General features: G+C 45.9%; 2 protein-coding genes across 3 annotated transcripts; both read left to right on the forward strand.

Moving 5' to 3' along the window:
* Window positions 1-7,168: 7,168 nt before the first annotated feature.
* PRRT4 (proline rich transmembrane protein 4) lies at window positions 7,169-17,202 on the forward strand. 2 transcript variants are annotated; one of them, XM_027539057.1, is made up of 6 exons: window positions 7,169-7,368; window positions 8,579-8,638; window positions 8,757-9,282; window positions 9,369-9,473; window positions 10,361-10,480; window positions 14,815-17,202. In XM_027539057.1, the coding sequence occupies exons 3-6, from the start codon at window positions 8,769-8,771 to the stop codon at window positions 16,638-16,640; spliced, it is 2,565 nt and encodes an 854-aa protein (XP_027394858.1). In that variant the 5' UTR covers window positions 7,169-7,368; window positions 8,579-8,638; window positions 8,757-8,768; the 3' UTR covers window positions 16,641-17,202. The 2 variants fall into 2 exon arrangements, with proteins under 2 accessions (XP_027394858.1, XP_027394857.1); XM_027539056.1 differs by having other exon boundaries at window positions 8,579-9,282.
* A 5,057-nt stretch (window positions 17,203-22,259) lies between these two features.
* RBM28 (RNA binding motif protein 28) lies at window positions 22,260-54,611 on the forward strand. The gene is made up of 19 exons (XM_027539079.1): window positions 22,260-22,493; window positions 25,987-26,145; window positions 26,442-26,536; window positions 26,966-27,041; window positions 27,457-27,549; window positions 28,325-28,396; window positions 29,032-29,197; window positions 29,366-29,508; window positions 34,002-34,074; window positions 36,208-36,317; window positions 38,903-38,976; window positions 39,979-40,114; window positions 41,130-41,194; window positions 42,918-43,076; window positions 46,429-46,578; window positions 46,899-46,973; window positions 49,398-49,654; window positions 50,219-50,318; window positions 52,780-54,611. Exons 1-19 carry the CDS (start codon window positions 22,376-22,378, stop codon window positions 52,912-52,914), a joined length of 2,256 nt encoding a protein of 751 aa, XP_027394880.1. The 5' UTR covers window positions 22,260-22,375; the 3' UTR covers window positions 52,915-54,611.
* The last annotated feature ends 15,918 nt before the right edge of the window (window positions 54,612-70,529 follow it).

The following is a 70,529-nucleotide window of genomic DNA, read 5'->3' on the forward strand; positions in this document are numbered from 1 at the left end:
AAAATATAAAACAGAAATATTATTGTAACAAATTCAATAAAGACTTTAAAAATGGTCCATATAAAATGTTCTTTAAAAAAATAAATAAAAATTAAAAGTACAACAAACCAGTGAATATAGCATAAAAGAAGTAGACTCTCAGATATAGAGAACAAACGAGTGGTTATCAGTTGGGGTGCAATATAGTGGTGGGGGAGTGGGAGGTTCAAGGTACTGGGTATAAGATAGGCTCAAGGATGTAGTGTACAACAGGGGAAATACAGCCATTACTTTGTAATAACTGTAAATGGAAAGTAACCTTTCAGTTCAGTTCAGTTCAGTCGCTCAGTCATGTCCGACCCCATGAATCTCAGCACCCCAGGCCTCCCTGTCCATCACCAACTCCCGGAGTTCACTCAGACTCAAGTCCATCGAGTCAGTGATGCCATCCAGCCATCTCATCCTCTGTCGTCCCCTTCTCCTCCTGCCCCCAATCCCTCCCAGCATCAGAGTTTTTCCAATGAGTCAACTCTTCGCATCAGGTGGCCTAAGTATTGGAGTTTCAGCTGTAGCATCATTCCTTCCAAAGAAATCCCAGGGCTGATCTCCTTCAGAATGGACTGGTTGGCTCTCCTTGCAGTCCAAGGGACTCTCAAGAGTCTTCTCCAACACCACAGTTCAAAAGCATCAATTCTTCGGCGCTCAGCTTTCTTCACAGTCCAACTCTCGCATCCATACATGACCACTGGAAAAACCATAGCCTTGACTAGATGGACCTTTGTTCGCAAAGTAATGTCTCTGCTTTGGAATATGCTATCTAGGTTGGTCATAACTTTTCTTCCAAGGAGTAAGCGTCTTTTACTTTCATGGCTGCAGTCACCATCTGCAGTGATTTTGGAGCCCAAAAAAATACAGTCTGACACTGTTTCCACTGTTTCCCCATCCACTTCCCATGAAGTGATGGGACCGGATGCCATGATCTTCGTTTTCTGAATGTTGAGCTTTAAGTCAACTTTTTCACTCTCCTCTTTCACTTTCATCAAGAGGCTTTTGAGTTCCTCTTCACTTTGTGCCATAAGGGTGGTGTCATCTGCATATCTGAGATTATTGATATTTCTCCCGGCAATCTTGATTCCAGCTTGTGCTTCTTCCAGCCCAGCGTTTCTCATGATGTACTCTGCATATAAGTTAAATAAGCAGGGTGACAATATACAGCCTTGACGTACTCCTTTTCCTATTTGGAACCAGTCTGTTGTTCCATGTCCAGTTCTAACTGTTGCTTCCTGACCTTTAGAATTATATAAAAATAAGTCATTGTAGCTTTGTAATATAGTTTAATATTTATATAAATAGATACATACCACCCGAGGAGCAAGTTTTTACCATACATCCCATTTGCCACTCTTCTGTCCCCAAAAGTTCTTAAGTATTTTTGCCTGTTATTCTTACAGCTGAGCTATAGAATAATCATTTCAAAATTTTAAAAAATCTCATTGATATTTTAATTGGAATAACACTCAACATATAAGTCAAGTTGGAAAGAATTAATGATCTTATAAAATGGTGAGAAGTTCTACCCAGAAATGAGATTTGTTTCTCCATTGGTCAAGGCCTTTTTCAATTTTTTCAGTTTTATTGAGGTACAAATTGACACACAAAATTGTAAGATAGGTGAGCATGTCATGTGATGACCTGGCACGTGCACACATGGTGGAAGGATTCTTTACAGTCTCTTATCGCTCTCATATGGTTCTGTTTTCTTCACCTAGGTTTCTTTCATTTCCTGTTAAGTTTCTTTCTTTCCTTAATGCATTTTGCCTATATCAAATGGGATATTTCTCCAAAATCTTGTATAGAAAAGCTATTGATGGGGATATTTAGCTTTAACCTAATCACAGTTTTTTCTTATGGTTTTCCAAGTGTTTCACAGTGTAATGCTATTTTGGCATTTCATTTACTCTTTCCCAATATTTCATACTCATGTTTTTTCTTCCTCCTTCTATTCCTCTTCACCTTCCTCCTCCTTTTTCTTCTCACATTTTTACATCTCAATTTGGCTACAAATTGCAAAACAAAATCATGTTGGAGAAAGCATTGATAGAAGAATCTCTACTTCTAATTTTAATGAGAATTTCTCTTGTGTTTGACAGTTAAGTATGGGGTTAGCTGTTCTTTTGAAATATAATTTTTATCAATAAAGATGATATCCTCCCATTATTCTTTTTTGAGTATCTTTTGAACATCTAATAAAATGAGAAAATATATTTTTTGTAGTGGGCCTGTTGATATATTATTTAGTGCATTTAAATTTTTATTGAAAAAGGTATTGGTATCATGCATTCAAAAGAGTTTATAAAATTATATGTAAAAAAAGAAAAAAGTACATATGATATTATAAAATATACTAAAATGGACACTCATATATCTACCACATAAGGTAAGAAATAGAACATGACCAGCATCTCATCTTTTATTTTGTTTTTTAGCCAGGGATCAAAGTGAGGCATGTGGGATCTTAGTTCCCTGACCAGGAATCAAACCCATGCCCCCTGCAATGGAAGTGTAGAATCTTAACCACTGGACTACCAAGGAAGTCCCTCCTTTCCTTTGGGAGGAAGGGAGTGTGTTAGAAGCCCCCTGAGTTCCCTTCATCCAGTCTTAACCAGTCCCTGGTTATGTCCTCCCCTCCCCTAGGAAATGAGTCTTTTGATGTTTAGGCTAATCCCTTCCTTGCTTTTGTTTATGGTTTCACCGCATCTGTGTATTTTCCTGAACAGGGCTGAGAAGGAAACATAATCCTAACTGTGAAACAAAAGGCCAATCTTGCACTCTTCCAGGATGAGAGATGCTGAACAGAGCTTCTGGGTTTTGGTGTGACTTTGGCTTCCCTGAGAGTTTACAAGATCCTTTGCTGGGAATAACTGTGGAGCACATCTCGAGGGAGTCCTGAAAAACACAGAGCTCACTGCAGTGAGAGCTGCAGTTGTGAACTAGACCTCGGACATCTGGATGGAATATGGTCAGGGCAGTAGGCTGTGCTGTGCTCTCTGCTTCTTCTTCTTTTTAAAAACTTTTTATTTTATATTGGAGTATATCTGATTCACAGTGTCATGATAGATTCAGGTGCACAGCAGAGTGACTCAGCCATGCATACATGTGTATCCATTCTCCCCTCAGCTCCCCTCCCATCCAGGCTGCCACACAGCAGTGTGTGCTCTCTGCTTCTGAGCTCACTCCCATCTTCTCTCGGGAGCAGGTCACACTGGGACCCTTCCTCAGCAGGTGTGGAAGGGTGAACAGCAGCCTCATTGTACTCAGACAAGACAAGGCAAGTACCGCAAATACCAACCGGAGCAGGCTCACCCAGACATTCTGAGCTGAGAGTCTGAAGACGGTGCCAGGATCTGGTGTCAAGGATCTTGGTGATAACTGTCAACATGTCCATCTCTTGAGTCCCATGTCCCTTTACACGAGGCACACAGCCGATGCCCTGGAATCCCCCTTCACCATCTTCCCAGGAGATCCCTTTGCCTCTCTCCCATGACGGATTTCCTATGCTTTCCAGAAAACCTGCAGGAAAGATAAACTTTTTGAAATCTTGTGTTTCTGAAAAATCTATATATTCTATCTTTTTACTTGATTGATAACTTGAATGAATCCAAATACAAAGCCTTTCTTATATGTAACCCTTTGTATGTTACTTTTTTTTTTTTTCCTTTTTGAAAGTTTCTTGGCTCTTCTCTTTAATTTGCCTGGGTATGGGTTTATTTTCATCCAACCAACCCTTATAATCCAGTAACTCATATCCTTCTGTTCTGGAAAATTTCCTCCAATTAGTTCATTGATGATTTCCTCCCTTTCATTTTTCTCTTTTTAGAATTTATATTATTTCTATTATCCTGAAAGTGTCCTTTAAAGTTCTTATCAATAAGAACGTACCGTATAGCACAGGGAACTCTACTCAACACTCTGTAATGGCATATTTGGGAAAAGAATCTTAAAAAGAATAGACATATGTATATGTATAACTGATTCACTTTGCTGTACACCTGAAACTATAATAACACATTGTAAATCAACTATATTCCAATTTTTAAAACGCTCTCATCTTTCCTCTCCTACATTCCTACATTTTCTCTCTCTCTGTACGTTTGTTTTACTTTCCAGGGAGATTCAATCAGCTTTACCTGCCTGTCTTTCTGTTGATGTTTTTGTTTCTGCTGTCATGATTTTATTTCTCAAAACATAATTGTTGCTTTTGCTATTCTCTGGATGTTTCTTTGTATAGCACATTGTTCTTGTTTCATGGATGCAGATCTTATCCCTCTAAGGATACTGTGGTCTTTTTGACCCTCTCTTCTCTCTGGGTAATCTGTTTCCTTGAAGTTACTTTTTCTGACTGTTTTGTTACTCTCTTCTGCATTTGAAAATTCCCTAGATGTCTGGCAATCTTTGGCTATGATTAAGATTGTGGGGATGGGAGGGAGGCTAGTCAGAAACTCTGAGCTCAGAGAGAGGCTGGGTTTGCCACTGCAGCGTGGGCCAGCTGGGCTGTTTCTTATATCAGTAACTTTAGGTCTTTCCTCTTGGTCTGGTGAAATACCCCAGAGTAGCGTCATCCAGTTTCCTGTCTAGGTCCTACTCCCAGCACTTGGGGAGCCTGATGGTGGCAGAAAGCTCAGCATCTCTGCATTTCACCATTCCATGTGGCAAGGTCAACTGATCCTTTGGATTTCAGTATTTTTCAGTGTGGTATCTCCATTGACAACTGTGCTCCAACCCAAACATCGTCTATCTCATCTTCAGAAGAAAACTCCCCAGACTCTGGCTGGGATATGAAAGGGGCTGTTGCCCAGGAGTTTGGAGCTGGGGGAGAGATGGAGGGATCTAACTGCCCATTCTGGTCCTTATCTTAGCAACCTCTTCCACCTTTCACTTCTAGGAATCCATAGGTACCACGGAGAGGTTCTCTATGCCTCTGAGAATCTTGCAATGCAGATCCAGTTAGTTCTCAGCTCCCGTCAGCCGTGACAGCTGACATGACTCCTTGGCGCCGATAAGTCAGTGCTGGTCTGCCATTCTGCTTCAAAAATGTGGCTGTTGTCTTTTTCCATGTTCTCTCTATCTTTGTAAGTTTATCTCTTGATTTAAAAAACCTCTTTATTGAAGTTTTAGTGGGGTTTTGGGAAGGAGTGAAAGTAGATATACACATTCAATTACCATCTTAACCCAGAACCCTAACATCCCTTTTCAGTATGTTTTTAAAAATATAATTCCTGGGAATCACCTTCCTTGGTCATGGAGGGCTGTTATTTTAATGTACTGGGGTATGTTTATTTCTGTCTTTCCATTTAGAAGTCTTTCCGTGAACATGATTAGCAGGAAATGAGCCTTTCTATGAGGAAGATTAAAGGAAAATGTCTCTAGTGGGATAACTTTTATTAAGTATATGAGAGAAGCCCAGAGGCTGGATCTCAGTATGCAGTCTCCAGGCAGCCCCTAAATGACAAGGTTGTGGTGGGGGGAGGTGGGCGGGCAGAGTTTCACTACTAGAGGAAGGACCCTATAGCAATCCCTGAGGGTGCATCCAGGGAATGCCCTTGGCAATGTTTTGTTTAGAGACTCAGAATAAATCCCAGATTTCATCAGTGATGTGCCCTGGAAGGGTGGGGGGTGTTCAGTCAGTGGCCTGATTTTATCTTACATCAATTGGGGGGATTCTGTGATAAGAAAGTGAGCCGTGGATGCCTTTCTGAAATGCTACCCATTGCCCATTTGGGCCCCAGAATCGTTCATTCGTTATTCACTTTGCTAATACATGGTGAGCATGCCCCTGGGCCAAGTGCTATGCTGGCCATACCTGAGACAGACCTGCCCTAGGTAACTCTTTGAGCACCCACTCCCCAACCTTACAGAGCAGCAAGTTAGGGGGATCAGGGTAACATCCAAGGCTGTAATCTGGTGACACATTTTCTCCCTATGTGGCTTGTGATGAGGACTAAGTGAGGAGATGCCTAAGCACCCAGCATGGTAGGATGTCTGGGTTTTTCCAGGATAGCTTTATATGGGGCAGAGAACCCACTGTGTTTTATGTTTTCCTGATACTTTCAAATAGGAACATTTTGGGGATTTAGAGATTCAAGTCTGCATAAACCAGCCAGAACTACTTAAATCAGTCACTGCAACAGAACCACAGGGTCCCTGAAGTGTCCACAGTAACTGCCCTGCTCTTGAATAATCTTCCACACTGGCCTGGGTGCACTTATATTCCTGGGCTAACATTCTTTGACTTCACTGTTCTCCTCTTGCCCATTATTAGAAACAAGCTGTAAACCACTTCTCACAAAGCTCTTTAAGGTTTTTTTTTTTTTTTTTTGAGAACTCAGTCTTAGCAAAAAGAAATGTTACACACAGATTGAGCCTTGGCTGTTCATCTATGAAATGTTGGAGGCACTTCCAACTATTGAAAGCCACCAGGTGATGAAGCAGACAGCAGAGAGACTGAGTTCAGGTTGCCAAACGGTGCCATCTTGGACAAATTCCTGAGTTATTTCCCTCCCCCCCCAAGCCTTAATTTACCTATCTGTGAAATGGGTACACCCACAGAGTTGTTGTCAGGGACTAATGAAACAAGGGGTGTGGACGTGCTTATTACACTTTCCACTCATCGCTTAATAAACGTGGTTCTTCTTGCCTGGGCAGGTTGCCGTGTGTGTGCACGCGCGCGTGTGTGCACACGAGAGTGCACGCGGTGCTCTAACCCGCGGTGTTTCCCGGGGAGGTCATGCGAGTGGATGTGTATGATGGGCCGCCCTGGGAGCGTGCGGCTGCCGGCACCAGGCTGAGAGCGCAGCACCGGCGCCCGCCCCGGCCGGCGGGCAGCGCTGAGTGAGTGAGCGCGCGTGGGGACGCAGGCACAGTGGCGGCGGCGGCTCGGGGCTGCGGTGCGCGCCCGCCTGCCGGCCGGGTGGGGGGCGGACCGCGGGCCGCGGGCCGGGGGAGGAGGAGGGGAGAGGGCGGGCGCGCGGGGCGGGAGCGCAGGAGGCGGGGAGGGCGGGCAGAGCGCGGCTGCCGCGGAGCCCGGCGCGGGCGGCTCTGCCGGGGAGCGAGGCTCGCAGCCAGGAGGCGGCGCGGCGGGTGGGAGCGCGGAGCCCGAGCCGGGCCGGGCCGCCCGCCTGGGGCCAGCGCTGCGGGCCGGGGCCGGGCCGCGCCAGACTGGGGGCCGCGCGTCGGCGAAGCCGCCTTGACCGGGACGAGCCGAGGGGGCGTCGGGCGCTGGGAGCACCGGCCAGACTCGGTGGAGAGTCGCCCAGCCGGGCGCCTGGGTCGCCGTGACCGCCCCTTTTCGGGGGACTTGGCCGAGGAGAACCGCCTGCGGGAGAGGAGCAGGTCTGCTGTCTGGGCAGGGGGAGAGGGAGGTGTGTGTGTGTGCGCGCGTGTATGTGTGTGTGCGCGTGTGCCTGTCTGTAGCGGTGGGTGTGTAGGAATGTGCATGTGGAGGGGGATGATGGGGTGTGATGTGTATCTGTATTCTGACTGTGCGAATGTGTATGTAGGGGTGTGTGTGCCTCTGTGTCTGTGTATACTGTGTGTCTGTGAGGTAGGGGTGTGTGTGTGTGTGTGAGACAGAGCAGGCTGGAAGCTCACAGAGCTTGGATCTGAACCCATGTAGGAGGGAGGGGGCTTGGCAGGACTGAATGTGTGTGTGTTTGTGTGTGTGTGCACTTAGGCGCAGGGATGTGTGAAGGGTGAGTAGGTGAGTGTGGGTCAGGGTGCTAGGTGTGGCCGTGTGTGTGATGTAACAGTGGTGGGTACACATGTGTGCCCCCTAGCTTCCCCTCCCCTTCCCCTTCCAGCTTTGTGTGCCTGGGGTGGGTCAGGCGTGTACTGCAGCCAGCCCTTGGTCCGGCTTGCCTGCCAGGCCATCCCTCCCCCCAGTACTTCTAGGGTTAAGGGATGGAGAGCAAGCCAAACCCCAGGCAAGAGGGAAAAGGCTGAAGGGGCAGAGCTTCTGCCAGCCCAGGGCACGCTGCTTCCCTGGCCAGAGCCGCTTTCTCCAACCTCTGCCATCACTCACTCTGTGCTTTATCCCTCCAGGGCTCCCTGGGTCTGAGTGAGAGTGAGGCTGGAGCAGGGGTGGGAATAGGGGTACACTCATCTGTGAGGGGAGCTTGTTCACAGTTCTGTTACCAGAAGGGTGCTCGGCACGTAGTAGGCCTGAACAGATACTCTAGGGCAAAAGGAGGAAAGAGGGAAGAAAGGAAGGGAGGGGATCAGAGGCTGGGAGTCAAGTCCATGCACTCAGTTATTAGTCAAGGGTGAGAGCAGCTGGATGCAGTCAGACCCCAGGCCTCGGACTGAGCAGGTGGGGGTGGGGGGGGTGGGCACTTAGGGAAGAGGAGCCTTGGCTGGAAGGGAAGGGGACTGCAGGGGAGAGACTGGTGCTGGGGCCTGAATGTTCAGCAAGAAGCTGGCCACTCTCCTTGGGCAGAAGCCTTTGTGTCTTGCCCCCACCACCTGCTTCTCCTGGATCCGCAGCCTCTCTTGGAGGCATCAGATTCCAACCCGGTAGGGCTCATAGCACCTCTCCTCTCTCCAGGACCTTCGTGCGCAAAGGTGCAGAAGACCCAAGCTCGCGGCCCTACCAGGCCATGGCAGGGTACGGCTATCTGGGGCTGGGGCTGTTCTGCTGGGTCCTGCTTGCTGTTCCTGTGGGCCCCCAGCCTGCCTCCTCTGTCCCAGGGGCCCCTCTCACCACTTTGAACCCCCCGCCCCAGAGTGAGGCCTCTATGCTGTCTCTCAACCTGGGACTTAACTTCAAATTCCACCTTCGGGGACCGGCTGCTGTCTGGGGGAACCCTGTCACGGAGACCCAGGCACTTTCTCCCAGGCCGAGCCGGGAGCCCAAGGAAGAGGCGGCCAGTGGGCTGAGGACTGACCCGCTTTGGGAACTGCTGGTGGGCTCTCTTGGAAACTCCCCCGCAGAGTGGGGCTCTGCAGAAGGCAGCTCTACTTCGTGGGCCTCCTCCCCAGCTCTGGAGTCCGCATCCCTTCTCTCGGGGCCCGCTGACGGGCCCACTGCACCCTATCGGCCCGGGATGGGCACTGTGACCTGGAACACTGCTCTGACAGCCACAGCGCCTCCATCCAGTGCACCCAGGCTCCACCAGAGCGAGCTGGAGCTGAAATTCGATGTGGCACTGAGAGCAGGCGCAGCCCCCACGCTCGGGCATCGAACGCTGCCCCTGCTGCCCAGCCTGCGGGCCAGCCTGGCAGAGATTGCTGGGCGCCTGGGACCCTTTGGTGAGTACCCACCCCCTCCCAAGGAGAGCTGCTGCTGGGCCATCTGGCAGGTAGGAGGAGGCTTCAGCATGGGGCTCCTTTTGCAGGGTTCTTTGGCACTACAGTGTCCCCGCTCCGGAACTTATCAGGCCCGAGCCCCCCAGGCCCAATTACATCCCCAGGCTCTGCCTCTGGAGTTTCAGATTCTCCAGGTGAGTGTCTATTTCACTGCAACAAACTTTTATAGAATGCCTCTAAATGACAGTGCTTCCTTTTTTCTCTGACTTAAGGGGAGCTTGCATTCCTTCTCCCAGGCCCTGGGATACAGCCACTGCTCCCATGGGGAAATGCTCTCTTTGTCATACAAAGTCTGATTTGGCCCTTGTAGTTTAGCTTCTGGTATACACATGGCTGGGCTTCCCTGGTAGCTCAGCTGGTAAAGAATCTACCTACAATGCAGGAGATGCTGGTTTGATTCCTGGGTTGGGAAGATCCCCCTGGAGAAGGGATTGGCTACCCACTCCAGTATTCTCGGGTTTCCCTGATGGCTCAGACGGTAAAGAATCCGCCTGCAATGCCGGAGACCTGGGTTCGATCCCTGGGTTGGGGAAATCCCCTGGAGGAGGGCATAGCAAACCATTCCAGTATTCTTGCCTGGAGAGTCTCTGTGAACAGAGGAGCCTGGTGGGCTACAGTCCATGGGGTTGCAAAAAGTCAGACACAACTGAGCAGTGAAGCACAGCACAGCACATACATGTGGCTGGGCTTTCTAGGTGGCACTGGTGGTAAAGAACCCTGCTGCCAATGCAGGAGATGTAAGAGACGGGGTAACCCTGGGTGGGGAAGACCCCCTGGGGAAAGAAATGACAACCAACTCCGATATTCTTGCCTGGAGGAGCCTGGCGGGCTACAGTCCCTAGGGTTGCAACGAGTCAGACACGACTGAAGCCACTTAGCACGCACACACGCATACATGTGGCTCCAATTCCTGGGACAGTGACTCCTTTTGGTCAAGCTCTGAGAAAGGACTTGATTTTCTCCAAAGTTCCAGAGGCCAATGCCCGGCTGGCACTCTGGCCCTAATGTGCTCCCTTTGCAGGATTCTTTGGCACCACTCTGTCCCCACCCCCATCCCCCCAGGAAAGAAAGCTCCCAAGTCCAAGGCCACTGGACCCAGCTGCTTCTCTAAGCTCTGCGTTAATTGCAACAGCATCACTAGGTAAGTGTCCGATTCATTTGAACTTGATGATTATTTATTGAGCACATAATATGTGCCAGCCATGCACTGACATTCTGGGATCCTTTTATTTGATGGTCATCATGATCATGATCACCATTCTCTTCATCATCACCATGGAGATGTATATTAATGGTCTGAGAGCAAGTGTTGCTGAGGATGGTCCCACAGAGTTAAATAGCAGTCCTCTGGGAGTTTTGTAATCATAGGCAGAGCAGGATGTAGACAAATGTATCAGGGCAAACAGACTCAGGAACTCCTTCCTGATTTCCACAGCCTCAGTACTAACCCCGCCCTCCACTTCAATCTGCCTGGCCTGCCTCCCACCCTCCCACTCTGAGCTTGGGGCTCTCTCCTTTGCTGTCTGATCTGACATGACATGCTGTCACATATGGGCAGAGCAGGGCCCCTCATTGGGAAGACATTGAAGAGAAGACCCTGAGCAGACAGACACCATCCTTGTCAAGGGAGCCTTTCAGAACATGCGTGGCGGCAAGCTGGTGGTGCAGAGCAAAGACCAGGGGCTGTGGGATCTTGAGACCTGGCTTTGGATCCCAATATACTTCCTAACTGGCCAGTGGCCCCACCCTCCTTCCCCTTCCTCAATGATGGCTGGATAGGCTATTTAAGTTCTTTGAGCCTTAATTTTCTCATATATCTAGGGTTTAGTAATAGTGCCTATTTTGCTATTGTAAAGCTTCCATGTAATGTAAATTTTGGGCATGAGGCTGGTCATGAAGTATTAGCTCATTAAATAGTATCTGTTAATGTGGTTTCCCCCCATCATGTTCCAAATACACTTCCAGGTATACCTCTCAGACATCGCAACTGTGGCCCCAAAATGTGATGGGACAACACATACTGTAAAAGGCAGAGGACAAGCTGCTTGGGGAGGGGTTCTGGGAGGTGAAGCCAAGGGAGCCATGCAAAGGGCTAACTGTGACTGGGAATGCTCTGAGCCACCCCACACCAGGAACTGGTGCAGCAAAGGAAACCACTGGTCCCCAAGCTTCTTCCAGCTCTAGACTTAACACAGCACCTGACTGTTGCTCACTCCCTAGAGGTCCCAGCACTCCCGGGCATGTGGGTGGGAAGCCTGCCATCTCTTTCCCATCCATCCCAGTGAGCAGCAGTGGCAGGATCTGCTGTGGAGCTGGGGGCAGCCTCTGTGGCCTCAAGGGAAGGAGGCTGGCTGGCGGTCTGTCAGCCTTGGTGACAGCACTGGCCAAGCAGGTTTAATGAGTCTGGACAGTATCAGAGGCAGCCTGGCCGGCTGGTGGCCCCACCCTCCTTCCCCCTCCTCAATGATGGCTGCAGGAAGCCAGTCTCTTCCTGGCTGTTCCTCCTGGATAAACCCCGGAGGGCTCCAGGCCTCCTGGAGAAAAGGCCAAAGGGTTTTTTGTTCACGCCAGTACCTTCTGAGGGGAGTAGTGCCAAGTAGTTAGGAGATAAAGGAATCTCTCTGTATCTTCTCTAGGAACTTTCTAACCTAGGTACAGTTAACCTTTGGCCCTAGGGCTTCTCTTCTCTAGTTCCTCTTTGGACCTGAAAGAGGAATGTGAAAAAGGTGGCTTAAAACTCAACATTCAAAAAACTAAGATCATGGCATCCAGTCCTGTCACTTCATGGCAAATAGATGGGGAAAAAGTGGAAGCAGTGACAGACTTTATTTTCTTAGGCTCCAAAATCACTGTGGATGGTGACTGTAGCCATGAAATGAAAAGATGCTTGCTTCTTGGAAGAAAAGCTATGACAAACCTAGACAGCGTATTAAAAAGCAGAGACATTACTTTGCCAACAAAAGTCCGTATAAAGCTATGGTTTTTCCAGTAGTCATGTAAGGGCATCTGAGGAGACCAAAACATGAGGGGTGAGGGAGAGTGTGTGTGTATTTGATCCCACTGCTGTCAGACTGGCTCTGCCCCACCCCACCCCACCCCACCAGCAAACCATCAGATCCAGCTGAATGATTCTCCATTTTAATTCACTGCTGTGTCTTCAGTAGGTATTTGGGAATGGTCAGTCTATCCAAATGGTGTTCTTCAAACAGGGTTCACAGAGTGAGACAATGTGTTGATGTTCACTGATTTGGCTAATTGTTGACTTTATAAGGGACAACAGCCTTTTGTTAGTTAAATCAAGAATGAGTTTGAGGCCCCAGAAATGGTCACACTCACACGGACACACACCAATGACTGATGGGTGATGAACATTAGCCCATAATGATGAGACCAACAGCAGTTGTATATTGAACGCTGATTATGCACCAGGCTCTCTACAGAGCTTTGCACACATTGGCCATTTATCCTCATCACAGCCCTGCTCTTATTTCAGACTCGAGGAATGTGATGGGACAGGAACCAGGGAACATGCTGCCACTGAGCAGGCAGCCTGCTGTAAATATGTAATGTTTTGGCAGCTCCCTCTCTGCCCTCTCCAGTTGCCCAGTTCTACCTTTCCCTCCCTTCTCTCCAGGACTGCTTTCAGGCCCCCTCACTCCTTACCCTTGTTCTCAGGATTGCTCAGTTTTGCATGTCCTAAGCTTAAGCTCGGAGAAGGCAATGGCACCCCACTCCAGTACTCTTGCCTGGAAAATCCCATGGACGGAGGAGCCTGGTAGGCTGCAGTCCATGGGGTCTCGAAGAGTCGGACATGATTGAGCGACTTCACTTTCACTTTTCACTTTCATGCATTGGAGAAGGAAATGGCAACCCACTCCAGTGTTCTTGCCTGGAGAATACCAGGGATGGCGGAGCCTGGTGGGCTGCCGTCTATGGGGTTGCACAGAGTCAGACTCGACTGAAGCGATTTAGCAGCAGCAACTCAAGCTGGCACTGCCTGGGGTGGGGTGGGGTTGGGGGGTGTTCCTGGAGCCTTCCTGTTCTGTCCCACCGAGGCAGGGCTGAGTATGGCCAGGCAGTTGGGGCAGGGGTCTGCTTGTCAAGAGATCCTCCTTGCCTCATTCTACACCTGTCTCCTGTGCACCTCCCCATCCCCAGCTGGCTCCCCCATCCTTCACCACAATCTTTCTGCCTCCATCCCTGCCCGCAGCTGTGCTTCTGCCCAGCTGGCTAGGTGGGGGAGGGAGGTTTAGCCTGAAACGTCTTCCCTTGCTGCCTGGCCAGGAGGAAAATCCTTGGGTCTAGCTCTTTCTCATTCCTCTCTTGTTCCAGGAGAGTAGCATGGGGGATCTTAGTCCTCAAACTCTCTTACCCGACTTTCCTTTCCCCAAGGGATATGTGGGGCTGGGAGCCCAAGTTAGCCAGAGCGCCCAGAGCATCTGAGGGGCTCATTTGCTAAGATGGCATTTTATCCCACTATGACCCCCACAACTGTTCCTTTCTGGGAGTTCAAAGGTAGTCTTGAGACCTAGGGGAGTGATCTCAATGTCATCTTCTGTAAAAGGGGTGAAAACCAAAGGAGTATTAAGGGCCTCAGACTAATAGCTTGTAATTGAGTCAGGATGGGGACCATGGCCATTGGTAGGCTGAGGGTTGGAGGTATAGCAGGCAGGAAGGCCAGTAAATATGAAAGATTGCTGGCGACAGGAGGGTTGTATCACTTCCTCTGCTGTGTGTGTGCGTGCGTGCACATGCACGCTTGGTGGCCTTCCCTGAAGAGACTGGGAGAAGGGGGAAGCTACTGAAAAAAGGCTGGAGAAGCTCCTTCTAGCACCAAGGTGTGAGATGGGAGTCAGGGGTGCAGAACAAGAGACAAGCAAAGTAGTATTATGAGGTTGCTGTGCCATCAAGAAGAGGGGCTCAAACTGGTGCTCAGATCTGGATTTTAGATGCAGCTCTGCTAATGTGTAACCTTGGACAAGTCACTTTGCCTCTCGGCACAGCCTCAGTATCTTCACTTGGCATGTATTCAATGAGTATCTTCTGAACGCCAACTCTGTGCCAGGACGTTTTAGGGAGGAGTATTCAGATGTGAGCAAAGCAAACAAAAATCCTTGTTCTCATGACTCCTCCTTCCTGGCAGGAGGGTTCAGTTAGAGGGGGCTTCTATAGCTCCCTCCACTTGTAAAATTCTGTGACCTCTTAAGAAAAACCCTTTTCAGTGGAATCACAGTGTACTGAACAAAGCTGGGAGCCAGGCCTGGATGGGATGACCGGAGGGGATGAGAGCTGAAACTCTGGAGGAGTTTGATATGGGAGGGGCCGGTGAGTGGTGGCCAGGTCCCTGAGTCTCCTATTTATGACAAGTCCTTCCTGGATGTCAGAAGGACTCCCATTGGCATACAGGCTACTGGCTGTATGGTGGGTAGGGGGAGGGTTGCACGAATGCCTCAGACGAACATTCTTTGCCCACAGAGTCCACCACCCCCACCTCTGGCCTGGACGACCCCTCTCCTGCCAGCCTTGGGAACCTTTCGGTGCAGCCAGAGTGTGGGCCAGGGTCCTGCAGTATCAGAGAGCTGCCTGAATCCGAGGGGCAGCCGCCTGCGGCCCCCCTGCCCCTCTTCTTCCTGACGCTGGAGGCCGACTGGGCAGAGGCCAAGGCTCGCTGGGGTCTGGCCTGGGAGGCCCACGTGTACGGGGTAGGCGCGCTCTTCGGCCTGGTGGCCTTGCTGGCGCTGCTGGCGCTAGCCCTCCTGCCCTGGCGCTGCCCGCCCGGCGCTCCCTGCCTGGCGCTGCTGGACATGCTCCTGCTCTCGGCTGGGACCACGCGGGCCTTCCCGCTCTTCTACGACGCCTACGGGCACCGCGACCGGCTGCCGGCGCTGGCCTGGCTGCTGCTGCAGGACCTCCCGCTGCCCTGCCTGGCCGCCGGCCTGGGCCTGGCCTGCCTGCTGCTGGCCCGGCCGCGCCCGCCGCGCTGCCCCGCCGGCCTGGCCGCGCTGCTGCTCCTGGGGTTGGGGCTGGCGGCCGCCGCCGCCCTCGGGAGCGCCGCCCACCGCCCGCTGCGGGCTCTGCGGCTCGCCTCCCGCGGGCTGCACGCCTTCCTCGCCGCCCTTCTTTCCGGGCTCCTGCTGGCGCTCTCCTGCTTGGGGGGCCGGCGGCGGCGGGCCGGAGCGCCCCTGGGAGCGGCCGGCTTCAAGGGCGCCACGCCTCTCCCGCAGGCGCGCAGCCCCTTCGGCCCGCGTGAGTCCTGGCGGCGCGCGGCGCGCACGGCCCCGGTGGCGGGCACCTTTGGGCTGCTGAGCGGAGCTCTGCAGGGCTACGAGGTGCTGCACGCCCTGGGCTACGGCGGCCAACCTGGCCTGGAGGGGCCCTGGCCTTGGTGGGCCTTCCAGCTTGGCCTGCGCCTCGGCGAGGTGGGCGTCGCGCTCCCGTTGGCGCTGCTGGGCCTCTACCCGGCGCTCTGCAGTCCCCGCGTGCCGCCGCGCTGCTGGGCCAAGCTCTTCCGCCTGTCCCCCGGCCACGCCGCCCCGCTGCTGCCCGGAGGCTGGGTCACCGGGGCCCCGGACAAGAAGCCGTTGGGGAGCGCCATCGCGCGTGGCGACGCGGAACTGCTGCAGCTGTGCGCCCTGGCCGGACCGGGCCCCGACCTCCTCCTCCAGGGAGGAGGCTGCCGGAGCTTCGACGGCGCGGCCGCCCACCCGGCGCCTTCCCCGGCCTCGTCTCCCTGCAGCGATGACACAGTGGACTTCCGCCCGCCCTCCCCCATCAACCTGCGGCGCAGCATCGAGGAGGCCCTCTGCAGCGAAGCACTGCTGGCGCCCGGCCTCTTCCAGGTCCCAGCCTTCGGTGAAGCTCTGCCTAGCCTCGGCGTCTACCGCACCGCCTCGCTGGGGGCTCAGACCGGGGTCGGGCCCATTGGGAGGTCTGGGGAGGCCCCTGGCTCCCCGGCGGCCCGCGAGCTCCCGTCTCCCGGGACCTGGCCCGCGGGCAGCAGCGCCTCCTCCGGCTCGCTGTGCGGACTCTCGCGGGACAGCTCGTCCGTGCTCCTGTGCTCCAGCCCGGACAGGGCCCCGCGCTGTCCTCTGGTCTGTGTCCTCAGCCCCCCGCGGCCCTCAGGAAGCAGCCCCAGCCTCCCGGCCTCAGGATCCTACCAGGCCCTGTCCCCACCCTCCCGCGACTCCCCAGAACCTGCTCCTGAGCTGCAGGCCGAAGAGGCCTTGCTGCAGGAGCAATTCCTGGACGCCTGCAGACAGATTGACGAGCTGAGCATGGGCAGCGACACCATAGACCTGTGAAGAGGTGGCCCCCCAGCCACCCCCGATCGCACGCCCCCTTCTGGCGCCTGTTCTGCCCCCCCATCTCCCCACCCGAGACCTGCACACTGTAACCCTTCCCCAATCCTGCCTGGCTCAGATACCTCTCCCGGCTTCCTTTCCCATCCAGAGATCCCTGGATGGGTGGGTCAGCAGCCAGGCTCTGTTGATGGGGAACTAGTGCCACCTTCTCTGGAGCCCCGGGGCGTTGATGCCCTCAGCTGCAATTCTAGGCTGGCAGGGGTCCCACTGTCCTTGGCATTCACCAGCAATAAAGCTCCAAGGTGCTCCACTCCAGACCACCACTTCCCACTCTGGTGCTGAGTGAGAGGGGCTGTCCTTAGAAGACCTCAGGACCCACCACTGTCCCCAGACCCACCTCTGCTACGCCCAGGAATCCCATCCCTGCTGAGTGAGACTCCCATGTCCTCCACATGATCCTTCCCCGTAGAAGGGTCCATGGCCCATCTAGGAGACTCTGCAGCAGTTGGGTGGGAGGTGAGTGCTTTCAGAGTTAATTTATCAATAAAATATTTTCAGAGGAGAAAGGTCTGACCTTCTTGGAAAAGCCTAGATGAGGCAACAGCAGCAGTGGTTCTGTGAGAACAGAAAGAGAAGCAGTGTTTGGGTGGGGTGGGTCCATCTCAGACCCTAGTGACTCCTGACCCAAATGAGTCTTGTCCTCCACATGACCTTTCCCCATAGATGGCTCCATGGCCCATGGGGATGAGCGAAGGTCCTGGGAGTGGCCCCTTGAAGATCCTTCTGACTCCCCAGGAAGTGGCTTTTCAGAGATGGAACACAACCCTGAGAGGTGAGGCAGAAACTCTGCAGTAGTTGGTGGAAATGTCTCTATTCCTAGGGACCTGGCTTCACATCCTGGGGGACAACTGTTTAGGGACTAGTTAGTAGCAAAGTCCTTCATGGAAACGTTGATACGCATCTCAAAAGCATGATCACTTTGAGCTGGGATTCCCAGCAATCTCCCTGCCACATATCTAGAGGAATTCACAGAGGCCTTTTGGATTCACAGAAGAAATTGCTCGCTCCATCTACCAACAGGACCTCTTCAAGTCTGCACTCACAACCTTCTTCCCTGGAGAACATTCATCTCCCACAGGTGCAGAGCCTCCCTGGGGAAAGCCTGTCTTCCCCAAGCCCCAGCACCGTCCTACCCACCAAAGCAGAGCTCACAGTGCAGAGACTCATGAATACATCCAGCCACCAGGCACTCTGTAATCCCTCCCTTGTCCAGGGCATTTGGCTCTGAGCGCTGTAGTATGCATTTGTCATTTGGCTCAAATGCAGTAAGTTCAGAGTGGCACTAAAACAGAGTTGTAGATTTTAGAACAAAATTCTGGCAGTGTTTTGGCAGATGTCCTGCACATCACAGGGAGGCCCACAGGGGCACACATACTAGGCTTGAAGTGGAAAAACAGGAATAGGAATGGTTTTTTCTTCCAACTCTGCCCATCAGCTCATGAGGATTTGAGAAGGGAAGCAAGGGAGCAAGGAGGGAGGCAGGCTGGGAGGGGGCGGGGCGCTCAGCAGACCAGGTCTAATGCTCTAGTGGAAGAATTACAGCACTGTTCAGCTTGCCCCTGAAGCTCTGTCTTGGCTGAAGGGAGCATCCAGGGCTTGGAACCTCAGAAGGAGAAGGGCAGTAAGTGAGGGTCATAGTAGGGAAGAAAATGAGAGGAGGATAGGGCAGGTACTGCTGAGGGATGAGACCGAGTGGTTCTGACTGTGTCTTCTCCATCACCTGGCTCAGCTTGGCTCAGAAATTCCTGCTGCATCGTCACTCTGGGCTGAGGCCCAGAGAACTGCCATACTCCTAATTACAGGCATATCTCACTGGTGTCGTAGTGGCTGTAGTGGCCCCAGCCTCAGAGCTGCTTTGTGTCATGGAAGGAGTGCTTGCTGTTCTGAGAAATTGTTTCTTTTCTTCCCCACGTACACCTCCATCTGCCTCTGCTCACACTCAACTCCTCTCTGCTGTCTCTTCCTCATTGTAATGCTTGCCAGCTGCTCTCACTCACTCTTCCCACCATGGGTCCTTGAGTTCAGGTACACACCTCCCAGCAAAGCAGTCCAATACCCACGTACCTCCAGTCACTCTGTCTCTCTGTCTCTCTCTCTTTCTCTCTCTCTCTCTCTCTCTCTCTCTCTCTCTCTCTCTCACACACACACACACACACACACGTACATACACATAGGCTCCTTTTCTGTCTGGACATTCTGAATGGGGCTGGTGAGTTGGGAGTGGGGTGGGGGAATAGAGCTTGGTGTCCATCAACTCCATCACTTCTTTGATTTTCCTCAGTGAGAATCACCTAAGCCCTTTGACTTGATCAAGAGACTGAGGCTTTGGTAAGACAACCCTTCCCTTTTATCTCATGCCTCAGCCCTTCCTAACCCAAAGCAGTTTCCCAGAAGAGCCTGGGTAGGCCAGGACGTAATATATACACCCTCGGTTCCAGTTCTTAGTGTTATAGGAGACTGAGAGACAAACTCATCTTCATTCATTCAATCTCTTTAAAATATTTTATTGAGTTCTTACAATGTGCTAGATGGTGAGAGTAAAAAGGTGACCTAGGTGGACAACGGGAGAAGGCAATGGCACCCCACTCCAGTACTCTTGCCTGGAAAATCCCATGGATGGAGGAGCCTGGTAGGCTGCAGTCCATGGGGTCTCAAAGAGTCGGACATGACTAAGTGACTTCACTTTCACTTTTCACTTTCATGCATTGGAGAAGGAAATGGCAACCCACTCCAGTGTTCTTGCCTGGAGAATCCCAGGGACGGGGGAGCCTGGTGGGCTACCGTCTATGGGGTCACACAGAGTCGGACAAGACTGAAGCGACTTAGCAGCAGCAGCAGCAGGTGGACAACAATCCTGAACTCGTGAAGCTGAAGCTCTTTGGGGGAAACCAGACATTAAAGAGCACATCATATAAGTAATTCCAATAACACAAATAATTAAATACAGTGGTGAAAAGTGCTAAGAATGAGAAGTATGCAGTATTATAAGAATGTTTAGCTTGCAAGCAGGAATGTAGCCAAAAGGATGGAGCTTGGGAGAGGCTGGCTGAATACAGCCCAGCCCTCTCCTACTTCCTTTCCAGGCTCCTGCAAGTGATGGATGAGAGAGAGTCTAGCAGTTTATTTCCCCTGGAAGCCACATTGCTGATGTGGTGCAGGGTACCACGACTCCTGCTATTTAATAAAGAACCCTGCATGTGTCCTGGATAGATAAATGAGCAAATATTCCTGATTGAAGAACCACATGGCCTTCCTGATATGAGTGGATAGGAGGGGATGGGGCTGAGGCTGAGGCTGGGAGACTGAGATGGGGAGCCAGGTCTGAAAGTTGGGAAGAGTACAAAGGGTCAGCTGCACTGTTTTCCTTCCCTAGGGGCATGGAGCTCCTCTGCACTGTGGGTGGCTGCTGCCCTCTGATGGGCACAGGACCGCAGTTTCTTTTTGTTCTGTAGGGAAGGTTTGGGTCCAAAGCAGCTCCAACTTAACACTGTAGGGGGTGTCCCAAAGGGATGCTGGAGCAGCCTTCTCAGGATTCTTTCCCCAGTGCACGCTGCAGCCAGGACTGGGAAGGTGTCCCCACAGCTAGGGCCCTGATGCTTGTCATTTAGACTTTGGGTATGAAATTTTGATTTCTAAGGTGGTGAGGGGCCGGAGAGGAGGAGAAAATAAAGGAGAAAAGTGGAATTCCAAACCAACTTTATTCAAAGGGTCCATTTTCCTTTGTCTATTTGTCTCTCTTTATCCTGGATGGAATTAACCCATTACCTTATAAATCTGTTTCATATTTCAATACTTCCTCCATTGAGTTATGTGTTTAAAAATAACTGTGGCTTTTTCTTTTAAGCATAAATGCTTGGCGTTAGGGTTTCATAAATCTAATGTTAAACGTTTTCCCTTTCCCCGCATCGCTATCAACCAGTTATCCACCAATCCAAAATATGTGGAAAGTAGATGGGGTTTGAGGAGAAAGGGGAACCCTTTTCACTGTACCTTTTGTACTTTTTGAATGTTCTACCTGCTCTGTGTTCAGGTTATACCGTTTAAAAGTAATTACTAAAAAGTCGCATTGGGTACTTTTGTTCTATACAAATGTTATGCAGGGTGCTGCAGTCTTGCACACAGGTCAGTTCCTGAGCCCAATGGGGTGGCAAACACTGTCTGTGTTCCAGGATCCAGGAGCACCCAGATCTCCTGGCCAGTGAGATTACACAGCCTTGGGTCCATCTAATAAGCTGACCTGAGGAAAGCTGTCTCTGGGAAGACCTGGGTTCTAGGTCTGTGTAAGCTGGATGTATTGCTTGTTCTGGGTGTGTTCTCTTGTGATCTTGCATGGTGCAGGCTTTGCTTTACTTGTAAGTTTTTTTTGTACTGATGTTTGTCTATCTCCCCAAAACTATTCTCCATGAAGGCAGGAGCCCTGTCTTTTTTTAGCTCATCAATTTTATCTTTAGTGCCTGGCACATAGTAGGAGCTCAGTAAATATTTTTTGAAAGAATGATTATGTATGACCTGTGCCTATTTGAACCTTAATAGCTTTGTCAGTGAAGTGTTAAAGGCACAGATTTAGTTATCTGTTAAAGTGTGACAGATGTCTCATATTCTCTGAGAACTGGAAATTTGTTCAAATGATATATGTGATTACTTGTTTTGACTTGCATTATGGCTGTGTTTTATGCACGTAATCTTGGGTCTCCTGGATCCTGGAACACAGGCACTTTAGAAAATATTTATTAAACATCCACTATGTGTCAGATCCTGGGTTAGACCCAGAGCAAAAACAGCTTCTCCTGCCTGCCCTGCTGAGTTTGGTATCGATCCCCAGCAAGTTAGATTGTAATAAGCCTAGAAACTGCTGCTGCTGCTGCTAAGTTGCTTCAGTCGTGTCTAACTCTGTGCAACCCCATAGACGGCAGCCCACCAGGCTCTGCTGTCCCTGGGATTCTGCAGGCAAGAATACTGGAGTGGGTTGCCATTTCCTTCTCCAATGCATGAAAGAGAAAAGTGAAAGTGAAGTCGCTCAGTCGTGTCCGACTCTTAGCGACCCCATGGACTGCAGCCTACTAGGCTCCTCTGTCCATGGGATTTTCCAGGCAAGAGTACTGGAGTGGGGTGCCATTGCCTTCTCCTGCTGCTGCTGCTAAGTCATTTCAGTCGTGTCTAACTCTGTGCAACCCCATAGACGGCAGCCCACCAGGCTCTGCTGTCCCTGGGATTCTCCAGGCAAGAACACTGGAGTGGGTTGTCATTTCCTTCTCCAATGCATGAAAGTGAAAAGTGAAAGTGAAGTCGCTCAGTCGTGTCCGACCTTCAGCGACCCCATGGACTGCAGCCTTCCAGGCTCCTCCATCCATGGGATTTTCCAGGCAAGAGTACTGGAGTGGGGTGCTATTGCCTTCTCCGAGCCCTTCTCCTAAGGGAAGCCAAATTTCCCTACAGAGGCGGGGGCGGTACTTGGGTTAGGGGGTGGAGCCCCGCTCAGGAAGCTCCGCCCTCAGGCGGCACTATTTTCCTTCCCTTCCGGAATGGTTTTTCCCTTTCCTCTACGTCTTCCTCCGGACTCTTTTGAGTGACGCGCACTTCCGGAGTCTCCCGGCAACTTTAGTAAGCGTGGTCCTCTTACTAAAGCCAGTTACTTGACTCGCGTGCGCGACCTTGCGCGCCAGTTTCTCGGCCTCATGGCCGGACTGACCCTGTTTGTGGGCCGCCTCCCGCCCTCGGCTCGCAGCGAACAACTGGAGGAGCTATTCAGTCAGGTGGGGCCGGTCAAGCAGTGCTTCGTGGTGACCGAAAAAGGTAGGGGGCGGGGCGATCGAGAACAGAGTTGGGGTTCCCGGGAGCCGGATGGAGGCAGAGGACATTCTTCCAGCCTTAAGTGAGCCCTTAAATGAAAGGCCTTGGAAGTTGAATTTCTTTTCCAAACGGACTCTACACTAGATAAATCCATAGGAGCCGTTTCTGAAAGTCAAGTCAGCCCCTTAAGTTTATGTAGGCTTCCTGTTTATCATGCGCGCTCACATACAAGATCTCATTTATTAGTGAAAAACTTAATAAATGTGATGGACAGGGAGGCCTGGCGTGCTCCAGTCCATGGGGTTGCAAAGAGTCAGACACGACTGGGCGACTGAACTGGACTTAATGAAACACCACTAAGACTTACTGAGAAGCAGCTGATTGCCAGGTGCGGTGCTTGAGTTTCATCTGTTACTTCCTTTAATTTCCCCATCAGTCTTGTTGGGTGGAGAGTAAACTCCATTTTACAGATGAGAAATCTAGGGCTTAGGGAAATTTAGTAACTTCAGCTTAAGTTCGTACTGCTAGTAAGAAGTGGATTCAGAATTTGATCACCAGACCCCGAGCTCTTAACCAATATGTTATTCATTCACCCATTTATGTATTTCGTAAATATTAATTGAATGTTTACTAGGATCCAGGCAACTGTTGTAGGTCCTCGGGATACATTAGTGCACAGACCAAAAGCCTTGATCTGTGTTCAGGATGTGGAAGACAGCCAATGAGCAAAATATATAGTGATGATGGTGATATATATTGAGGAGGAAAAATAAGTCAGGGAAGAAAGATAGGGTGGTGGTGGTGGTGGTGGTGGTGGTGGTGGTGGTGGTGGGGAACCTGTAGAGGAGTGAAGAATAGACATGGGGAAACCTTACTGATGTGAGAAAGTGAACTTGGGTTTCTCAGTGCGAGGAACAGCTTAGGCAGAGGGAGCTCAAGGATACTGAAGAGGAGTGCGTATAGTATATTGGAGGAATATAGACGAGACCAGGCCTACTGGTGTGCACTGAGTGAAGGAAAGAGAATTAGCAGATGCCACCTGGTCCTTCCAGATCATGTAGGACCTTACAGGCCATCAAAAGGACTTTGACTTTTACTCTGAGATAGGAAACCACTGATTTTGAGCAGGGAGCAGTGAATATGATCTGCCTTGCATTTTGAAAGATTCTCATTAAGAATAGGACAGGAGACCAGTTACTAGGCTCTTGTGGTAATCCAGGTGAAAGCTCATGGGGTTGGACTAGGTGCTCTAGCAGTGAAGAAGGTAAAACATGATTGGAATATGGATCAGATTTGGGGTCTGAGAAAAAAAGTGTCAAATCTGACTCCAGGGGTTTTGACTTGAGCCACTGGAGGTATTTACTGACTTGTGGAATACTGCCATATGCCTCTCATTCTATTTGATGTTCATGGCATCACTATGAAGGAGGGTTAGCATGTATTAGAATGAGTAAGAATTGTAAGGGTTTTAATTGTAGAAGCATTTCTTCTTACCTAGACTATATTACATGGCACCTGATGTTGCCCAGAACACAAATTTAGCTTCCTTCCAAGTCATCAATCTGTCGCTGTAGGTGGCTGCTTTCTTGCCTTTCAGGCTAGCAACTGGTTTGAAGTAATATCTTGGGTACCCCTCTCTTCCCCCATGGTACCAGAGTATGTGAGTAGGCAGTCCTAAAACTGCGCTAATAATCATTCCATCCTTATCTTCTGTTTTGTTAGTAACAGAAATTAGATTTAAGATCACTGACATGGCTCTGATTGGTATACACACAGCTGGGGCCTTTATCATTTTCAGTATAGATATGGGCGAATGAGAGAATGAGAGTGCTGTACAGCAGTGTTTCTTAAATGGCAGATCATTGTTCATTTGTGGGTCTTGAGTGGTTCATGACTGGAGTTTTTTTTGTGTGTTTTTTTTTTTAATGAAATAGTAGTATATCTATATATGGTAAAGGAGAAGTTTTCATGAGACTTTTTTTTTCAGTATATAAACAACTGGGTCCACTATAAATCACATTTGTTACTGTAGGTCATCAAACCAGTCTGAGAAACATTGCTCTGCAATGCTTGGTTGCGTTCCAGGGAAGAGCAGGCCTTTGAATGGGAATTCTCCTTTGGGTCCTCAGAATGTAGGCTACGTGTAACCTTACCTGTAGCTATGTACATAGTCAGCATCTTTAACAAAAGCTCCTATTCCCATTAAACAGCAACAACAAAAAAGTTGCTTTCCTGTCTAGACAGCCAAATGTATTGAGTACTCTACTTCAAAGGATGGGAGGGAGGGGATGGCAGATGAGGTCTTACCACTAGTGGTGACTTGAACTTGCCACTTACCCTCTTTAAGATGGGAATAATTTCACAGGATTGTTGTAATTGTTTATAACGGACGGTGTTTTTGTGACTGTAGGCTTTTTTGTGACTACATGCTTTTATTTTGTCAGCAAACTCCTTCACGTTTCAGCTGCTTTTTATTTTTGGTTGTACTGATCAAGAAGGGCCCTGATTTTTCTTGTTCTTGTTTTCTGAAAGGTGAGTGGGCAGGCTTTTGTGAGAAGGAGTTTCAAGGATAAGAAATATATATAGTATGCTTTCCTAGTGCCAGGTGTCAACTTTAACCAGTTTATGTGGCTCAGCGTCCCGTGTTAGAAGGCTTGCACCCTAAAGCAGGTAAGGGTGTAGTTGTAAAGGAGAGCGTGTGGAGTTTTGTTTCTTTTTCGGGTAGTAGGTCTTTTTCTGCTTGGTCTTTTTCTTTTTTGATGCAGTAAATTACTTAAAATTTTACTACACAAAAATATTAAACTAAAAAAAACAGCATACCAGAAAGGGCAAAGGTGAGTTACAGTTGACATTTGCAACTGTTCAACAATTCCTTTGGAAAAAAGCGATGATAATATTGGCTTTTCCCTTCTTGGTATGTTCTGACAAAATGAGATAAGAGATTTACAGCTGCTTTGGAAAGGTTTAATTTGATATTGATTTCTAAGGCTTGGTAATAACGGTAATAGTATCTGCAGGCTCCTGAAGCAGTGTTTATTGTTTGAGGTTCTTTTCTCAGGGCCCCCAGGATTCATTGCTGATCTGTCCTCTTTTCTGAGGAGGGGCAACTGAATTATTTCATTGTAGTTTTTGAAGCTACCATCCTTATCTTTCCTACCTTCTCTGGTGATGTTTTGTTCTGTGTAATGTTGAGTTCTTCTTTGGAGGTGTAATGCATATTATGGGTCCTCCATATTCTTGAGATTACCAGGAAAGATGGAAGAAAGGGAGCTAACAGCCAAGACACCACATTAGAAGAGGAAGCCTAACAATTTTTGAGGAAAAAGGAGATGGGGGGTGGCTCTCACGTTAATCTTGTCTCTTTCCCTCTTGAGAACTTTGGCCAACTGATAACTGGCTGGCCTGGCTGTATATCTGCCAGTTGAGGGCTGTGAGAATTGACTGGTTTAGAGATGTTGGCTTACTGTTAATCCCTCCCCACCCCATACTGTTCCAGGGAGTAAGGCATGTCGAGGCTTCGGCTATGTCACTTTTTCTATGGTGGAGGATGTTCAGAGGGCCCTCAAGGAGATTACCACCTTTGAAGGCTGCAAGATCAACGTGACCATTGCCAAGAAAAAACTGAGAAATAAGTCCAAGGAAAAGGGGAAAACTGGTGAGTTTCTAGTAACTGAAAGGAGTTTTCCCCCAGGATCGAGGGGACAGTGGATTGGCTGGGGGTAGCATCTAGACCTAAAAGCTTCCTGAATTTTCTTTTGATGTCCAGAATCATCCAGTGTGTTTTTTACTCATTTTAGTCTTTTGTTTACTTATGAGTTTGGAAAACCTGGTGTTGCTGGGCATTGCCGTACTAAACCCTGAGATAAATGCCTTTTGTTGCTAGTACTTCTTTCCTGTGATATTCTGGGCTGAGAGGATCACAGACTTACTTCACTGCCTGTTATTTTTCAGAAAATTCAGAGTCCCCAGAGAAGGAGCTGAAGCCTAAAAAAGCCAAAGTGGCAGATAAGAAAGCCAGATTAATTATTCGAAACCTGAGCTTTAAGGTAAGAGAGAGGAAACAGTGAGTGTTTTGAAGGCTCTTGGGGCCAGGGCCTGCTTGTTGGTTGAACTCCCCGCCAGGGTGGCATAATTGGGCTTCATTCCTCCTGGGAATGACCTTTAGCAGTGTTGAATTCAGAAAATGGGCCTGTATAAACAAGAATTTATTCAGGATAGACAGCATGAAGATGTCTTCCTTTTGTGGAAACCACTGCTGAGATTGGGAGAGGAGGACAAGCTCTCTCACGTCTGTCCTTTTTACCATTTAGGTACAAAGCAAGGTGTCCTCTACTTGGGAATGTTTGATGTCCTAGTCTCAAAATTTTAAAAGGAGTAAAAATACTCAAGCTCTTCCCAGTGAACTAATTTAATAGTTGATGTTTTATATTTATTTGCCGTGATAACATCTCTTTCTTTCTCACTTTCCGGTTCAGTGCTCAGAAGATGACTTGAAAACAGTATTTTCTCAGTTTGGAACTATCCTGGAAGTAAATATCCCCAGGAAACCAGGTACCTGCCAACCTTTATTTTGTGTGGATTAGGTTATTTTACATAATGGTGTTTTTCCATGTCACCTTTCAACTAAGCACTATTTGAAATAGAAATAGAAGGTTGGGGTCATACTCTCCAAGCCTCAGATGATATGGCATATATAAAGTATAGTGCTTGACACAGAACAATGTTTATTCCCCAGATGGTGTTTTTAGTTAGATCAGAACTCCTTTTAGGAGACGAGTAAAATGCATTGCTCTCCTGAGCCTGTGTCAGGCTAACGTCAGCAGGATAAAGGCTCTTACTTTGGGCAGGGGGCTGACTGGCTGGCAGGATTTGAGCCTTCTCGCCAGTCCAGGTTGCTGTATAATCCATCTTAGTGTCTGTTGGTTCCTTCTGCTACCTCTGATTTCTTTGTTATGTTTGCACACAGATGGAAAGATGCGTGGTTTTGCTTTTGTTCAGTTCAAAAACCTCCTAGAAGCAGGAAAGGCTCTCAAAGGCATGAACATGAAAGAGATAAAAGGTAAGTTTTCTGTGCCCATCCTATTGACTCAGATATTTCTGGTGTTCATGCAGATTAACACAGTAACCCACTTTCTGCATTTCTGAAAGGTGTTTGCCTTGTTGAGAGTCTCACTGCTAATATAGAAGTTGCTTTGATCTTAGGGTTAAACTCGACAGGACCCTTCCCAGCCTTCTCTTTTTCTTTTTTCAGTGATGAGTGTCCTTTAAATCTCTTAATGAGAAACCATTGCTGAAATGATCATTGATATACAGGCAGATTGCTGTCTAGGGGAATGTGAGATTAGCGGATTCTTCTCTCTTGATTATGATCCCTATTAAGCATATGTGGGCTCCTAAACTGACCTTGAGGTTACTCTGGGTATTGATTTACCAGGTACTCTGCCTAAAGAAGGGATTGGCTTGGAGACTTCCTAACTTCTGAGTAATGTGCAGATTATTCCAGAATGTCTGTTTTCCCTCTTGCTAATCTAACTGGAAACTTGATCTAACTGGAAGCACTGTACTAACGCTTTTTTTTTTTTTAAGTCTATCTTATCCCAGGTGTTGTGACTGTGTAGAAAGGCAAAACTTCTGTTCATTGATAAAAAAAGGTTAAGGGTTAAAAGAATAGATACCTACCAGGAGTTTTGTTTTAGGACCAACAGCCTCTGAATCTGCAGTTTATATGCCTCCTTTGGTTCCATTACTGTCTTTGATGACTAAGAAGTTGTTTATAGGAAATAGGAATGTTAAAGAGAAGAACGCCTTTCTGATGCTACTTTTGTGTCTGACAGGGCGGACGGTGGCTGTGGATTGGGCTGTGGCAAAGGATAAATATAAAAGTACGCAGTCTGCTTCTGTCCCAGGTGAGATGCAGTGGTGTGGAGTAGGCGGGGTTGTGTGTCCTAACTGTGTGCAGGTCCGCATTGTACCATCTGGTGATCTGGTCCCAAAACAGGACCTTTTGAGTCCAAGCTCACTCCTCGATGTGGATGTGAGTAGTGGAGCCCAGGTTCATTGTCCCTACTACTTGCTGTCCTTCCCCAGTTTTCATAATACGGAGTGATGGAACATTATAAATAGGGACGCTTGAGACTTGAGTTTTATTTAGAAAACAATTGGCTTTTAAGCCACCAGGAGCTCAGAGAACAAACCCACAGAGGTTAAAGCTCATAGCTGGGCTCCAGAGTGTTCCCTGTGCTGGCCGTGGCACACAGTGGTGGGCTGTTTGCAGAGGCTCAGTTGCTGAGCCAGGTTTTAACCTTAAGGCTTCTGATGAATGGAACAGTCTCCAAGGAAACCTCAGGGATGAGGGGTTTTTGTTGTTTGTTTTTTGCTTTTTTTTTTCCCTCATACTTTCTCCTGTTAGGTAGAGAAAGAAAAATATATGAGCGTCTGAAAGACCATAGGAACCAGTAACTTGGGGTGTTAGGTACTGTTGTTTAAATGACCTTGTTTTGGATACTCGATGAATTCCTAACTTTCTTTATCGACTATGAAGGTGAGGAGAAGAGGCCTGAACCTGAACATCAGGAATTGGATCAAGAGAATGGCAGGGAAGAAGAGGATATGGAGGAGGGGGAGAATGAGAGTGATTATGATGATGACGAGGAGGAGGAGGAGGATAAAGAATCAAAGCTGCCCAAACCTGTACAGATTCACAAGAGGTACGTGGCTCAGTGTATTCTGAGACAACAGAGGAAGATTTAGGACTGTCTCTAAGAGGAAGGTGGTATCTTTCCCTGGCCCCAACATTGGAGAATTGGCATGAGTGGTGAAGTTGGATAGGGCCCCCTCTCAGCCCAGAACCTCAGTTCTGATCTGTGCCATTGCAGGGCGGTCAAGAGGCCAGCACCTGCAGAAAGCAGTGACGAGGAGCATTCTGATGACGACAGCGACCTGGAGGAAAGAGATAGTATTGATGGTGGAGAGGACCTGGCTCAGAGTGATACCAGCAGTGAAGAGCAAGAGGAGGAAGGTTTGCCTGGACTTTTTATAGACACTTAAATTTAAAATAGTTTGCTGAGAAGTGGGCATCAGTTCCACTCGGGCCTCTTTTTAAATAGGACCTTAGGATGTCCTGTCAAACTTGTGTTTAAATGCTGAAAGGGAAACTTTTATATTCCTTTCTTCTAAAGATATTTTTGTTTTTTAAATGAGTTTGGAGTGGTTTTGAGGATTAAGATTCTTAGGGAATTTAAAACCTAGCTTACTGCTGAGGTCTTGTCTCTCTCTCTGTCTGAATTATCCATGTTGAATGAATAATTGGATAAACAGGATATTGCATCCTGCCACCAAAGTAGGTCCTCTTTCATTAATCTGATTATTTTATTTTTGTACTAAAATTACATTCTATTAAATGTGACAAACTAATTTCCCATCCCTGCTGTATTATTCCATTCTTGCTGTTGTCTGTAAACAACAAATTATATGAAGTAGATTTGAAAACCCAAAGAGGGTGTTTTTTCCCCTCAGTGATTAAGAATATTATTTGAAGTGTCTACAGTGTTAGCAGTGGAGAAGGAAATGGCAACCCATTCCAGTATTCTTGCCTGGGAAATCCCATGGACAGAGGAGCCTGGCGGGCTGCAGCTCTTGGGGTCGCAAAAGAGTCAGACACAACATAGTTACTAAAACAACAACAACAGTGTTAGCAAACCCCAGAAACTCAGCTTAGGATATGCTACTCAAAATCAGAGGTACTTAAATCACTGACACCTTCCAAGATGGAGACTAACAGCAGCAATAAAGTAATCCATTATTATAGCAACAAACTACTGAATTCAGAATTTTTTATCTGGAAGAGGTCAGTTCTTTTTAGCAGTCATCTCTGCCTTTCATTGCGTGGGCTTAGGAGTCAAATCACGTGGGTTCAAGTCCTGACTCTTTCATTTCCAGCTGTATGGACCGGTCAAGTCCTTGCCTCTAGTGTCCTCATTACTTCATCTGTGATTGGATATTAGAGGTCCTCATCTCCTGACATTTAGAAGAGTACCTTCCCTACAGTAGACTCTCAATGGTATTAGTTGCCTTTGTTGCTACTGTCTTTTTTTTAGAAAAGAAGGGCTTCCCTGGTGGCTCAAAGGTTAAAGCATCTGCCTGCAATGCGGGAGACCTGGGTTCGATCCCTGGGTTGGGAAGATCCCCTGGAGAAGGAAATGACAACCCACTCCAGTATTCTTGCCTGGAAAATCCCATGGACAAAGGAACCTGGTGGGCTACAGTCCACGGGGTTGCAAAGAGTCGGACACGACTGAGCGGCTTCACTCACTCACTCACTCCAACAGTCTTCTAAAAAATGTGCGAGTCTTATGAAGTTAGATGTGAGATGGCTGCTGATAGAATCTTCTGGCTTTAGCGGTAACTAGGATGGATGTAGAGGCAGTTTTTGAGTTCTGCTAACTAGAATGTAATCTTGGCATTCCACTACTCCATCCAGTTCAGCAAAACAAGTCCCCTCTCCTCTTCATTCACTTAAAAGAAACACTTATTGAACACCTACTAATGTTAAACTTTGAACTGAAAAAAAAAATCCTTGTTCTGGAGGTTTTGATCTGGCTCCTTGACTTTCAGTCCCAAAGAATTGGCAAGAAAACAAGCAAAGACCAACAAACACTTCTGCATTTGCAGAGTTTTTTTTTTCAATGTAGATAAACAAATTTGGAACTGATGAATGAATGTTATTCTGTGCATACCCTTCCAAATTGTGTGCAAATAAATGCCCAGTGTTTGCTGTTTGAATTGTTGTAATAGATGCTGCATGTGACAGTGATTTTTGAACCTGTCAGGATAGAAAAATGTACCTTTTCTTTTTTTTTTTTAAACTATTGTTCAGTTGCTCAGTTGTGTTTGCCTCTTTGCTACCCCATGGACTGCAGCACGCCAGGCTTCCCTGTCCTTCACCATCTCCCGGAGTTTGCTCAAACTCATGTCCATTGGTGATGCCATCCAACCCTCTCATCCTCTGTCATCCTCTTCTCCTCCCGCCTTCAATCTTTCCCAGCATTAGGCTCTTTTCCAGAGTGAGTTCTTTGCATAGGTAGCCAAAGTATTGGAGCTTCAGGATCAGTCCTTCCAGTGAATATTCAGGACTGATTTCCTTTAGGATTGACTGGTTTGATCTCCTTGCAGTCCAAGAAACTCTCAAGAGTCTTCTCCAACACCACAGTTCAAAAGAATCAATTTTTCGGTGCTCAGCTTTCTTTATGGTCCAGCTGATTTTTCTGTAGCTCAGATGGTAAAGAATATACCTGCAATGCAGGAGACTTGGGTTCGATCCCTGGGTCAGGAAGACCCTCTGTAGAAGGGAATGGCAACCCACTCCAGTATTCTTGCCTGGAGAATCCCATGGACAGAGGAGCCTGGTGAGCTAGTTGGTGGGTCCCAAAGAGTCAGACACGACTGAGTGACTAACACTGCTACTACTCACATCCATACATCTGACTACTGGAAAAACCATAGCTTTGACTATACAGACCTTTGGCAGAAAGGTGATGTCTCTGCTTTTTAATATGCTGTCCAGGTTTGTCATAGCTTTTTTCCCAGGGAGCAAGCATCTTGATGGCTGCATTCACCATCTGCAGTGATTTTGGAACCCGAGAAAATAAAATATGTCACTGATTCGACTTTTCCACATCTGTTTGGCATGAAGTGATGGGCCCAGATGCCATGGTCTTAGTTTTGTGAATGCTGAGTTTTAGGCCTGCTTTCACTCTCCTCTCTCACCCTCTTCAGGGCTCTTTAGTTCCTCTTCTGTTTCTGCCATTAGAGTGGTATCATGTACATATCTGAGGTTGTTGATATTTTTTCTGATATACACACCTTGGTTTATTCAGACAGCAGATATTCAGAATGCCTGCAGTGCTGGATACTGGGTGAACAGGAGTGAATTAAGAAAATAAAACCCCATGTTTCCTAGAGATCACAGGTGTAGCTTGTTTAGCAAAGGGTTTCAAATCCTATCTCTGCTCCTTTCTTGAGGTATGACTTTGGGGCAAGTTACTTAACGTCTTTATAACTCAGTTTCTTCATCTATAAAATGGCTCTAATAACTACATAGAGTTGTGAAGATTAAATTTTTTTACTACTAATGACTTGATGGATGTGAGTCTGAGTGAACTCCAGGAGTTGGTGATGGACGGGGAGGCCTGGCGTGCTGCCATTCATGGGGTTGCAAAGAGTCGGACACGACTGAGCGACTGAACTGAACTGAACTGAATGACTACCAATATTATCATTGGTAGATAATGGTAGAATGACTACTACAATATTATCATTGTACTGTTCTGTGCCAGTAGTGGAGTATAAACCACAATTTTGAATTGAAATGGGGATAAAGGACCTCCTGGGGCATTTTGTAAAACTAACCAAACTTTCATCAAGAATGTTGGATTCAAACTCCACTTATTTATTGAGTGAGGCAGGTCATTACAGAATCAAGAGTGGTCAGTAAGTGGTCCTTTAGTTTCTTTGGAGGTTTTTATTCACTAATCAGGTCTCCCTTCTCCCTTTTTTGTAAGTCTGGCATGTTGATTTGACCATATGAGAAATCTGAGGAAATAAACTTTTTCTATGAGGAGAGAATGGTAGACACCTTAGAAGCAAAGAAGCTTTTACACTGAGAGAACTGAGAGACCTTTAATTCTACAACCAGATTCCGCTGTCTCTTCTTTGACTTGAAAAAATGACTGATAGACACTAATGAGAGAAAATTAATTTAAAATATATGTGTGGTGCACAAGGGTGTAATACAGAAACTAAAAGTTCCTCACCAGTCCTCCCAGTAGTCCCCCAAAGTAACCGCTGTTATTTCTTTTGTATCCTTCCAGAAATTTTCTTCATATATATAAGCATATATGTCAATTCTTAAAATCAGTGAATCTCCCTTAAACCCAAATCCACAGCCACTTAAGGCCCTTCCCCAGAGACAACCTGATGGGCTATAATCCATGGAGTCGCAAGAGTGGGATACAACTTAGCGACTGAACCACCAGACAGCCAGTGTTCTTGTGTATCTGAGGATAGTCAGTATAATACTTCTGTAAGCTAAAACATGAATGTATATGCACTGGTGTAAAGTGTAATGTATATTTGTCTATGTGAATGTATTTTTTTTTCTCTTCGGATGTTCTACATTTTACATTTCTAGAAAGTTTACCGTCAGACAGTGTAGGGGAATCTCTTTCTCTCTCATTTTCCCCCACACCCTTACCACAATGAATTTAATCTTTTTTGATTTTTGCCAATCTTCGGTGAAAAATAATATCTCATTTCTGGTGCTGTGTCTTTCTTTAATTATGAGTGAGTTTGAGGATTTTCATATATTTAGTTGCATGTCCTTTGTTCATTTTTAATTGGGTTTCTTCTTAATTTACGTAAGATCTTTATATATTTAACAACTTAGCTGTTTGTTGTAAGGCTTGCACTAGTCCTAAATTCAGTTTGTTGGTTTTCTTTTTACTTTGGATATAGAAGTCTCAAAGAAGAAGAGGAAGAAGAGGAAACTACCCTCTGATGTGAATGAAGGGAAGACTGTCTTTATCAGGTATGACTTTCTGTCTGGAGAACTGCTGTTTCTGTTGCCTTCGTAAGTTTTTCTTCTCTTCTTCCTCTCTCCCTTCTTCTTCTTCTTTTTTTTCCACTAATTCTGTTAGGTAGGCCAAAAAGTTAGATGCATGTAAGACCATCAGCACATCTGCCTAGGAACGTAGCACACGATGAGAAACGTGTGGGAGAATCGACTATACACAGGAGATAAACAGCGGGGGTCTTTGTATCTTGTCCTCATTTAGATTTCATTCTTTGTAATTGGGGTGGCGTCAATGGAACAAATGAATTCTTCAACTGTTATTAATAGAAGCATCTTGCTTCTGGCCTTTGTTTTAGGGTGAGTGCTGGGGAGGGATTGTACCTCTTGTCCCGAGTTGATTCTCTCCTCACGCCTGACTGATCTAAAGTCACGTCCATAAAGTGAAGCATCCCGTCTGTTTCCTGGAAAAGCGAGAGAGGGGGAAACCGTGTCATGTTGCCTTTGCTGTTTCAGTTGCACTGACTGCGTAGGTTGGCATTTTCAGGAAGTCGGGATGTCCTTGGCACACCTCAACGGCCTTTTCGTCCTTTCTTAAGTACTATTTTTGCTAGGGCTATTTGGGTCTTATTTTAGAGATTTCTGTTTTATTCTCTTGTACAGTCTTTTAAAGATGGTTTTCATTATGCAAGTAATTTATGTTTATTGTGGGAAATTTAGGAAATGAATAGGCAAAAAGACATACACACAAAATTAACTTTCATCACTACTCAAGGAATACCCTTGCATGTGTTCATATCGTAAATACTTAACAAGGATGATTTCAGCTTATACATGCTGTGCTGTAGCCCATTTTCTTCCTTTATAGCACGTCTCTCCATTTTTTTTTTTTACTGTGTTATTTGGAATTTCCATATAAACAATTTCATGTTTGTAGAGAATTCTGTGTAATAGGGATGAGGAATGTCACACTTAGAAGCCTGTGACCTCAGTACCAAGATTCCCTTCCTTACACATCTTTTTAATTTAAAGAGAATTTAGGAAAGTAAAGGGATGAAAGAGAGAAGGCTATGAACACGATGAGGCAAATTAGAAGCAATAATGTAGCTAGGATGTGTCTTATTGCAGAAAATCTTTTTTATCTTGGTTGCTCAATAAGATGAAACTGTTGATGGAGCTGTTAGTTGAGCAAAAGAGAAGTAAAATTGTAGATATTTATTTGGAACTCTTTTTCTTGCCCCTGGAAGGCTGTGCATAACTGGGTTAAGAACCTTTACACTATGTTGAAGTTTAGTAGAACAAAATCTCCTTCCAACATTTTTTAATCCCATCAAGGGAAATAGTAATTTTCTCTCTCTCTTCCTCTTTTTTTATTTTTTTGTACTTAGCTAATAAACTTTACCATGTTTGGTTTTGAGTTACTATTTTGAAGGATTTTCTGACTTTTGTAAACTTTTAACTGAAACCTAGATTTCATAGGAATACAGAGGAGACATTGAGATGTTTGATTTCTCATTTGCTGTCAGTCTTTTGGTTCTCAGGGAAACTAATTTTGGCCAATTTAAGTGAAAAACCTGGTTTGTTGGATGAATGTTAGGGTAGCTCACAGAATCAAGGTTGTCAAAGAGCAAACCTCAAGAAGGGCCCTTTGCTGGGTCCTTTGCTGTGGAAGACTGTGTGATCCTTTGTCTGAAGACACTCATTCTTGTTTTATCCCTTGGTGAGGTATAACATGTATTCTGTAAAGTATGTGTACAACCCAGTGACATTTTTCATGTATATAGCCACAGATATACATATACCTTTATATGTGGAGATACATATATATGTTACAGAACATTTTCAGCTCCCCACACTGCTGTTTTGAGGTGAATCTGTGTCTGCAACTTCTGATGTTTGTATATGTGTGTTCAAGTTTTATATTCCTGGGAGAGAGAATCTGGTTAACAGAGGAAGGTCAGTCAGTTATGGCCGATGGGCAGAGTCATACATCAGTGGCCTGGCTAGTGGGGGTCACCCCTTGGTGCTGTCCTTGGGGAGGGTGGTTCCGAGGAACCACTCCAGATGATGTCTGACTCACTCACCTGGTACTGGAACACAGGGTCTCACTTTTGTAATTGACCTCTCTTGTGACCTGATTGTCCTCCATAGAAACCTGTCCTTTGACTCAGAGGAAGAAGACCTTGGAGAGCTCCTGCAGCAATTTGGAGATCTTAAATATGTCCGCATGGTCTTGCATCCAGACACAGAGCATTCTAAAGGTATTTGCTGTCATCTGGTCAGGCCCAAAACGATTGAGACCACTGTCATGGGTACTGATTAGGCTACATGAGAGCATAATGTGTGCCCTCCCAGGGGTCCACCGTCATCCAGGTTTCTGTGATCCATAGAAGCACCAAGGACATTCTGAGGTTGTCTTCCAGTGATGTCAGACTCAGCATCTGTCATGGTGTTGCCAGCCGTAATTTTGTCTAAGCTTTTTAAGCTCTTGCTTATTTACTTTAGGGTAATGAATTCCATTTGTTGTTCTTTGAATTTCAAATGTGATAGCATCTCATGGGTATTAATCATTCCACAGTGCTTGAAATTACCGAGATATTTTTCAGTTGCTTTTGTTAGTGAGGGAAGCTGATGGAAACTTTGTTGCAATGCCAACAGTCAAAAGGAAAAGCAGAAGTGCTGCCTTAGTGGTGGTGCTGGTTTTTTTTTTCCCCCCTAAGCTATTTCTTTTGAGCTTAAAGATTGACCACTCCTCATTCTAATATACTGTTGTTAGATAAGCATCTTTTCAACCCATTCATAATCTTTGATTTTTATCAAGTGCAGTTGTTCTGCTAAAGCAGTGACTTTTTAATTCATTCTGGTTCTTGATCCCTTTGAGATCTAGCAAGAACTCTGAACCCTATCCTCATAAAAATGCCATTTCTGAGTGTTTTGGAGCTCTCTGGAGCCTATCTATGGATTAATTACCTCCATTCTAAGTCTTATTTTCCAGTTTGATGAAACCTGATCATTTTTGGTTTTTACTTAGCTATAGAAGATGTAAAATGAGGTAGTGTAATGGAAAAAAGACTAACCTGCTTTCTGGAGGTTAGGGGTCTAATCCCAGCTAAATCACCAGCTGGGTGATTTTTTGGCACCCATTTAACCACTGTGGGCTTCCGTTCCTTATCTGTACAATGAGTGGGTTCAACTAGAGTAATCACTTCAGGTGCTTTTAGCTCTGATACTCAATTATACTTCTTGGACCTTCTCCATTTTTATTTTTCTGAAAATGGGCAACTAGAATTGCATAGAATGTTGCAAGTACTGTCTGATACTGCTTGACTTTGGTCATCTCTTTTATCTCTTTCTGAGTGCCCTAATGTATTGGGTTGACATTTTTAGAATGGAGTCTGTGGTTGAACTGCTCAATCTCTTTCTTGGTCTGTTAATGTTAGCTGAGAGTTAATGGTTTTAATAAGCATAGTTTTTGTTTTTTTTTCCCCATGATACGTTGTCTTTCCCTAGCTCATATTAGATTTTCCTGGCACTTTTTCTGCCTACTCGCACAGCCTTGGCTGCCTCCTACCCCTCATCCCTGTCAGCTGCTGTTTTGCTGCCTGGAAGGGCTAAGTATTATCTGAAGACTTTTGGGGAAGTGTTAAAACTGACCCAGTAGATGCCCTGGAAATTCCCATGATAACATTCGTACCCATTCAGAGAGAAGAACCCACCTCATTTTCTGCATACTGGACTTCTTTCTGTATTACTTGTTGCTTCCTATTGATTATCTGTTAAGGGTGGATGTCATGGTAGGTGCTTTGGATGTAGAAACAGCCAAGAAACATGAGCTTTCTTCCTGAGACGTTCAAGTCTTTTAGGGAAGATGCTCCCTGACATCCATAATAGAAATGGGAGTGGAGGATGGCCTGGGTGGAGTGTGGGGCAGGGGAGGGATGCAGGGGTACTTAGCCCTGCCTGCAGGAGGCAGGGAAGGCAGGGAAGGCCTCACTAGATGTGGCCTTTGGGTTGGCCTGCCACATGCGTCCTTGCAGCTAGTTGGCTGCCATTCATTCTTACAGGGGCAAAGGGTCAGTGCCACAGTAGCTCTAGGAAATATGACACTGCCTTCCTCTGTGAGGGAAGAATTAAGGTTTATAGGAATGCTAACAAAATATTATGGAACTTAATTTTTTTTTAGTTTACTGTAAAGTGAACTTTTTTTTTCCCTTATAAAAGCTGCTTTTTATCAAAAGCAAAAGATTAGGGTAGTTGATAGGCCCTGCCTCTAACCAGTGAAAGGTATACCTGTGGAAATTCTATAGCAGGAGTCAAAAGTTGAGCTCATGACTTTCCAGTTCACCACTATATTCACAGGGTAGAGGCCAGGGACTTTTACTCCAGGAACTAGACCTGCCCTCACTTGATGCCTCCTTAGGGACTCTGATGACAGTGAGATCTGTAGTTTCAGGCTTAAGTGGTTGCTGCTTCATTTTTTTTTTTTTTTTTTAGTCCTCTAACAAGCACGTAGAAAGTAATACTGAAACATTAGCCTGGAATTGCTCTAGTATTTCTTGTGGATATTTCTCATTGCATGAGATGGTGCAACTAAAGTTTCTAAGAAGCATTAGAAAAGATGCAGGCAGTAATAATAAAATTCCATTATGAGCAGGTGTGCCATCTTGCCTGTCTTGAACCCCTGGTGTTGGACACAGTACTTTTTAGTTAAGTTTCATTGTACTTAACACAAGGATGCTACTACCCCTTCCACTTCAGTCAGGCTGCCACCGTGCGTAGTGTTGTCTTTGGCTTCCAGTGGGCCGTGCGAGTTTGGGATCTCACCTGGTTTTGTCTCTCTGTGCAGGCTGTGCATTTGCCCAGTTCATGACTCAAGAAGCAGCCCAAAAATGCCTGGAAGCTGCTTCTCCAGAGGCTGAGGTAAGGAAGACATCCTTTACTCTCTAATTTAGGTGATTGCCTCCCAAGGGCAACAGCTGATATTTCCACAAAACTTGATTATTATTATTGTCAATGATATGAAAACAATAAAGCTAAGACTTACTGAATACATAGTGTGTGTTAGGACTTCCCTGGCGTCTCAGCTGGTAAAGAATCTGCCTACAATACGTGAGACCTGGGTTTGATCCCTGGGTGGGGAAGCTCCCATGGATGAGGGCATGGCAACCCACTCCAGTATTCTTGCCTGGAGAATCCCATGGACAGAGGCGTGTGGTGGGCTACAGTCCATGGGGTCACAGAGAGTCGGACACGACTGAGGGACTGAGCACAGCAGAGTGTGTGTTAGGCGCTGAGCTTTACACGCATGACCTTGTTAAATCCTCACCTCAGTCCTATAGGTGTTTGTAAGGTGAGTAACCCTTTATAGGTGAGGAAGTAGGTATAATAATCTATATTATGGGTCAGTTTCTTACATCAGTCTCTATCGTAGGCTGATGGCGTGAAAGACTGGGACAAGAAGGGATTAAGGCCATCTACGAAGTGGAGTAAATGAGAGAGAAAGTGTGTAGGTGATAGAAAATTTTTCTGTGTGTTCTATAACCAAGTATAGATTGTTTTGAGCTGAGTTACTGTGTATTGCCATTGTCTCTTAAATTCTCATGAGTAGAGTTATCAATACTATTCCATTAGCTTTCTTTAGCATACTAAAAATTTGCCTATTTACAGATCGTTTTTCTTAATTTGGTCCTACTTTGGGACTAATCAACTCCCTGAAAACAAATGAACACGTGGCCTTTGCACAGCTGTGCTAAATACTGTTCGGCTCAGTGATCCACTTGCATCCAGCTGGCCTAAAACACCCTAGCGGCGGGGTCCACACAACAGTGGGGTTTGCTGTTTTCCCTTTCCTTCGTGCTCCTTGTCAAGTGCTTAGTTTCTACTCATCATGAATTTTGAGAGAGAGGTCGCAATCTGTTTCAGGGTGGTGGACTTAAACTGGATGGCCGGCAGCTTAAGGTTGACTTGGCAGTGACCCGTGATGAGGCTGCAAAACTCCGGACAAAGAAGGTGAAGAAGCCAACTGGGACCCGTAACCTCTATCTGGCCCGAGAAGGCTGTGAGTAGTGGCAGGGAAAGGGGAACCAGGCTTCGGAGAAGCTGGCCACTTGCCATGACAGCAACCTGACAGTAGTGTGTTTGGAGCATGTTTCAAATTAAATCCCTGCATCCTCTTTAATGGTGGTATATTATTATTATTCTACTTTAGCAGATATAGCAGATTCCACTTTAACAGATGCACAGCTGTCTGTTAGGAAGCCTTCACCCAGTTCATGGATTAGCCAGTCCCCACTCTCCTTTCTGACTGATGGATTGCCTTTAGACCTTTTCATCAGAAGATTATCAGGGCAGAGAGGGAGGAAAAACCCAAATTACCTTTGTCCCTTGTCATCATTTCTGATAGGTTTTCTGAAGGAGTTGAAAATTATGACTAAAATTACTCTTTTGGATTACTCATGGATTTAAAATATGCACTGAGTACCTTTCCCTTAGTGTCAGAAAGATAATCAGAAATTAGCTTTAATTAAGATAAAAGAGAATTCCTTCCTTTAGGTCACACAATATTGCTACTTGCTGCACAGCCTTACTGCCCGGACTAGCAAATGGAAGGCCGTTAACCTTTGAGGCCGGGCCCGGTGTTATACAGTGTGGCTGTTCTCTTGGTTGGCTTATCTCACCGCTTAGAAATGGCTCCCAAATACATGAGCAGGGAGATTTCCAAGGACAGGTCATAGGTAGAGCATATTGGCATTCCAAATGCCTAAAATGTACTTATTTCCAAAACTTCCTTTAGGCCTTCACATCTGACTTTGGACACGACATGAAATTTTTTGAAGGGAAGGAAGAAGGAGAACAAAATCACAAAATGTTCAGTTTTAGTCCTTGAGAGCAGCTCATAGACAAGAACTTAGCCCTGTAGCCTATTTCTGGACCTACCCAGATACCACTGTGTCCTGGCCAGCATAGTCCTCTGGGCCCTCTAGAGAGAGCTTGCATCATTCACATCACATTCCTCTTATTGCTCAGTGAAAATTCCCTTGCTGATGTCTTGGCCTTTTTCCCTCTTTCTGCAGTGATTCGTGCTGGGACGAAGGCTGCAGAGGGTGTGAGCGCTGCTGATATGGCCAAGAGAGAACGAGTGAGTAGATTAGGCACCAGCTTCAGGTTCTGCAGGACTCAATATAAATCAATAAATAATAATGCTGAAGGTGCTCATCAAAGAGCCAAGCAAGTCTCGGTCACAGGTGCTACTTACACTATTGTTAGAAAACAGGTGTACAGGTGGAACAAACACTAGCCCAACATTACACATAATACCATGTCAACATTATGTACTGGGTCTTATTCTTTGTTTTTGGAATGCTCAACAGTATGTGTTTCCCAGATAGTATGCTTCTAGATCATGAAGTAGACACTTAAAGGCTCGGGCTGTATATAATTAGGTGTCAGTATAAATGCAGAGTAACATGAGAAAGGAAGGTCAGTGTGGGCTAAATAGGGAAGTGCGGATGTGGGTCTTGGAAGGGAGAGATAAGATGTATTTTGTTGGAGGGAGGGTATTTCCAGATTATGAAATCATTTTAGGAAAACCCCATATTATGGGATTTTTAGTGATAACTGGTACTGTTGAGTTCCTTTGCTGCTTAGCAATCTTTGTTCCAATAATTTTTACTTTTGCCCGTATAGTTTACTTTAACAAAGCTAAGCCAGCCTAGAATGGTAAAGATGCATGATCATTAATAGAATTAGCTCTGGAACCTGAAAGTGCAAAAGATGACGGACAGAGACGAGAATGTAGTGAGCCCGGAGGCAGCATTTCTTTTCCATGCAGGCTCTAGACTGGTGTCCTCGACGGTTTTTGGTAGTGAGCATCTAGAGATTATGGTATGTGGGGAGCATTGGATGCCCTTTTCTGATCATAGTGCAATAGTGACACATTTAATTCTCCTTAAAGTGAATTTTTCTAGCAAAAGGCTCACTAGATTATATGTATTATAATTAAACAGCAGACACAGCTTTTCCTGGGAGAAAAATCGCACTGTTGAATTTAAGCATGATAACCCTTCAGATAGCGCTTTTCATATTTGTTTCCAGGGTATTTATTTTGTGAGTTGCTGTAATAGTACCTTTACCAAATAAGAAGTGGCAAAAATGAAACTTGATAAAAGTTTAACGTAAAACTTATTTCTGCTGAGCTGCTCTTAAGAAACAAGTCAGGAGAAGAAGGTCACCCTTTCACTTTAGAGATAGATTGTCCTGGGGCCAGTGCTTTGTGCAACATAGGTCAGGCTCTGGAAACTTTGTTTCTATTGACGTTTTTTTGCCTCAAGGTGGCAGAGTTGAGACAAGACAGTATTCTGTCGCGTATCCTTTAAGTAAATCCATTTCCTTTTGGAAGGACTAAATAATCAGTTTGAGTTGGTGGATAGGTAAGGACTTGGCACAGATGTTAACTACAGTATTATTTATTATTTGCTTTGGGCCAGATTTGAGCTTGGGATTTTATGCATATTACCTTATTTCAGCCTCACATCAGTACTGAAAAATCGGTATTATATTTTGATCTGCAGTTCTACCCTGTAGGTGAAATTATTGAGGCTTAAAAAGTGTTATGTAACGTCTCGAATTCAGCCTGACTCCAGAGCCCATGATCTTATCACCCACCCCCGCTCTTGCCTCCTCGAACCTTTCTTTCTCTGTGTGCTGGGCATCATCAAAAGGCTGCAGCGTGGGTGATTTCTATTATTTTTTCTAGATGTGTGGTTACTGGATTGGGGTCATGGTTCTTTTCCTGTTGGAGAATTATGTGCCTGTATCTTTAAAGAGTAGATTGTACTGTTGACAATTTGTTGTTCTTTCAGTTTGAGCTGCTGAAGCATCAGAAACTCAAGGACCAAAATATCTTTGTCTCCCGGACCAGGCTGTGCCTGCACAATCTCCCAAAGGCTGTGGATGACAAACAGCTCAGAAAGCTGCTGCTGAATTCCACCAGAGGGGAGAAGGCGGTGCGCATCAAAGAGGTGAGAGTTGGCCCTGCCCACTCGGGGCTTCACTGCTCATCCTGGGTCAGAGCACATGTTTAGTTCAGGCTGTGGTGCTAGTGGGTTTCGCTGGTGGCTTCAGCAGTAAAGAATCCACCTGCATTGCAGGAGACATAGGAGACACAGGTTCAATCCCTGGATCAGGAAGATCCCTTGGAGGAGGAAATGGCAACCCACTCTAGTATTCTTGCCTGGGAAATCCCATGGGCCGAGGAGCTCGGCGGGCTACAGTCCATGGGGTCACAAAGAGTCGGACATAACTGACGCGACTGAGCACGCGTGCCCATGGTGCTAGTAGATTGACAGATTTTCTCTTGGGCTCATTGTCAGCAGACAAGACTGTGTTTGGTGATTTTCATGGTTTGGGGAGGTTTAAAAAACTTTTTTTCCCTTCTAAGAACTGCTTTTCACATCTGACCAGTTGCAGCAGAATGTGCAGAAGTATCTGCACTCATGACTTAATTTAGCAAGCATTTATTGGATACCTGCTGCATTCTCAGCATTATACCAGGTGCTGTAATGCTAGTTTTCTTGCAGAGAAAATAATCTATGTCCTCTGCTCCTTAGAGGAGCATTTCACTACCATTTAGGCTCTTGCACTATAGTAAGTTCTCAGTGCCCTGTGGTGGGCACAGGGAGTCACTCAGGTCTTCAGCAGTTGTGTTAGACAAACTCTGAGCTCACACCAAGACGTAGTCAGGCTCTGTGTGACTACAGGAACCGCTGTCCTGCCCCCACGGCGCCCCCACATGCCTGCTGTGGGATTTATTGCTACACTGTCCTGTAATTATTCATCAGTCATTTCTCCCAGCCACACTGAGCTCTTTGAGAGCAGGTGTCATCTCATTGTTCCCAGTTGTTGGCATAGAAACTGGCACATAGTCATCTCTTGATCAGTGTTTATTGAATAAGCAGCATAGCCAGTATTATGAATCTACTTTGCTCTGATTCATCACCATAAACTATTTTCCTACTCCTGGAAATCCCCTTCAAAATGTATGATATTGCTATTCAGGGAATTATAGGAGAGAATGTGAGCATAGCTGACACCACTGTTAGTAAAACCATTCAAAGAGTTACTGTCATAGGAGTCAGTTATGTAATTTCTCATCAGCATCTGTGGTACTTAGTAAGAGTCTGTATATCTAACACCTGTCATCGCTTAGAGACATGTATGTGAGTTTTATAGTATTTGCATTATATTGAATTTTCTCTTTAAATCTTTCGTATGTGTAAGTATAGTGTTCAGCTAAGATAGTAAGCTTTTTGAAGATAAGAGCCTCATTTTATGCTTTTCTTTTTTTAAACGAATACCTGAATCATTTTACTATACACTGAAAGTTAACAACATTGTAAATCAATTATACTTCAATAAAAACTTTTAAAAAGCCAAAAAATCAGTTATATTTTCTTTTGAAATACAATCCAAATTTCTTAATCACTAAGAAAACTAAGGAAAAAAAGAGTATCAAGACACAGTTTCTATGGCTCTGTTATAAAGCATGCCAGACTAGCCACAGGTTGCTGCTACTGCTGCTAAGTCGCTTCAGCTGTGTCCGACTCTGTGTGACCCCATAGATGGCAGCCCACCACGCTCCCCCATCCCTGGGATTTTCCAGGCAAGAATACTGGAGTGGGTTGCCATTTCCTTCTCCAATGCATGAAAGTGAAAAGTGAAAGTGAAGTCGCTCAGTCGTGTCCGACTCTTAGCGACCCCATGGACTGTAGCCCACCAGGCTCCTCCATCCATGGGATTTTCCAGGCGAGAGTACTGGAGTGGGGTGCCATTGCCTTCTCCAGCCACAGGTGAATATAATGTAAATGTTCAGCTCAAAAATAAAAACAACCCACCAGTAGTGCTGAGGGATGGAGTATTTAGTAACATCCCCACTGAGGATGAGAATATTTCCACATTGTTTTGAGTGTACAATTTTAATGTTTTGCTAAGGTGAGTCTTCATCACATACCACTTCATCGATGCTGTGCCCAACCAGTCTGCCATCCGCAGTGGGACAGTATCTCCTGATGGCCCCTCCTCTGGCCATGGGTGGTAATCACTTCACCTGCTCAGTACCGTCCTGACTCAGTCCTTTCATTCTTCTACTGTGTTCAAAAGACTGTCAGCTTCTCTGCCTTGGGCATCACAGTCGTTAACTCTGAAGGTCCAGAATAAATCTGGATCCAGGCGAGTAAATTCTCAAATTGGCAAAAGCTGCCATTTTTATGTAGGTTGCTAAATAGCCATGGTCCCGCCAGGTGTGCACTGACTCCGTCATCACCTGCTCCCAGAAAATGGACTAGAGGCCTTTGGAACAGTCTCACCATCCAGTGGTCTCACTTTGGCTCTTGAGCATGAAGTCGAGGGTGCTGTGCCATGCTGCATCGAGGCGAGTCCCTGGGCCAGGCCTGGGGGCAGCAGCTGAGGAGACTGGAGGGCTGTGCAGCGTGTCCGGCTGCCTATATGCTTTTCTTGATTTCCCTGCAGTACATGGCACCGTTCTAGGCACAGAGTAGATACTGGGCATATACCAAATGCGGCATCCACATGTCCCTGATACCTAGACTTCTCCATTACCCGACAAACACAGCTTCCTGGGAGTGAAACCATGTAAATGATCAGTTTTCCCAAAATACCCTGCCATTCCTTGGTGCCCCAAGATGCCTGGTACAGCTTAAAGTTTTAGGAAAAAATCATTCAAGAGAAGATCTGAGCTCTGAGCAAATATAGCTGAAGCTCCTTCCTGTATTTCTGAGGCTATTTGTTGGTCAGGATCTTCCTCATGCCAGAACTTTCTTATCTAAAGCCATCAGGCCTTCATCCTTCCCTTCTTCAGTAATATTTCTTCTGAGTGGTTTCTTCAGTGAGGAGACCTGCAGACAGCACTTCAGTCCCGGTGCTGATTTATACCACCCCAAGTACCACATACCTCTCAGCTTGTATGTGCTGTCACATCAGCAGTTAGCCATTAAAATTCTTCTTGGGAAGTTTATCTGCATGCTTATTTGGAGGTCTGTGTGGATGTTTGTAAACCCTTAGAAAGCAAGAAAATACCTATTTAATGTGTTCTGTGCTCTCAGGTGTATTCTAGTAAAACAGACATTCATAAGTGTTAACTCCAGTAAAACTCTTGTGATGGTGATATAGATGAAGACTGTTTCAATAACCTAATTTCTTGTTGAAGCTGTTAAGGGTCTTTATCCTCTAACTATGGCTGATTCATGTCAATGTATGGCAAAAACTACTACAATATTGTAAAGTGATTAGTCTCTAATTAAATAAATTAAAAATAAATCCTCTAACTACTGATTCTTTTCCTCACTCTACTGGTAGTGTCGGGTGATGCGAGACCTGAAAGGAGCTTATGGGAAAATTAAGGGTCAGTCCTTGGGCTACGCCTTTGCAGAGTTCCAGGAGCACGAGCATGCCCTGGCGGCCCTGCGCCACATCAACAACAATCCGGAGATCTTCGGGCCTCAGAAGGTGAGCCTTGTCCTGTGGCGGGGGACCTGTCCTCCGGGGGCCATTTATGGGAAGCCCTCTGACACTTGTGTGATGGATAAGAGTGGCAAGGCCTTGGAGAAGTGAGCGGTGACTCAGGTGACGGGATGATTGGAGGGAACTCTAAATTGGGTAGTCTGCTCGCAGAACTGGCCCCTTGCCTCTAAGTAGAGGGAAGTGAGCAGCACGCTCTGACTTGCAAGCAAGAGGGTAGTGGGGGCAGGGGTGGCGAGCATCTCAGCTCCATTGCATGCTGAGATTAAGAAATCAAATGAATGATAATCTGTTTCCTGCTGCTGCAGAGACCAATAGTGGAATTCTCTTTGGAAGATCGAAGGAAACTTAAAGTCAAGGAACTGAGGATCCAGCGCAGCCAGGTACAGAATTGAAATTTTTTTCTTTTCTCTTTATTTTTTTAGTTGTGGTAATATATGCATCACATAAACTCTACTATTTTAAGCATACAGTTCAATTTTTTTTCAGACCATATTTAAGCTCCTGTTTTGTTCAGTTGTGATTCTGTTCCCTTAAATTAGGGCTCTGCCTTGCTAGGTTCTTGGTTACGCTTTCCTCTTAGTTTCCTAGAACTCTGCAGGCCGTCTCTCCTCCACTGGCCTGGCTGGTGGTAGCTCCACAGAAGGAAAGGGAGAGGAGAAGCAGCCCGATGGCAGTCAGCAGTGCTTGTACTGCAGTGTTTGGTGATGGTACATGTCAGAATTAATAACCAAGGTTAAGTTGTCCGTTACCTGTAGAGTTCAGCTATCTCTTCCGTAATTCTCTTTTCATCTTGTACACTCCAGAGGAGTGATTCCTGGTAGTTTTAGTACTGTTTCTAATCTAGTGTAGTGTAGAGGAACTCTGGGAACAGAAAGACTCATGTTCAAACTCAGGCTCTGCCCCTTTCTGAGTTCCTTGGCAAGTTACTACCCCTTTCAGCTTCAGCTTCTAGTTTATAAAAATAGGTTTAATATCATCTGTGTTAACATGTGTAAGTTGTCTCACAAGCTACACGGTCAGTACACAGTTAGTACTCATTCTCTCATCCATCATGCCACAGGACATAGAAGACCAGATTATTCTTGATACCATAACTCTTACAGATCTCATCGATAGTATACCTTGACTTGGATATATACCAAACATTTGCTGTGTTCTGGGTCTTTATGGTGTATATCATGAGCATGACCCATAGAAGAGGAGTTTCAGTGATGCATACCATGACCCTAGATTGGAAAAATCTGGGTTCTGCTTATTATTTAAGGCAGCTTTGTTATTGTAGTTATAGAATTATTTACTGCCTCAATCAGAGGTGATTCTGTAGCTTCTGGCTTAAAAAAAAAATTCAGGTGGCCTTATTTGTTATCTACACTTACGTACATACCCGTCTTTCTGTGTAAAAGTGCCCCTTTCCCGTGACTCAGGGATCCTTCTCAATTTCCATGCTCATATTCCCCAAGTGACTTTTCCCCACCTCTCTCAGAAGAGAAGAGACTTTATTGCTTGTGCTTTCATGAATGTCCTTAGGCTCTTTTTCAGTTTTTTACTTGGTTTATATCTCTTTTCTCCACTGGGCTGTGAGTTCTAAAAGGTAGACACTTCTTTCTTTCATCTGCACCCTTACCACTTAGAGACTGGCACATAAGAGGCATAAAATAGATCTTTGTTCTCCCACTATGCCTGTTTAGATTTCTGAGGTGAAAAGGACAGAATAACATTATTATTACTGCATTGATTTCACATGAATCTTCTTTGTCTTCCCCCACTTGTGCAAAATAAATATGTAACATACTTTATGTCCTCCTCCTCATGTCTTTTCCTTATCTTCATTTCATTTATTTTTTTCTCTAAGGTTCTTCCTTTTTTTTTTTAATGTGGATTTGAGTTTCTAACCTGTCGTTTTACCTTTCTTAGTAAATTCATTTAGTATTTCTTGCAATGAAGGTCTACCAGTGATAAATTTCCTTAATTTTATTTTGGAGGTGGGTAGGTGCCTCACCGAGCGGCTTGCAGGATACTAGTTCCCTGACCAAGGATCAAACCTAGGGCCCTGGCTGTGAGAGCACCAAGTTCTAACTCCTGGGCCCCAGGGAATCCCCATATTTCTTTAATTTTTGTTTGTCTGGTAAAGTTTTGTTTTTCCTTCACTTTTGAAGGATAATTACATGGATATAGAACTCTAGGTTGGTGATTCCTCTGCCACACACACATACTTTTAAACACTTTATTCTGTTTTCTTCTTGCTTACATGGTTTCTGAAGGGAAATCCAGTGTAATCTTAACTTTGTTCCTCTGTGGGTAATGAATTTTCCCTACCTCTGGGGAAAGATTTTTCTCTTTGATTTCTTGCAATTTGATATGATACGCCTAGATGTACTTTTTTTTTTTTAATCCTGTTTGGTGTTTGTCTGAGCTTTCTGAGTCTGTGGTTTAATGTCTGTTGAAGTTTGAAAATCTTCAACTCTCATTACTTCAGGTATTTCTTCTCATTCCTATTACACCTGTGCTCCATGCTGCTGGCCCTTTCTTGTTTGTTTTCTGCTGGCTTTTGAGTTTGGGGCGTACCTACACTTTCTCCTCGTTTCTGCATGGGAAAAGGAAAATGGTTGTTTTGTGTCCCCTACCCAGTAACCCTCTGTTATGATGTCAGGACCTGTGAACTGCTTGTGTTCATTTTCTTAAAGTCTCTAACTATTTGGGGGAAGAATTCCCCTTCTCTCACCAAACTCAGTCCTCTTCTGCTGCGTGTTTCCAGCAAATAAATCTCACCTAGTAACCAAGTAGCATTCTCTCGTCTTTTGCAGCAAAAAGTGAAATCCAAGCCTGGAACTGGTGAGCCCCAGCAGGTACCACCAGAACCTGGGAAAAAGCAGCAACAGAAGGCAGCTCAGAACCACATGCAGGAACAAAGCCAGGCCTCCGTGCGGCAGAAGGGGACAGCAGACTCTGTCTTGTGGGCAGGGTTCCAGACCAAGGCCGAAGTGGAGCACGTGGAGCTGCCTGATGGGAAGAAGAGAAGAAAGGTCCTGGCGCTCCCTTCACACCGAGGCCCCAAAATTAGGTGAGATGTGGGATGGCTTCTCAGAGGGTTTGTCTTACTTCGCCATTTTTCCTCCTTGGGGCTTTTGTGTGGATGAAAGGGATGCTGGTTGCTCCAGTCCCGCATGCAGTATCTCTATGCCGGCAGAGTCACTCTTGCACCAAATGGAGGCCAGAACAGGACTGGCCTTGGGCCCCTCAGAGGGGCCTTCCAGGGTGGGCTCTCATGCCGCTTTTCTCCTCCTCTGAAGCGCTTCCTCTTGTCTTGATGGCTGTCTCTGAGGCCCACCTACTTGAGGTTTCTGTCCAGAACAACAGATTAATGCTGTCAACAAAAATCAATCTTTACGAAATTTTTGTTAAGTAAACAATGGTTTTTAAAAGTCCCTTGAGGTTTTTAAACCAAAGCAAAAGACAAGTATACAAATGTTGAGCCCTAGGACATTCTGTTGCAGTATCCCTTGATTTCTCAGGGGCTTAGAAAGAGCCAGTGTAAGAAAAGGCCTTTTATCTTTTGGGCTGAGAAAACCTCAGGAGTGCCAATTAGAGGAAGAACTCAGGGTGACACTTGACCATGTTGTTTCAGGTTGCGGGACAAAGGCAAAATGAAGCCTCTCCCTCCCAAGAAGCCAAAGCCCCAGACAAACCACCAGAAGCAAGAGAAGCAGAAATTATCTTCCAAGCAGGTAAGTTCTGTAGGCCCTGAGGCTTTGGTATGGCACAGGTCTGCCGGGGTTGGCAGCCATTTGAGCCTTGATTAGTTAAGCAAAGGAAAAGACTTCTTCTAGATTGCAGTTCTGTACAGGGCTGCAGATGTGGAGGTACATAGTCCTAAAAGTAGGGAGAAGAATACAATGGACCCCATGATTTTGTTACTGTGCTTCAACAATTATCTTGTTTTACCTACCCACCCCCACCCCATCCTGTGAATATGTTACAGTGAACTCTACCTCACTTGTGGATGTACCCCATGTAGAAACATATCTCAGGATTTATCTCCAGCTGATCAGGCCTTACACACATATGGTGGCTCATATGGTAAAGAATCTGCCTGCAGGGTGGGAGACCTGGGTTTGAACCCTGGCTTGGGAAGATCCCCCTGGAGAAGGGAATGGGTACCCACTCCAGTATTGTTGCCTGGAGAAGTCCACGGACAGCAGAAACCTGGCGGGCTGTAGTCTGTGGGGTCACAAAGATTGAGACACGACTGAGCGACTAACACTTGCTTTCACTTTAAACACACATACACACAGACACATGTTATGCGATCATCACATCTAATGAAATTAATAAGAAACCCTTACTAGCTAATGTGTGGCCCATATTAAAACATTCCCAGTTACCTCAAAAATACATATTTTTAAGTTGGTTTGTATAAATCGGGTTCCAAACAAAAAGCCGGGTTACTTCCTTGACCGGGGATTGAAGCAGTGCCTCAGCAGTGAAAGTGTTGAGTCCTAACCACTGGACCACCAGGGAATTCCCTGTATTTGGTTTTTAAATCTCTTAAATCTTTTTTCCCCTATAATATCCAGTCTTCCTTACTACACCCTTTTTTCCATGCTATTAATTAGCTGGATCAGCCAGGTCCTTGGCCTTTTAGAATATATTACCTTTTGAATTTAGCGGCTTTCTTCCTTGTTGCTATCATTTAACTTGTTCCTGTAGTACCCCATGTTGCTTACAAACTGGACTTTAGGTCCAGAGCCTTGATTAGATTTAGGTCCAGTTTTCTTGGTGAGAGTATTTCATAGGTGGTGCTGTGTGCTTTGTGTTGTATTGTACCGTGAGGTGCATAGTGTCTGGTTGCCTCTTTTTTTTTTTTTTTTTTTTTTACTTTTTATTTTACATTGGATTATAGCTGATTAACAATGTTGTGATAGTTTTAGGCGGACAGCAAAGGGACTCGGCCATATATACATGTATCCATTGTATACATGGGTCTAGGCTGCCACATAACATTGACCTGAGTTCCCTGAGCAGTGCGGTAGGACCTTGCTGGATATCCATTTTAAACAATACTGCAACGTGTGCGTGTCAGTCCAAATTCCCTAACTGCCCCGTCGCCCCATTCTTCCTCCCTTGGTTGCCCCATTTTTAGTGATGCTCTGATTCATCAGTAGCCTTAGAGATTGTCTGCTTCATCCCTCCATTTGAAAGTCTTAGCACCCATTGATGATTGCTGTTTATTTAGATATGTATTTCAGTACGAGTTGCAGAATGGTAATTTCTTAATTTTATCAATCCTTATGTGTTTTTTAAGTAAAAGTCTAGAAAAAAGAGCCTTCCCTTATCAACTGTTTGGCTACCACAGAATACCATTTGTGTAGGAAAAGCAAGGTAATTGCTAGAGTTTTTTTTTTTCCTTTTTATCAGTTCCCAGAGTAATGAGTTGTTTCCCTACCAGCCTTCTCTGAGAAAGTAAGGTTTTTGTAGCGTTGTGACTTTGCGAGCTTCTGTGTACTTGACATGTTTCAGCCGGATGCAGTCATCATTCTGTCCCATCGGAGGCCAGCAGAAGCCCCTTCAGGTTGACTCCTGTCCTGATGCAGCCTTGTCTGTGGTAGTGTCCTTGCTTCTAACACAGTGGGATGTCCCCACGCATCTGTTACTTGGTCAGTCCTGGCATTAGCTTCCAAGGGGCCCTGGCTCTTTTTAGTAGAAAGTGGTGGTCATGCGTTCTCGATCATTTGAGGTCAGGTTTTCTTTTTTCCTTGCCTAGTCCCTTTATTTTAAGGGTATAAGATGCATTTGCCGTCTCATCCCACTCAAGAAATCTGTGTCTCTGGGAAGCCTCTGACCCAGCAGACCATCTTATAGACGTCTCTTTGAAGCCCTGTAATCCTTGGTGAAGGAAAGGGCAAGCGAGACCATCTGGACTCGAGGCTGACTCATCCTTGAGGAGATCTGTGTGAGCATTTGGGAGTTGGAGTGGGAGTGGTGTTTTAGCGGGGTCCTTCTCTTAAGCATTCCTGGTCTGTTTTCTCACCAATGGACAGTCATTTTGGGGTCACTCCCTGGAAGTCCCTCATGTGGTGGACAAGATCTCTGAAGCTAACTCTCTTTCTCCCTTGGCTGGCCCGAGGGTAAGGTAATGCTTAGTGCTTGAAACTGATTATCTTATGTTTCCTTTCCTTTCATTTGTAGGTACCTAGGAAAAAAGCTAAAGGAAATAAGACGGAAGTTCGCTTCAACCAGCTGGTGGAACAATATAAGCAGAAATTATTGGGACTTTCTAAAGGAGTTCCTCTTGCAAAGCGGAGCAAATGGTTTGACAGTTGATGATGCTAGAAGACTGGGTAAGGAGCTGGATTGTGTGCATCTTGGTAAGGCTTCCTCCCCCCGCCGCTTGTCACTTACGAGGGAAGAAGCCCCCTGAGAGCGCTGCCACTTCGGGATGTCAACGTTTGGACTTTGGTTCCTCCTGTGCGTGGTTAGCTAACCACAAAGAGGAATATCAGAAAAACATGTGACGCTTTTTACATATTCTGAGTGAAGTTGTGTCTATTAATTCTTACCCATTTTAATTGTGTTTCTCAAATGGAAACAATTATAAAAAGCATTCTTGACTGCCGAAGTTTTAAGATGTATATTTTGTTAAGTGTCTTCTCTAAATGAGATAATTTGTGGCTTTTTGAATAATAGACTCTCATTTTTAATATATGTGACTCCTTTATTATAATTTATAAATGTCTTTAATATTCCCAACTCTCATTCAGTCATGTAGGCCTACATACTGCAGGAATTAAGAAAGAGCAGAGAAAAATGATTTCCAACCTAATCTCTGAGGTTGGGAGAAACTTGGAAAGTAATCGAGGGCATGGGGCCTGGCCAGGAGCAGTGCTTGATAATTGTCTGCCAAGTAAGTGGGGAGTAGCTGGTAGTTAACTTGAAGTCATTTGCAGTGGCCCACAGACACCAGCCTGGCTGGTGCTAGCCTGCATTTCCTGTCTTCCAGCACCACCTCCTGTGGACTCAAGAGATGTAGTGGGTAGTGGAGAGAGCAGTGAGCAGGAGGCCAGAGAAAGAGTTGGAAATACAGCATAGAATTCTTAGTTCCCCAGTCCAGTCTGGTGCTATCATGAGAGATGCTTTCTTCAGAACCATTGCTGACCTAGGGATATCACTGTTTCATTGAAGTATCTTGGGAAACCCGTGAATGCTCAGAAATACTCTTAACTGGCTTAATAATGGGTAAAAGAGAGACCATGAAAATGCTGAAAGCTTTTGGAGAGAACTTGTCTCCAGAGTTACCTTGAGACTGTGTGACCTGGGGAGTCCTGGCAGCAGCTTGGCAGCCCATCAACCCTAGGATGGGGTCAGACATGTTATTAAGGGTGTATTGATGCATAGAATATCCACAGCCTATCTGTCCTTTGCTCTGTTTTCCCTTCTCCAACTCTCTGCCCACCAGACAGTTTTTCCCCTGTTGTCCAAATATCTATAAATTAACCTTTAAAAATAATCTTAACATTTAGGATAGAGAACAGTTGGTGTTCATTCAGATAGCTTTGCCAGATTTTCTCAGATCCAGATGTTTCTCCTGACGGGTTTAGCAACCCGGTATGTTTAAAACATCATTCAGTTGCCCGAAAAGTTCTTTAAAAAGTTCTAGGGTGAATCATCCACTTTCTCAACACCCAGATTCCTTGTGTGACGTCCTCCTGGGGGGCACATTACCACCGGTTATCTGGGAAGCCTCTTAGCTTGCCTTGGGAGTTTTAATGCAAGGAGAATTGTGCCCACTTCTGTACTTCAGAGCCTGATGTTTCATGAAATGGAATTTTCTGAATTAAACATGAAAGTGGACTTACGGGCTCCTTGGTTCAAAAACAACATCAAAACAAGCATTTCATTTAACATCCAAGACTGAAGGCTGTCGGTCAGAACTGTCAAGTGTCGGTAGATTTTCTGGCTCGATTATGCAGCAGCTTGACTCAGAGATACTTCTTGTAAATAAAGAGTCTTAAGATTGTGTACTGGCTGTTTTTTTGCCTTTTTTTTTTTTTTTTAATAAGAGGGTGGTGTAAGTGGGAGACTCGGTCGATGTGAAGTCTCCGCTTTGATCCACAGTGTACAAGTCCCTTCCTCTAGACTTCGCCTGCGGCAAGGATTCTGCCTCCACTGTCTTGAAGTGAGGTTTCCAGCTCCCTCTATTACAAAGTCAGGGCATGTGAAGTTGTTCTTGGAAATACTTCCAAATGTCCTCTGGTATGTTTTTGTCTTGAAAAGAGGTTTTCCAACTAAAAATTCAGAGTACAGAACCTCAAGGCTCCAGAGAGCTCCTTCTCAGCATATATTTGACCTTCAGTCATCTGAGGAAGCAGGAGGTCACGTACGCATCTGTGAGTGCTGACCACTCAGAATCTTCGGTTCACAGGCCCTCTGGCTGACCCATATAGCCAGTTCATTGCTTAATATTCTTGTCACTCACTTTTTGAGAAGTGACTGATGGGCTTCTGCCAATTTTGTCATGGAACTGGCAACACTGCCCACCCACCTTGGAAAGTTCCTGAGACTCCTCCATGGACTGCTCCCTCATGGCAGTAGCCATATCATCAGACTGAGGATTCCCGAGGTAAGATTGCATTTCCGTTTATCTCAGATGATGCTCAGCTGTGCTTTCTCTCACTCAGTCCTCACTGGCGCTTAAAGGACCAGGATAAGGTTGCTTTGTTACCTTCGGGCAGAGTAAAAATTTCCAAACCTCCCTTTGCCCACGGTTGACTAATTTAGAAGTTACACAGATGCACTGTCTTATTTTGGTTCTTTTGTTCTTGTCCTGACGCCTCTTCCTCTCCAGGATTAATTGCAAAGTCCGAGACTGCTCATTGATTGGGATGTTATTCAGTGGCCCGGCAGTGGATGAGTTATAAGTACATCTACAGTGACTTTGGCTTTTGATTCTGAACTAGTGTTTGGCTGCAGACGGGCTTCTGTGTTTGTGGAGTAATATAGTGGGAAGAATGTGGAGGACAGACTGACTCGAGCTCGGTAACCAATTCTGAGAAGGAAACTGCAGAGTCACCAGAATAACCTTTGGACCACCCCCAAATGGAGCATCTTGATGGATGGTAAATCCAATTTTCCTCGGGCTTGTCCACGCCACCCAGAGCCTGCTGCCTTTTGTCAGACATAAGACTTCACTGCTGCAGAGTCATCCTGGGATCTCCTTCCCTGGCCTTTTGACAGAAGGGAAATCCTTTTTGTCCTTGAGGGCAGGGACTATATTTTACACTTTTCTATATACCCTGCAATACTTAACAATGATTTACCCATAGTAGGAATTCATTTAACTCCATTGAACTCCCTGGAACAGAAGGCCATCTGTTCCAGGGTTTAGCGGGGTTTGTGAAGGACAGCAGAGTCATTTCCTGGGGTGATGTATGTGAAAGGGATCCAAAATACAAAGTGATAGAAAAAGAATAATAAATTGTTGGTCACAGTCCCTTGAGCATGCCACCTGTGTTCTCTCTGCTGTCCCTTGTCCATGCCAATTTGTCCCTCTCCACTCATATCCACCATTTCTCCCTGGGAACTTCATCCACCGCAGGGCATTGCAGTCCCTTCCCAGGTCCCTGACACTTTCTGGTTGGTGTCCTACTCTTTCGACAATATATGCAGCTAGCTGACTAGGCATTTCGTTGGGTCTGACCTCCCCGAGTAGACTGAACCCATGATGGCCATCCCAGCCCCAGGGCATGGCCGATGTGCCCTTCGTGATTGCTAATAAGGATGATGAAGATAAGGGGTACAGCCGTCACCTGCTGTAGTGACCTCTCCCCAGCCTATCATTTGAAGTATTTCCTTTTTTCTTTCTAGTTCAACCTTGTTCCTCATAGTAGGTGTTCAATTAATGTCAGTTCCTGTCTCTCATTTTCATCTTCCCTGGACTACTGTCTGAGCCTCAGTCCACCAGCAACTTCCCTCAGATATTGCTCAATCTACCTTGTGTCTGGCGCCCATCCCATTCCTGTCTCCCTCTGCCCGAGGGACTCCCAGTCCTTAAGTACAGGGCTGTACATTAAAGGCTGTGTGCAGAAACCTTATTAAGAAGCTGATTCTCAAGTGTCACCTTCTCACTCTCAGCCTCACTATTTTCCCCTCTTACTTTCCTCTGTCCGGGGTCTGCCACTCCATTGTCTGCGTGCATTTTTCAACCAAAAGATACTCAGGTGCTGGGCTTCTGATGAGGTTTTCCCCTTGGAAGCTACTGCAGGGCAGATGCTTTCTATTTTAACCTGTGTTGGGGAAGACCCTATCGTGGTAGTTGGCACCTCAGATGGAGGAAGAAGTCCAGAACATTGTTCCTATGAGAGGATTTAGGTGTACCCTTCTTATAAGATAGTGTAATATTGTGATTTATAATTTGAAATGTATATTTGATCTTTGTCCCTGTTCGTGGAACAGAGGTCCTAAAACTCTTGGAACTTCCTGTGCAGGGAGCAAAAGAGGTGTCTTGTTATAAGGTGACTTTTGGAACATCCCTAAAGATGCCAGCAGAGCCAACCCAGAGATCGGAGGGTTGGAATTTTCAGGCCTCACCTCCCATCTCCCATGCAGGGAAATAGGCTGAAGATGCCATCGTCAGTGGCCAGGGATTTAATCAATCACACCTCTTTGAGGAAGCCTCCATGGAAACCTGGAAGAACAAGGTTCTGAGGACTTCTGGGTTGATAAACGTGAAAGGAGCTGGAGAAGCTGGCTCACTTGGAGAAGGCATGGAAGCCCCCTGCCCCTTCTCAGTGCTTTGTCCTGTGCATCTCTTCCGTCTGGCTGTTCCTGAGTTACATCCTCTTAGGATTAACTGGTAATCTAGTTTCTCTGGGTTCTGTGAGCTGCTCTAGCAAATTAGGAGGGGGTCACTGGAACCTCCTATTGGTTAGAAGCACAGGTAACATCCTGAATGTGTGATTGGTTTCTGGATTTGGGGGTGGGGAGCAGTCTTAGGGGACTGGGCCTTTAACCTGCAGGATCCGATGCTATCTCCAAGTAGATAGTGTCAGAATTCAGTTGGAATGTAGGACACCCAGCTGGTGTTGGAGAATTGCTTAGTATGGGGAAAAAAACACACCCTTTGGAGTTGGATGCAAAATTGTAGTTGGAATTATAGACAATATTCTTTTAAAAGTGCCCCAACAAGCACCCCTCCTCCAGGAGTGCAGTGGCCATCAGTTGCTGGAGTATATGTGCTTGTCCTGCCCTCATGATACCGCCGCTGCAGGGCCCTAGGGAACAAAGTAGGCCTGTATCTTTAGAGGTGGGTAATGCCATGAAGCAAGCTCCAGGACATGGTGAAGGACAGGGAGGCCTGGTGTGCTGCAGTCCACGGGGTTGCAAAGAGTTGGGCATGACTAAGCGACTGAACAACAACGCCACAGAGGAAAAGAACAACTCCGAGGCAGGGTACTCTGGCTCCTCCCAAGCCAGCAGGGTCAACTCTGGCGTAACTCCCTCGTTACATCAGACCCCAGACCCACCTTATGTGTTAGGCAGGCCAGAGAGCACTATCTCTTTTGGAGACGGCAAATTGAGGCCCAGACAGAGGAACCGGCACAGGACGGGGCTGGGATGCAAGCCCAGATCATCTGACACCCAGGCCAGTGCTCTGTCCTCCTCTGATCTCTGCTGCCACCTAACCTGCCCGCCTCAGGGCCTCCATGTCCCCCCTTTGCATAAAAAGAGTTTCTTGAAGGAACATGGGCTTCACTTGTCCTGGCTGTCACCAGCTATGGCAGGATGTAGCCTGGAAGAGCCTGTGACTATTGAGAGGGACGGGGCCACAGTCACACGGGCCTCTGGATCAAAATAGTGGAGTGTGGGCAAAGGCAGGGCTGAGGGGTGGCCAGTCAACTTCATCCTGGGGCTCCAGGCTTTCTCGGGGCCATCCACCCCATGGGAGTGTGCAGACGAAACCCTGGGGTGAAGTAGTGGGCATGATGGTGGGCCCCTCCATCCCCTCCTGGCTTGAAGCTTTGCTAATGATGGGGAAGACACCATGAAGAAAAACATCTCTTGTTTTTTTTGCCCAAGCCGAACAGCAGGTGGGACCCTAGTTCCCTGACCTGGGATCGAACCTGTGCCCCTGCTGCAGTGGAAGTGCGGAGTCTAAACCACTGGAATGCCAGGGAAGTCCAACAAAAACAATCACAACTTTTTTTTTTTTTGCCTGCACCACATGACATGTAGGATCTTAGTTCCCCCACCAGGGATTGAATCCACACTCCCTGCAATGGATGCACAGGGTCTTAACCACTAAACCAGCAGGGAAGTCCACACTGCATTTCTCATTTCCCTTCCTGGCCCTTCCCAGGCAGGGTGAGGACAGCCCAGTCATTTGAAAATAGATGAAGCTTGCCTGAGGGAAGGTGGTCTGGCTGTGACAGGCATTTAGTTCAGTTTTGCAGCCTTGTGATCATGGCCCCCTTGGTGGCCACTGGGTTTGAGCATTGCTCCTTTCTCATGAAGACTGGCTGGGCAGAGCTTTCATATCGCTCGTCTCAGGTGATCTTCACAACAATCCTGGCTTGGATCACCACGGGGTGATTGTTCCCATCCCCGTCTTACAGCTGATGGAAACAGAATGACTCTGTCCCAGGAACCCTTGGCAGCTGAGATAGGACCAGAGCAGGTCTCTGACCTGGCCCAGGGCTCTGTCTCTGGGGACTCTAAAGGAACTTTTATTTGAAAATAGTTTTTCCCGGGCACACCATGTGTTTTTAGGGTAAAAAAAAATGGTTTCTCTTTTTCAAATTACATGATAAGAAAAGGAAGGACATTTTCATTGTCACACATTCTTTGGAAGCAGTGAACAGTTTAAAGTCCTTTGCTTCCCAGCTCCTTTCCCCCCAACCCCAGGCCAACAGACAACAGTCTTCACGTCTTTTTGTGGTTGTTTTCCTCTCTCTCCCCCCGCTTCTCTCTCTCTCTTTGGCTATGAAGCCAGATGTACTCATATACATCAAAACAGGTGAAGAGAGAATTTGAGCGCCTACTACACTTATTTTGTGATTTCTTTAGCAGTCGCCAGGGCTCCATACCTTCTGTTTGCATTGGGGCTGTAAATACCGAAAGGACAGATTGACGCTACTCAGTTTTATAACTGCCTTTCCGGGAATTCTGCAGACATCTCCATTCCCCTGGAGGTCAGATAATGGCTATTTATTTTCCATCGTATGAAAACCTCTGGGGAGAGCCATGGCAATTTGACGAGGACTATTAAAGGGACATTAGGATTGAAGTGGCTGCTCAGGAAATCACAGACCCTTGCTCCCGTCTGTGGGGACAGCTGCCAGCCGGGCTTTCCTGCCCACGGCCAGCTGTGCGCGGGTGCAGCTGGCGAAGGGGAAGAACCCTTTGCCTCTCTTTCTCTCTGCAAGAGGATGGATGCACTAAACTCAAATATATAAAGGTTCATAGCAGCAGCAGACAATTGGCGACCATGTACTCTGTGTCAGGCATGCACTGAGGATTATCCTGTTGAATACAATGCATATCCTGTCCCTACCCCCAAGGCCAGGGGCCAGAAGAAGAGGACAGAAGGGACTTAAGTCTGTATAGGAAGGCTAGAGGTCCCTTTCCCTCCACTTGCAGACCTTCTGGGACAGGGAGCTCAGTGTCTGCCACAAACACCCCATGCATTGTCACACAGCTTGGAACGCATGTTCACACTTGACTAATTAGCTGAGAACCCAGGGCACCTATGATGCCCTCCACGGTGCCCTTGAAAGTCTATTACTGGGCCAGCCTTCTGCACTAGGGTGTGAGCTGCAGGAGGGTGGGTGGGGTGGGGTGACTTTCCTTCCATCTGCCCAACCCCAGGCATACTTGGTAGCTAGCAGGCACTTAAGAGAATGCATTGAGGGTGCCCTCCAGGGGTGGCCCCCAACAGGTCCTCTGTCTTTTCAGGAGGCATGAATTTTCTGGGGCTGGGATGGTATTGGGGGAGCATCCATACAACTCCCAGGGACCCGCTGCAGGGCCTCTGGGGTTTGAGCTCCTTGGTGAGATTTAGGCAATTTAGGGTTTTAACAAGGGACCCATGTTCTACTTTCCCAAGGAAGCAGTGAAAGATCTGAGCAGTTCTAAGCAGCCAAGGGACAAAAGGGGAAAAGATTCGAGGGCTGCTCCCCACAGATTCCAAATTCTGGAGGACAGGAAGTGCTGGAAAACTCACCCTCTGCCCACCTTCACAGTCTCTTTTCCCAGAATAAAAGGCCAAGGGGCAAAGGGGTGGTCTTGGACAAATCACTGAGACTCTCCCGTCTTCTATTTGAAAGTGAAGTCTCTCAGTCATGTCGGACTCTTTGTGATCCCATGGACTGTAGCTCACCAGGCTCTTCCATCCATGGAATTTTCCAGGCAAGACTATCGGAGAGGGTAGCCATTTCATTCTCCAGGGGATCTTCCCGACCCAGGTCTCCCGCATTGCAGGCAGATGCTTTACCATCTGAGCCAGTAGAGGCAATAAAGCCACTTTGCAAAGTTGTTAGCACTAAGTGAATGAAAGTGCTGTTGTAGGGGAGTGTGGACGTTGACGGCGGGGACCCGCAGCACCTGGGGAAGAAGGTCTCTAGGAGGTCTTTTGCCCTCAGTGACCTGAGTGAATTCACAGGGATGAGAAGGAAGGATGATTGTCCCAGAAGGACGTTGCCCACCTCCAGAGGACTGGCTAATTTCCACCTCTCTCCTGCCTGGAGTCCAGAGCCCAGAGCCCACTGCCTGTCCTCACGGGAGGGGTGGCCTCACTTGTGCAGGGAGGCGCAGATACGTGGGCGAGGCTCTGCTCTCGGGGCAACCTGCCCTCACTGGAGACAGTCCTGCCTCCTAAAATTGCCAGGAGGATGCATCTGTCTTGTCTGGATGTTTTACCTCTGTGAGGAGCTGGCTATGCCATTTGAGGAGGTCTGTGGTTAGGAGTGCTGTAAGGAGACAGCAAAGATGGGGCACCCAGGCCACCCTACTTGCTCCTTTGCTCGGGGCAATCATTGCTAATTCATCATGTCACTCCTGCCATCCAGCCTCAAGATCCTTTTCAACAAGACAGTCCAGGCAAGCATATCAACAATTGAAGCTGGCATGTGAGGGGATGCCTACTTGTCAATTTTGCTGTAAGGGAACAGTCTTCTTTGTCAAAACATAACCCAATGTTAGTTATTAATATTGGGTTAACTAATAACTAACATTATTAAGTTCCTGGTTTTTTCCAGCCATCGTGTAGAGTTTCATGAGCATGAGTGTCTTCAGTCCCCACAAGATCAGGAGGTGGGTGCTGTTAGCATGCTTATTTAATGATCTTTGAGGCCCGAGAGAGGTCAGACCTTCTTTCACTCAGCAAGTGTTAATTGATCACCTCTAGGAGTGGCAGACAGAGAAGGCAATGGCACCCCACTCCAGTACTCTTGCCTGGAAAATCCCATGGGTGGAGGAGCCTGGTGGGCTGCAGTCCATGGGGTCGCTAAGAGTCGGACACGACTGAGTGACTTCACTTTCCCTTTTCACTTTCATGCACTGGAGAAGGAAATGGCAACCCACTCCAGTGTTCTTGCCTGGAGAATCCCAGGGACGGGGGAGCCTGGTGGGCTGCCATCTATGGGGTCTTACAGAGTCGGACATGACTGAAGTGACTTAGCAGCAGCAGCAGGAGTGGCAGAAAGCGCTGAATAGAATTGAGCTCCTACCACTGTGGAGCTCACATTCTAGATACCAAGCCCCAGTTTAAAAGATACTGCTCCTCTGTCCCTCCTAACCTAGGTCTTCAGCAACTGAGTTCCCTTCCCTAGAGGCACCACCATCAGGGATTCTTGTGGGTCCTTCTAGAGAGATTCTGTACTGACAAGCACCTAGGTATGTACAGTGGAGAATATTGCACTTGGTGATTTCCACCAAGGTTTTTCCTTTTTATGACATGTCTTGGAGACATTCCATTCTTTTTCATGGCTGCATAGCATTTGATTGTATTTTTTTTTTACCAGCACTTATTTACACTACTCCTTATTTGGTGGCAATTCCATTGGTTTCTAATCTTTGCTATTACAAACTGCTAAAAAGAGAAACCTTGCATGTACATCACTGTATTAATAAGGTTTTAAATTTTCTCTGGCTTCCCTGATAGCTCAGTTGGTAAAGAATCCACCTGTAATGCAGGAGAGCCTGGTTTGATTCCTGGGTTGGGAAGATCCACTGGAGAAGGGATAAGCTACCCACTCCAGTATTCTAGGGCTTCCCTTGTGGCTCAGCTGGTAAAGAATCTGCCTGCAATGCGGGAGACCTGGGTTCAATTTCATGATACTTTGACATGTGGGGCTTGATCATCTGGCCCGACCTGTGGCTTGACATGTGACACGATCATCCTGCCCCTTTCAGGGTTGTTGTTGTTTAGTCGCCCAGTTGTGTCCAACCTTTTCAGGGTTAGCTGATTCCTAAAGACAGTGAACAACTCACCAGAGAGCATGCCTTTCATATGTAAACCAGTCAATCCAAGCCAACCACCTCCTTGGCCTAGCTCACACACCAAGTCAATATTGCCCCTGCCCCTGGTACCCAGGACCAGGTACCTAACAACTAGGGGCCACCCTTTTAGCCTAGAGCCTGCAGAAATTATTCAGACCAGTCAATTGTAAATCTATCTGCTCTGGCTTGCCTTGTCTTTCTCATGGAAACCATAATAAAAGCTTGTGCCCATCCGTTCTCCTCACTCTTGTCTTCTAACTGACCCTGGAGCTTCCTGCATGACCCTACCTGGCAGAGCATGCATGCTTCCTCCCCTTGAGAATTGTCAAGTAACAAACTCAGCCCTTAAAAAAACAGTTGTCATGGTAAATGTGTGAAGTGATGGATGTGTTAACTAACCTTATTGTGTTAATCATTTCACAATATAGACATATATCAAATCATCATGTTGTATACCTTAAGCTTATTCAATGTTGCATGTCAATCATATTTCACTAAAACTGGAAGAAAAAAAAAAAACAATGGTCTCCATGTCTATCATCTCACCATGTCCGATTAAAACAAATCCCAAGTTCATTTAAAAACAGTCATTTTGTGCATGTGCAGCCCTTGCTGTCAGTTAAAGGGAAAATTTGAGCAATTCTTAAATGGAAACCCACTCCAGTATTCTTGCCTGGAGAATCCCAATGGACAGAGGAGCCTGTCCAGAGGTGGGCTACAGTCCATGGGCTTGTAAAGAGTCAGACATGGCTGAGGAACTAACACGTGTTTGACTCCAAGGAAGGCGTGCTTATGCATACAGAAAAGAAAAGAAAAAAAAACAAGAAGAGGCATTTGAAAATAAATGTTTTTTTAATGCTAAAAATAGTACAAGCTCAGTAGAAAAAATCTGAAAAATGCAGAAGAAAACTTAAAAACTTAAAACCAACCATTCATCAAAAAGTTAAACGTGTAATTATCACATAATCTAGCAATTCTATTCCTAGGTATATGCCCCCCAAAAATTGAAACCAGAGACTTAGATACCTGTACACTAATGTTAACAGTAGCATTATTCATAAGAGCCAAAGGGGAAAACAATCCAAAAGTCCACCAATGGATAGACTGATAAACAAAATGTGGTATGTAAATTGCATATAATGGAATATCAGCTATAAAAAGGAATGATATTTTGATGCATGCTATAACATGAATGAATCTTAAAAATATTGTGCCAAGTGTCTTAGTCCATTCAGGCTGCTAAAACAAAATACCATTGAATGGGTGGCTTATAAACAACAGAAAATTGTTTTTTACAGACCTGGAGGCTGGAAGTCCAAAATCATGGCAGCTGCAGATTCCGTGTCTGCATGCTAAGTTGCTTCAGTCACGTCCAACTCTTTGCAACCCTAGGGCCTCTAGCCCACCAGGCTCCTCTGTTCACAGGGTTCTCCAGGCAAGAATCTTGGAGTGGATTTCCATGCCCTCCTCCAGATGATCTTCCCAATCCAAGGATCAAGCACAAGTCTCTTGATTTTCCTGCATTGGCAGGTGGATTCGGTACCACTAACACACCCTGAGTGGGAGTCCAATTTCCTACTGATAGCCCCCTTCTCACAGTAACTTCACATGACTGAAGGGATGAGGGAGCTCTCTGGGGTCTAGGATAAATGCACTAATCTCCTTCATGAGTGCTCCACCCTATGATCTGGTCACCTCCCAAAGTTCCCATCTCCGAATATTACCACATCAAGGGGTTAATATTGCAATATATGAATTTGGGGGGGGGGGATCTAAACATTCAATTCACTGCTCTAAGTGAAAAAAGCCACAAAAGGAAAATACTGTTTGACTCCACGTATATAATAAAGTACCTAGAAGAGGCAAACTCATAGAGACGGAAAATAGAACAGGGGTTACCAAGGGCTATGCAGAAGGCTGAGCGCCGAAGAATTGATGCTTTTGAACTGTGGTGTTGGAGAAGACTCTTGAGAGTCCCTTGGACTGCAAGGAGATCCAACCAGTCCATTCTGAAGGAGATCAGCCCTGGGATTTCTTTGGAAGGAATGATGCTAAAGCTGAAACTCCAGTACTTTGGCCACCTGATGCGAAGAGTTGACTCATTGGAAAAGACTCTGATGCTGGGAGGGATTGGGGGCAGGAGGAGAAGGGGACCACAGAGGATGAGATGGCTGGATGGCATCACTAACTCGATGGACGTGAGTCTCAGTGAACTCCGGAAGTTGGTGATGGACAGGTAGGCCTGGCGTGCTGCGATTCATGGGGTCGCAAAGAGTCAGACACGACTGAGCGACTGATCTGATCTGATCTGATCTGATGCAGAAGGGAGCATGGGAGCATAGGGAGTTATTGTTTAAAAGGTATAAGAGTCTCGGTATGAATTCTGGAAATAGTGGTGATGATCACACAGCATTGTGAATGTACTTAATGCCACTAAGTTATTTACCTAAAGATGATTACAATGGTAAATGTTATGCTATATATATATTTAACACAATAAAAAATTAAAACATCCCAAAATCATGCTGCCCAGAAGATAAAATATCCCAGCTTATTTTAATCCATTTTTTCCCCTGCAGTTCTGTGTTTTATAAAGATTAGTTTATAATATACATGTAATAGTGAGCTTTTTGGTCTTAGATTTTTACTGTGACTATTTCATTAATTAAATGGAAATCACCACCTTTAGTGATTTCGTAATGTAACATTACATGGTTGTGCAGGATTCCCCTGTTTTTGGACAGTGGTGGTGCAGTGGTAAGGAATCTGCCTGCCAATGTAGGAGATGCAGGATACGCCGGCTTTGATTCCTGGGTTAAGGAAGAGGCAGCCCACTCCAGCATTCTTGCCTGGAAAATTCCATGGACAGAGGAGCCTGGCAGGCTACAGTCCAGAGGGTTGCAAAGAATTGGACACGACTGAGCACGAGGATATTTCTAATTTGTCATTATTATAAATTATGCAGGAATGAACATCTTCATAGGTAAATATTTGCCTAAATTTGGTTTGTTTCCTTAAGCTAGACTTTTAGAAGAATTTCTTTATCAAGGGTGTGAATTTTAAATATCTATTTATACCTAGCCCCAGAATGCATTCTTAAAAATATAATTTAAACTTTGAACAGTATTATTGGGTGCATACAAGTTTTACTGTACCCTTATCTGTATTAAGTAGTATCACATGGCTAATTTGAAAGGCAAAATTGACCATCTTCCAATTTATATGCATTTGGTTACTAATAGGTTTAAACATTTTTTATGTTTACAGTCATGGACATTCTGTGAGTCTTCTGTTTGTGTTCACCTGATTTTCTCCTGGGTTTTAGAGTTCTTATATATTAAGAATAATGTCCACTTACAAACCGAAAAGACAACCTTCAGAGTGGGAAAATATTTACATATGAAACAATTGACAAGGGATTAATCTCCAAAATATACAAACAGGTCAAGCAGAACAATAAAAAAAAAAACAGCACAATGAAAGAAATGGGTGGAAGACCTAAATAGACATTTCTCCAAAGAGATACAGATGGCCAACAAACACATGAAGATGATCAACATCACTAATTATTAGAGAAATATAAATCAAAACTACAGTAAAGTATAACCTCACACTGATCAGAATGACAATCATCAAAAAAATCTACAAACAATAAATTCTGTAGAGGATAAAGGGAAAAGGGAACCCTCCTACACTGTTGGTGGTAATGTAAATTGGTACAGTCAGTATGTAGAACAGTATGGAGGTTCCTCAAAAAATTAAAAATAGGGCTGCAATGACCCAATAATCCCACTAATGGGCATATACCCAGAGAAAACCATAATTAAAAAATATACCTGCATCCCAGTGTTCATTGCAGCATTACTTACAATATCTGGGACATGTAATCAACTTAAATGTCCATCAGCAGAGGAATGGACAAAGAAGATGTCATACATATGTACAGTGGAATATTATTCAGCCATAAAAAGGAAGGGAATAGTGCCATTTGCAGAAATGTGGATAAACCTAGAGATTGTCATAGAGGGAAGTTAGAAAGATAAAAACATATATAGCATAATATTGCTTATATGTGGTATATGTGGTGAAAGTGTTTGTCACTCAGTCATGTCTGACTCCTTGTGACCCCACAGACTGTCGCCCCCCAGGCTCTCTGTCCATGGAATTCTCTAGGCAAGAATACTGGAGTGGGTCACCATTCCCTTCTCCAGGGCATCTTCCCAATCTAGGGATTGAACCCAGGACTCCTGCATTGTGGGCAGATTCTTTACTGCCTGATCCACCGAGGAAGAAAACTGGTACTGACGAACTTATTTGCAAAGCAGAAATAGAGACACAGAAGTAGAGAACAAACATGATACCACGTGGGGAAGAGGGGTGGGTGAGATAAACTGGGAGACTGACATATATACACTGCTATGCATAAATAGATCACTAGTGAGAATCTACTGGATAGCACAGGGAATTCCAGCCAGGGCTCGGTGGTGACCTAAATGGAAGTGAAATCTAAAAAAGAGGGGATATAGGTATACATAAACGGAGTCACTTTGTTGTACAGTAGAAACCAACACAACATTGTAAAGCAACTATACCCCAATAAAAACTTTTAAAAATTAAAAAAAAGAATAATGGTCACTTATCATGTTGTAGCAATTATATCTTCTCCTAGTTTGTTGTTTACCTTTTGGTTTTGGGTAAAGCTATTTTTTATGTTAGTTTAAGTTATTTAATGTATAACAAGTATTGATTTTCCCTTTGGATTTTTCCCATCACTTTTATGCTTATAAAGTCCTTATTGCTTTTGGAAGCACACGCATTTTTCACCTATATTTCCTTTAAAAATTTAAATGGTTCTAATTTATACACGATGTTAGTTTCCTTGGGCTTCTGTAGCCAAGTACCACGAAGTAGGTGGTTCATTTTTGTTTGATTTTTTTTGGCGTTCATGGCATCATGAACCATGCAGGATCTTAGTTCCCCAACCAGGGATTGAACCTGTGTCCCCTGCATTGGGAGCTCGGAGTCTTAAGCACTGGACTCCAGGGAAGTCTCAAGAACTGTCTCACAGTTTTGGAGGCTAGAAGTCCGGTGCTGGTAGGGCCACACACCCTCCGAAACCTCTAGGGAAGAGTCCTTCCTTGCCTTTTCCTGTTTCTGGTACCCCAGATGTTCCTTGGTTTGCAGCTTTGCATAACTCCCATCTCTGCTTCTGTCTTCACATGCCGCCTTCTTGTAAGGATACCAGTCCTACTGAATTAGGGACCCATCCTACGCCAGTATTGACCTTATCTTAATTAATTACGTATGCAATGACCCTATTTTCAGAAAAGGTCACATTCCAAGGTGCTGGGGGTTAGGATATATATGTTCAACCCATAACACTGAACTCTTTCATCATCTGGAATTTACTTATTTGGATGACTGGTGTGAAAGAAGGTATAATTTTTCCTCCCGAATAGTTAGTTAACCAGCTGTCTCCATACTATTTATCAAATGATGCTGCCCCTTCTGACAGGATTGCAATCCCCTTGACCTGTCTTCCAATTCTTGTATTATTTTAGCTTCATTGTGTATTTAATAGCTGGTGGGATAAAATTCCTTTTCATTCCTCTACACATTTTTTTCTTAACTATTCTTGACTCTGTGTTTCTTCTGAGTAAACTTTAGGATAAGTGTGGCATGTTTAACAAGAAAATGACAAACGTCCTTGGACTTTTAATTGGATTGTGTTTAATTTATAGGTTAAGCCTATGGTACAGTCACTCTTCCCACTTAGGAACATGTCATGCCTTTTCTGTCTAACTATTTCATATGTGTTAGAGAAGTTTATATATTTTTAAGATCTAGTTTTCCTGTTTCCCACACTTGTTGGTAAGGTCAATCTCGGGTATTTTCATTACTGTTATTGTTTTTCAACTGATTTCTCTGCTCCCTCTATCCATCCACCCTCATTGTATTTTCTAATTGGTTGTGGCTAGTTGATGAGGAAGCTATTGAATTTTGCATGCAGCCACTTTATTAAATTCGCCTGTTAGTTCTAATAGCTTTTCCATTTATTCTTGTAGGCTCTCTGGAGTCTTTTGCACAAACCAATTCAGATGAATAATTAACTCTGTAGCTGAATCAATGACCTTCCCTAAATTGGGTCTCTTATACATTTAAGAGTTTGACTGAAAGAGAATGCTGTGTAAATGCAGTGTGAATAGCGGTCTTAGAAAGTTCTGGTAGTCTCTAGAAAACTTACATTCTTTCATTCATAATGTCACTGCTCAAGATATGGCCTAAAAAGTTATCAGAACTGCGAAGGAAAGAATTTAGGAATCAAGACATGCATTGCAACGTTTTTTATTTATCACCGTGAACAGGGAGACAACTAAATGATTAATATTTGCAGGTTGGTTAGGTCAATGCTTACTTTGTTTCCACCTGTCTCCTAATCCTCTCATTCTACCCACTCCACCTCTTGCTCAGCTGCAGCCTCTCCAATCCCACAGAAAGCTCTGATTGTATTTCAGAGTCTGTCTACGGGGATACTTGCCCTGCTCAGAGTTCTGTTCCCCCTCGAAACTCAGCCTCTCCCTCCTCCAGATAGGTCAGGCTGGTGGGAAACTCTTGAGACAGGGATCTGTGTCTGATTATTGGGGAGACTTCGAGAGCAGCATCTGCCAAGGAGTGAGGGAAGAGGAGTGAGCAGGAGGCGACTTGAACTGTGATATAGTTACAACAGAGTCACCAGCTAATCCCGTGGGGAGACCTAAAGCTGGGAGGGCCCTTCAGGGTTGTTCCAAGTAGAGGGAAGGGGGCTCTGGCATCCCCCACATGCACCAGTCATTGGGAGGGGGCTGTGCTTTGAGTGGGGGGGATCTTTGGGGGAGGATAGCTCCTGGTAAGACACCCAGCCGTGAGCAGTCACTCTGCCAGCTGGGAAACAAATGCCTTCATCTGGAAGGAGGCGCTGGATGCTTCATTTTATGAGTCAACTTGACTTAGTCACAGGGTGCCCAGATATTTATTTGGTTAAGTATTATTCTGGGTGTGTCTGTGAGGGTGTTTCTGCATGAGAAACATCACTGGATATTAATTTCCAATTAACATCATTGGAAAAGCCCCTGATGCTGGGAAAGATTGAAGGCAGAAGGAGAAGGGGCCGACAGAGGATGAGATAGTTCGAGGGCTTCATGACTCAATGGATGTGAGTTTGAGCAAGCTCCAGGAGATAGTGAAAGACAGGGAAGCCTGGCGTGCTTCAGTTCACGGGGTCACAAAGAGTCAGACATGACTGAGCGATGACAACAAGAAGACTAAGCAGATTTCCCTCCCCAGGGTGGGTGGACCTCATCCAATCTGTTGAAAGCTGGAATAAAATAGAAGACTGAGTGATAAGAGATTCTTTCTCTGCCTTTCTTTGAGCTGGGGTATCAGTATTCAGCCTTCAGACTCAGCCT

The sequence above is a fragment of the Bos indicus x Bos taurus genome, chromosome 4 (genome assembly GCF_003369695.1).
Source record: "Bos indicus x Bos taurus breed Angus x Brahman F1 hybrid chromosome 4, Bos_hybrid_MaternalHap_v2.0, whole genome shotgun sequence".
Lineage (NCBI taxonomy): Eukaryota > Metazoa > Chordata > Mammalia > Artiodactyla > Bovidae > Bos > Bos indicus x Bos taurus.

Bases quoted from the DNA above. Each gene is read 5' to 3' on its own strand.
- PRRT4 (XM_027539056.1), top strand. From the start codon at position 8,631: ATGGCAGGGTACGGCTATCTGGGGCTGGGGCTGTTCTGCTGGGTCCTG. The intron at 9,474-10,360 runs GTGAGTGTCTAT...CTCCCTTTGCAG, and splicing joins TGGAGTTTCAGATTCTCCAG to GATTCTTTGGCACCACTCTG. The intron at 10,481-14,814 runs GTAAGTGTCCGA...CTTTGCCCACAG, and splicing joins AATTGCAACAGCATCACTAG to AGTCCACCACCCCCACCTCT.
- RBM28 (XM_027539079.1), top strand. From the start codon at position 22,376: ATGGCCGGACTGACCCTGTTTGTGGGCCGCCTCCCGCCCTCGGCTCGC. The intron at 29,198-29,365 runs GTACGTGGCTCA...GTGCCATTGCAG, and splicing joins CCTGTACAGATTCACAAGAG to GGCGGTCAAGAGGCCAGCAC. The intron at 40,115-41,129 runs GTGAGTAGTGGC...CTCTTTCTGCAG, and splicing joins CTATCTGGCCCGAGAAGGCT to TGATTCGTGCTGGGACGAAG.